Source organism: Peromyscus leucopus, chromosome 23, assembly GCF_004664715.2.
Source record: "Peromyscus leucopus breed LL Stock chromosome 23, UCI_PerLeu_2.1, whole genome shotgun sequence".
NCBI classification, from domain to species: domain Eukaryota; kingdom Metazoa; phylum Chordata; class Mammalia; order Rodentia; family Cricetidae; genus Peromyscus; species Peromyscus leucopus.
Window position 1 is genome coordinate 30,901,330 of NC_051082.1, and position 63,928 is coordinate 30,965,257.

General features: G+C 49.5%; 2 protein-coding genes and 1 long non-coding RNA gene across 6 annotated transcripts; 2 read left to right on the plus strand and 1 right to left on the minus strand.

The window, feature by feature from the left end:
- Nucleotides 1-10,697: 10,697 nt before the first annotated feature.
- Gtf3a (general transcription factor IIIA) lies at nt 10,698-19,820 on the plus strand. The gene is made up of 9 exons (XM_028878018.1): nt 10,698-11,087; nt 12,843-12,943; nt 14,683-14,779; nt 15,363-15,451; nt 16,571-16,644; nt 17,045-17,125; nt 17,838-18,067; nt 19,324-19,383; nt 19,562-19,820. The coding sequence occupies exons 1-9, from the start codon at nt 10,698-10,700 to the stop codon at nt 19,724-19,726; spliced, it is 1,287 nt and encodes a 428-aa protein (XP_028733851.1). The 3' UTR covers nt 19,727-19,820.
- On the minus strand, nt 19,770-28,423 carry Mtif3 (mitochondrial translational initiation factor 3). 4 transcript variants are annotated; one of them, XM_028878030.2, is made up of 5 exons: nt 27,803-28,423; nt 25,584-25,700; nt 23,474-23,907; nt 20,995-21,152; nt 19,770-20,015 (listed from the first exon to the last, which is right to left on the minus strand). In XM_028878030.2, exons 3-5 carry the CDS (start codon nt 23,904-23,906, stop codon nt 19,800-19,802), a joined length of 807 nt encoding a protein of 268 aa, XP_028733863.1. In that variant the 5' UTR covers nt 23,907; nt 25,584-25,700; nt 27,803-28,423; the 3' UTR covers nt 19,770-19,799. The 4 variants fall into 4 exon arrangements, with proteins under 4 accessions (XP_028733863.1, XP_028733866.1, XP_037054269.1 ...); XM_028878033.2 differs by lacking the exon at nt 25,584-25,700 and having other exon boundaries at nt 27,803-28,422; XM_037198374.1 differs by lacking the exons at nt 25,584-25,700; nt 27,803-28,423 and adding an exon at nt 27,232-27,349.
- Nucleotides 28,424-29,639: 1,216 nt separating this feature from the next.
- Nucleotides 29,640-30,408, plus strand: LOC119086567. Its single transcript, XR_005089873.1, has 2 exons — nt 29,640-29,857; nt 30,041-30,408. It is a non-coding gene; the product is annotated as an uncharacterized LOC119086567 (long non-coding RNA).
- Nucleotides 30,409-63,928: the final 33,520 nt, after the last annotated feature.

Genomic DNA, 63,928 nt, shown 5'->3' on the forward strand with positions numbered 1-63,928 from the left:
TTTTGAGGTGTCTTTTATCACAAATATGCAAGAAGAGAATGTGTGTCCAGCTTACACAGAAGGCTGCCTATTTGAGGACTGAAGTCTGTATGTAAAAGGCACACACTACTTCACTAGTCACAGCTGAAGCAACCTAAGGAGCTTTCCATTGTTCAAGCTGTTTATGACAGCCAGGACCCGCAGCTCCCAGGACTGTGTGGAGCTGCGGCCACCCAGGCTCAGGCAGCTGCTGCTGGGCCATTCACCCTCTGACAATCTGACCCCAGGCAGGCGGCGGGCACGCTCGCCATGGTTCACGAAACTCAGCTTGTGTCGCTCCTGTGTGTGAGCAATGAAAGGCTTGCATGGGATGATGGCGGTTCCCGGAGCAGCCACAGGAACCCTGAAAGCAAACAAATTGATATATCTCAGCGCCCGGTGGAAGGAATCCTGCTGATGGATTCCATTCATAAGGAGGGCGTGGCTGCCCAGCATTTGGCAGCATCACAAAGCAATCAGACTAATTAGTTATTGTCTCCTAATAATATAAAAATCCAAAGCCCATCATTGAAGCACAGAATAAATCTTCCTGGATCCTGATTACACAGTTTAGCTGTTTACTTTAATCAAATCGTAAAATAATGATCAAATTTGGATTTGATTGTGTGCCTATAAAGATAACCAGGGAACCCAGAGAAGAAACTGTCAGTCAAAGTCTTCTCAGACAATAGCCAGCATTACAACATGCCAATGACATTTTTATCAGGTAGTTAAGTTAATTACTTGTGGTAAATGTGTTAGCGGGACAAGTATAGATGGCTGTCAACATTTGCTGACCACTTTAAAATGCTGCCCGACCATATGGGAGGAATTGAGGGCGTAATAGCATGCAATTTATTTACACCTGCTAATGTCATATAAAATCCAATAAAGAACTATGATTGAAACACATGTATCCTTTTCTTACCACAAGATGGCACTGTTTTTTTTTTTTAATTCTCTTCCCTCAGAAGCAACAACAGCAGGAGCTGAGGGGCCATGGCACCACCAAGACAAGACACTTGAAGGGAGTGATTTCCACCTGCCGTCCTTGGGGAGCAAACCCCACTCCTCTCCCTGTTCCTCAAAGCACCTAAGGGCCCTTGGCTCTTCCCCCACCCCCCACCCCCCGCATCCCGCATTCAACACGGCCTGGATGCTGCCCCTTCTGCAAGGGCTGGGTCCATTTGGTTTGCTCTCTCGTTTTCCCAGAGCTTAAAGCCATGCATACAATTCTATTTGGAGACTCATTTTTTTTTCTTTTGTTTTGATGGAGAAATAGAGGGACGGACAAGATGAATAGATGGCCCAGATCCACAGCTGACAAGTAGGATAGAGTGAGAAGCCAGTTCCAGGTCATCTGATCGCCATGTTGATCATGTCTTTCCTCAGAGAAGGGGTATGTATGTGAGATATAGAGAAACCATTTTAAAGTCCATTGAAAAGGCAGTTCGACCCTTGGGGCGCTACATATGCACGGATAAATGCTAGACTGCTGGCTGCCTGTTCACCTCGGTACTGCTGTGGGGGACCCCACTCCCTGAATAACAGAAAGTGTTATTCACACAGCAGCAGCATGCACAGCTGCTCCCTGGGCACACATTCTCACAGCACCCTGGGAAAGGGTCAGGCACCCCCAGGACGATGCAGGCGCCATACTTTTGGTTTGTAAGGAGAGTGGTAATTGTAGAGATGTAAGGATAAGGTGATCGAGGAAGAGCTTTGCCTCTGCAGGGCTTGCCTTCTCTGCTGGCTAGACCGCCGGTTCCTTGAACCCGTGTCCACAAGGTCTGAAGAACCAGGGAGCAGAAAATCCAGACGGAACTTCCTGTTCCAGCTGCAGCGACCATAGGCATTCTTGCTGCCTTTAGATTCCTTTTCCCTCTGGGAGAGGGGGCGGGCCCATGGTCAGATGAGCCAGCAGCTGTCCCCACATCTGCTCCAAGCCCTGTTTTTAGAAGTCACACCGGAGAGCCCAGCTGCGTGCTCTTTTCTGTGGTGAACAGATGTCAGTAGTGGTCCTTTTGAGATTTTTCAGGGAGTTGGAGTCATCACACAAATGAGAACCAGGGTTTCTAGGACACAGCCTGCCTGTCTCCACCAGGGCCCTAGATATCTGGAGGAATACTCAGACCCTCCTGCCTCCTTCTTCCCATATAACCCTCCACTCTGAAGAGAGATGGTTCTAGAAACTGAGGCTGGTCCCGAGACCAGCAAGAAAGGATTAGTCTCATGGCTCCCCTAAATATCCTTCTCCTTTCATCTTGTAGTATTGGCCAGATGGGCACAGAGGCTAGGGATCCCTTGACCTTTGGCCTTTGACTTTGGAATAAGATAAGGCCAGGGGTTGGAAAGTTCCAAGAGAAAGAAAACCTGCTTCAAGCTTGAAAATCTGCCAGGCAGGATCTGGAGGCCACCAGATCATTGGCAATCTAGGCCAGGAGTCCACGCTGCCCATCCAGTACTCTAGTATCTCTTGACTCCCAAGGGAGTCCTGGCAATGCCTATAGCACCCTCCACATCCTCAGTAGGGCCGCCGGAATCAGGTCCTTCTGGGTGTTGCATCTGGATCTAATTGCTTTTATCTGACACCCCCTCTGCCTGCCCTCACCCCACCAACAGTACCAACGGCTGCCTGGAGGAGATCATAAGATCCTTGGAGGAACTCACTCCTAAGCAGACTCCTGATAGGTGGGTGCGCTTCGCAAATTTTGAAGGATGGAGGAGGAAGGAGTCAGTAAGATAGTACGGTGGTCCCTGGCCCCAAGACCGCTGAGTATATACTGAACTACGAAGATCCTTGTAAGACAGCATGCATGGCATTTGCATAGAACCTACACGTGCACTTTAAGTCATCTCTAGGTGCCTTGTGGTGCCGACCGGAATGCCTATGCTCTGCAGACAGTCGCTGGACTGGACTGTGTAGGAATCACAGCAAGGAAAAATGTTCGTTTCAATCTAGGGTTGGCTGAGTTCCTGAATGTGGAACCTGGGATGCATGGCAGTGGGAGAGGGTGAGTGTGGCTAAGGAAGGCAGCTCAGCCGAGCGTCCTTGCACATCATGGCGGTGTAAGAAATGAGGCCTGGAGAAACTTGCACAAGGTCCCGTGCGACCTTGCAAATGTACCAGGGAGGAACTGTGACTCTATCCCAACAATAGTGGGTCATTCCTCAAACTGCTGGAATTTGAGAAAGATCCCCGAGGAGCAGCAGTGGAGAGAAAGGATCAGAGATGATGGGTACAGATGCTAACTGTGGCTGAGGTCAGATGTGACCATGGTAAACTGGATCAAAATGGCATCGGGGGAAGGGAAGAGAGATGGATGGATCCTGCCTCCAATGCAAACCAAGAAGCCAGGCAGAAATGGTGCAAGGACTCCCCCAAAGATGTCTGCTCATCTCAGCCAGGCACATTGCTGCTGGCTGTCAGGGGAAATTATCAAACACAAAACCCTTGCATGTACTGCAGATGGAGACTGCGTGTTCGCGAGCCTGACCCCAAGAGTAATCAGAGAGCAATTAAGCCTCGCTCGCTAGCTAGACAGACTCCGGCTCCCTCTCCCTCGGACTGAAATGGATTTGAAGTGGAAGGCAGTGATTGAGCATGGGGCTTGTGGCAATACCCCGGCAGAGCTATTAGGGCTGCAGAACAGGATCTGACCAAGGGAGACGAGGGCTAATCAGAAAAGCCAGGGGGAGTCATGTGATCGATCGGCTGATAATGAAGAAGACTAAATGGAAGCGCACCTCAACACTTGTCTGCGTGATGATTCTAGATAAGCAGACATCACAGGGAACATTTAAAGAACGGGTTTGGAGATCTTGAGGCTCCTGCTGATGGTGTAGCCAGGGGCAAGGATAAGTAAGCCAACAAGTGAGAGCTTGCCCTCACTGAGTAACTGAAACTCCTCCAGCCTTCCTGGAGGACTGGGGCACAGTGGGACTGTAGCTGCCCCTGAGGTGTTGTGTGGCAGGGGACTCTCTCCTGCTTAATCCACAGGCAAAATGGTGAGTTTTTTTTTTTTTTTTTTGAGTCTCCTGACTCATGTGATTTATTTAGCACTCATTCATCCAGGCACTTTCCACCCGGTCCAGCACTCAAGAACCCATGGTCAGCGTAAACCCGCGGTCTACAGACACACAGTATTCCGTGACTGACAGGTGGGTCACAGAAATGGTGGCAGCGAGAGCCGATGGCCTCAGAACAGTTCCCCTCGGCCATGTGCTTTACCCGGGTTAGTCAAGCCTTGCTACCTGTGAGGCGGCTGATGGGGCCGCTGAAGTACAGGGGTCACACAGCCTGCTGAGCTGGCCAATGAAGCTGGAAACAGCTGTGTGAGGGAGGCAGGACGGGGTGCCCTCTGCTCTTTAGATGAGCCCGTGCAGGGAGGGGACGGCTGGCGGAGTCACGTGCAGGTAATGACAAGTGAAGCCAACCCAAAGAGCTTTCTACCGTACTACCCGAGGCACAAAAAGAAGAAAGAACAGGTTGGGCATGGTGGCCCATGCCTTTAATTCCAGCACTTAGCAAAGAAGCAAAGACAGGCGGATCTCCTGAGTTCAAGACTAGCCTAGTCTACATAGTGAGTTTCGGGCCAGCCAGGGTAACACATTGAGACCCTGCTTACTGCTCAAAGAGGAGGAGCAGGCAGACACTGCTGCTCATTTCAGGGCACGTTTATGGATAACGCCTTGTTTTTGATTTTCCAGCAGTTAAAACAAAGCAAAACTGGCATCAATGGGATCACACACTGAAGAATTCCTAGGGCAGATCCTACGGGAGATTGTGTGGTCTGCCCTAGGAAATTACGTACCTTACCATAAAACTCACTCTTAGCACGGTATATATCTGAGTTTCAGTTAGGAAGAGACAAAATGGTTGAATGTAGGCTGAAGATCTGGTTCGATGGCTAGGAGCACTGGCTGCTCTGCAAGACGACAGGGATACAGCTCCCAGCACTCACGTGGTGGTGCAAACCCCTCTGTAACTCCAGTCCCAGGTATCTGCCGCCCTCTTCTGGCCTTGGTGAGCATGTACACACATGATGCACAGACACACATGCAGGCAAAGCACCCATACACATAAAATAATAAAATAATACAAAATTGTATTTATTATTGTTGTTTGTTTGTTTGTTTTTTGAAACAGGGTTTCTCCATGTAACAACTCTGGCTGTCCTGGAACTTGCTCTGTAGACCAGGCTGACCTTGAACTCACAGAGATCCACCTGCCTCTGCCTCCAGAGTGCTGGGATTAAAGGCATGTGCCACCACTGCCTGACTAAATTTTTTTTTTTTTTTTTTGGTTTTTCAAGACAGGGTTTCTCTGTGTAGTTTTGCACCTTTCCTGGAACTCACTTGGTAGCCTAGGCTGGCCTCAAACTCACAGAGATCCACCTGGCTCTGCCTCCTGAGTGCTGGGTTTAAAGGCGTGTGCCACCACCGCCCAGCCCGACTAAATTTTTTAAATGACCAAATTCTGTGTCAGAGTCTTCCCTGGTTCCCAGAAGGTCCCTCTTCCTTCTTGCTCAGCTATTCTCTCCTTGGTGAGAGTTCAGCACCACTCTGTCTAGAGTTTTTTTTGTGAAGTATAAAACTTGGGCTGTACATGTTAGTTGTGCCAAATAATAAACTCCCCTCTTACTTGGTGGTCTAAACCACCACCCACTTCTGTTTGCTTTGTTTTCCAACATGCATTTAATTTTTTGTGTTTGGTTTTGTGTTTTGTTTTTGAGACAGGGTCACTCTGTATAGCTCTGGCTGTCCTGGAACTTTCTATGTAGACCAGGCTGGCCTCAAACTCACAGAGATCCTCCTGCCTCTGCCTCCAGAGTGCTGGTTGATTACAGGCGTGTGTCACCATCATGTCTAGCCCTACAACCAGCATTTCTTATCATGTGGGCCAGGAGTCTGGACACAGCTGGTCTCTCTACTTCGGGTCTTTCCCGAGCTGCAGTGAAGAAATGAGCCAGGGTGACAGTCCTTGTCTGAAGGTGTGACTGGGACAAGATCCTTCAGTGCTGCTGACCAAGGGCCTGGGTCCTATCTGGCTGCTGGCCAGAGGCCACTGTCAGCACTTTCCACACAGACTTCTTCAATATAGAGCTTAAAAAGCATACAAGTTAAGAGGCTCGTGGAAGGCAAGGAACTTCCCCAGAGAGATGGAAGTGTCAGCTGGACTAGATCTGAAGGGTACAGATTGCTGTGCTCTAATTCCTTAGTCCTGTGTTAAGCATTGATCACAGGTTGATCATCTCATACAATCCTTACAACTGTGGGCTGCTGACATGATCATTGTTATTTATGGAAAACATAGATTTCAGGGAAATTAATAAAATATCTGCCTCAAGGTCAAATAGGAAACAGGATTCGAAGTCAGGTCTCAGAACCCCAAAGCCCACACCTCTAACCAGCATGGAAGCTGAATCACCACTGCATCTAAGCCTTCTCCTTCCCAGCTGTGTGGTTACCCCCTCAACACCAGACCTCCACGTTTGCTGATGACAAGGTCCTCTTAGTGTGCATTCAGTATCCACAACTTCCTTTCCAACCGACTACACCTCCACTTCTTCCTTAGTAGCATATTTACCCTGTCAAGGGTTGGCTCAAAAAATGATGGCTATCGATCTTTGTAATCATAGACAATGTTAGACCTGGAAGGGCCCAGCTTCTGGAAGGGACTTCTTCCTTCCTCAGTTATGGAGTGTGGTGTGGTGAGAGAGTAATCTGTTTTCAATACGCCCTACCTGATACAATCACAGACGTCAGATGGTTTTGAAGGTTCCATGGAATGACCAGAGACCAGAGGATAAACTGGAATAGTTTGGGGAAATAGCCCCTAGTAACAGAATTCTCTTCATGTAGTTGAGGGCAGACTGGTCTCCCTAAATACCCCCTTTCTGATGGAATCATGGCTCAGCCTAGGAACTAGAGGGCCAAGTTCTTCCTTGGGCATAATTGAAAATGAGTAAGTACAATGTATGATGGGACATTTATGGTCAGTTGGCGGGTAGACTGTGGAGGCACTCACAGGGGTAAGATGAGATTCTTGGGCTGGAGAGATGGCTTAGCGGTTAAGAGCACTGGCTGTTCTTCCAGAGGTCTTGAGTTCAATTCCCAGCAACCACATGGTGGCTCACAACCATCTATAATGAGATCTGGCGCCCTCTTCTGGCCTGCAGTCATACATGCTGTATATATAATAAATAAATAAATCTTAAAAAAAAAAAAAAAAAAAAAGATGAGATTCTTTTCGATAGGCTGGGCTTAAGGGTATGTGGGTCTTTGATTAGGAATGGAGACAGATGCAACCAGAATGACCCAAATTTGATGGTGGCTGAAGCTGAGTGAGAGGTCCAAAGGGCTCTGTGTCGTGTCCATTCCAGTTTGGGGCACATTTAAAGGTTTCATGATGATGATGATGATAGTGATAATGATGATGATGGTGGTGGTGGTGGTGGTGAGAAGTGTGAATGGACAAAGAGGAATAAGTTGTTTTTAAATGATGTGGGTATGAAGGGGAGGGGTATAATCAGTAACGAACGGAGTAATCATTGGGATCTAAGAAAGATTTGTTAAAAAGATGACAGAAATAAATGAGTATGTTTGTTGGCTGAGTGTTGCAAGATATTTGATCACAGTGTGTAAAGATATGTCATTATGATTGGTTTAATAAAAAGCTGAATGCCCAATAGATAGGCAGGATTTTCGGGCACAACAGAAGGATGGGAAGAAAAAGGGAGGAGTCATGAGACACCAAGGATGCAGAGCAAGCAGTATGGCCTTTACAAAGTAAAGGTAACCAAGCCACATAAAAGAATGTAGATTATCCAGGCGTGGTGGCACACACCTTTAATCCCAACACTCAGGAGGTAGAGCCAGTCGGATCTCTGTGAGTTTGAGGCCAGCCTGGTCTACAGAGCAAGATCCAGGACAGGCACTAAAACTACACAGAGAAACCCTGTCTTGAAAAAAAAAAATAGATTAAAAGATATAGGCTAATTTAAGTTATAAGAATTAGTTAGAAACAAGCCTAAGCTGTTGGTGGAGCTTTCATAATTATTAAGAAGTCTCTGGGGCTGGAGAGATGGCTCAGAGGATAAGAGCACTGACTATTCTTCAAGGTCTGAGTTAATTCCAGCAACATATGTCTCACAACCATCTGTAATGAGATCTGGGACCCTTTTCTGGCCTGTAGTCATACATGCTGTGTACATAAGAAGTCTCTGTTGTTTTTGGTGAGCTGGTGGCACAAAGAAAAATCCTCCTACAGCTGAGCATGTTTCTTATATAAACATAAGCCAGCCAGGGTGTATTGGCTATTGCTAGCAAATCACTGACCGAAAAACCACTCTACAACTCAATGGCATATAGTCATGTATTGCTGCAGATCCACACTGGGCTTGGCTGACATGGCTGACTGGCTTATCCATGCTGGGCTTGGCTGGTATTGTGAAGGCAATACAGACCCCATCTTAGGGTAGGGCCACCATCTTAGACCACCTGCTGTACTCAGTTCCAGGAAGGACCTCAGGAATGTGCCATGACAACTGAACAGATACAGGTTAGTATGCTCCTGTAGACATTCTGTCTGCGGTTTATGGCCCTTGATGATCTCTAGATGATCCTGCTGACCAGCCCAGATATCCTGTTCATCGGGTTGTGGTTTCCCGCCAAAAGTACAATCCAGTAGTTTCAAATGTGGCTTTGAGTCTAAAGTCTAGACCAATAGTTTCAAAAAATCACCCTGCCCCATATCCCTTCTACCCAATCCCAAGTTGCCAATTCCCAGGTTGCAGTTTTTCCCTATAAAAACTCTCTACACCTGGGCTCGTGGCCACCACCACATTTCCTTCCATCTGCCATTCGGCGGCCCAGATTGAACCTGACAATAAAAGGACCCTTATGTGCTTGCATCGGAAACTGGCTCCTTGGTGGTCTCTGAGGGTTTTGCAAAAAACGGGTACAACAGTATGGCTTAGCTTTGATCTTCTAGTCTTTTCTTCTTGGGACAGACTGGCATAGAAACTTCATCTTTGGGCCAATGGCAAAGGTACAGGGTCCACAGACAAGCTTCCGTGAGACTTAGGCTTGGAAACCACACATGGTTGCTTCCAATTTATAGCGTCAAATTAGCCTCAAAGTTGGGTTCAGAATCCAAGGTGAGAACAGAGCTCCAGCCCCCTTTGTGATGAATAAAGTCAAGTGATCAAGAAGACTAGTAAAGGAAAGCCCCCAGCTAGTCAAGTGATTGAGAAGACTAGTAAAGGAAAGCCCCCAGCTAGTCAAGTGATTGAGAAGACTAGTAAAGGAAAGCCCCCAGCCAGTCAAGTGATTGAAAAGACTAGTAAATGAAAGCCCCCAGCTAGAACATGAATACAATAGTTCTATGTAAATCCTCAGCTTTGACCCTCATGACTCACAATCCCACCCTTGTGGGGGCACTGAGAAGAGCCTGATCCTAGCTGGGCCCCACATTGTCTAACCAGGGCTTAAGCTAAGAGGACAGGTAGAAGATTATGCAAAGAGAGATTGTGCTGAGACCCAAACCCCTGGAAAACAACAGTCACGGATGCAGGACCTCAGAATCTTCTGAAGCTGATCTTCAGAGAAAAGGAAAGACAGACAGGTAGGGGGAGGGCTGGGGCTGGAAGGGAGCAGATGGAGGGTGAGGAAGGGGAATGGGGAGGGGACTGACAGAGAGACAGCCAGCAATGCACACATGCACACGGGACACGAATAGGAGGCACAAGAGTGCGCATGAGGAGATCCCAATAGCGACACAGAAAATGCCCTGTGAACAAGTTTCTCGTTCCAAGGTCTTTCTGCAGCTGGTTTGTTGAGATCCTCTTGTATCCCTCCAACCAACTCCCCACCCCTTCTCTTTTGGTTTTTCAAGACAGGGTCCTGGAACTCTTTCTGTAGACCAGGCTGGCCTGGAACCTGCCTCTGTCTCCCTTAGTGCCGGGATTAAAGGTGTGCGCCTAGCCCATCAACCCCTTTTCATGTGGATTAGTTTGACTGGGATAAAGTGCGTTCAAAACATTTTTCCCCCTCCGTGTATTTCTGGAGCCTGTCCTGGAATTCGTGAACTTGCTCTCTAGACCAGGCTGGCCTCAAACTCCCAGAGATCCGCCTGGCTCTGCCTCCCGAGTGCTGGGATCAAAGGCGTGTGCCACCGCTGTCTGGCCAAAACATTCTTCTGTAAAGATATTATTCATGGTCATCTTCACTCAACTAACAGTAAGATCAGTTCAGCCGACGCACACCACCTTGCTGGTAAGGATTCAGAAAGGGTATTTTTCAGTCTCTGCCATTACAGAGATTGAATCAAGAGAAGGGAAAGAGGAAAGCCTACGGCTGAGAATAGCCCCAAACACCTGGGGCCTCAACAACAAAAAGTCGACAGAACAGTAACGAGCACATTCGCTCTCAGAAATTAGTTTAACTGGTCCTGATAAGCTCTGGGCTTTGGAAATTTGAAAAATCTCCACGTGACTCGAATGAGCAGACAAGCCTGGGATCCACTGTGTCCTGGGGCTCGTGGCAGGAGGCAGAGGGCGAACCTGGCGTGTGCAAAACAGTCGGTCTCAGGTCAGCTTGGAACTTCGGACGCTCAGGCAGCGCTTCCAGTTTCTGCAAGCCGCCAAGGCTGAACACAAACGCTGTCCCCGGGACGCATGCGCAGTCGGGCTGGGCCTCTCGGAGCATGCGCAGTCGAGGCGCTGGAGGCTGGTGGGCGGGGCCTGGAGCCCCGCGAGGCCGCGTTCCCGGAAGTGTGGAGAGTCTCCGGCCGGTCAGCCGGTGACCCGCGTCCGGCGTCCCGGGAGCCGCACGTGGCTGCCCCGCCTCGGCCCGGGAGCGGCCACGTCGCCCTGGAGCCGCGGGTCTCGGTCGCGGAGGCCGTGTCGTCCCTGACCATCGCGGACGCGTTCGTTGCGGCCTGTGCGGGCCCCGCCCCGCCGCGCCCCGCGCTCCCCAGCCGGTTCATCTGCTCCTTCCCGGACTGCGGCGCCAGTTACAACAAAGCCTGGAAGCTAGACGCGCATCTGTGCAAGCACACGGGGGAGGTAACCTGGCCGCGGATGCGCGTGGCGAGCCCGGCGCGGGGGCTGCGTCCTGGCCTTGGCCGGGGAAGGCGATGAGCAAGGACGGGGGTCTAGGGCAGCCCTTGCCCGGGTCATCTTTAGTAGCTGGGTCGGACCGGTCGGTACCGGGATCTGGAAGTCAGCTACCTCTAGACACACCCACCCGCCCAGAGAATCTCCGCCTACTAGAGCTCCTGCAAGGGGAAGCCTAAGGTTCCCTGCAAGCAACAAGTGTGCACCCCTTTTAATTGCTGGTGGGCTTTGGTCGGGTACCAAGGCTGGGTAAGGGGTGGTCAGGTAAAGCCTTCCTGTTTGGCTTTTTCTCCGGGCCCCTCTTGGCAGACTTACCCACTACTGCCATCCCTCATAACCTCCTTTGTGACTGTACCCCCTCTTCAGTCCTTGCCCGTTCTGTTCCCACGTTTGCCCCTGTGTCCCAATCAGAGCTTGCTTTCCTTCTAGACCAGAATGCTGCACTTTGGTTGGACACTAAGCTGTGTTTATTGTCCCACAATAATTTGACTAGTATCGACCCTCCTCTGGGACTGGAGTGGAAGAAGGTTCTTGGACTGTTCAGGGCAGTACGGCTCACCTATGTCTTCCTGTCCACTGGCTGTCTAGTACTCTGATGGAGGGCTTGGTACCACCCTCCTGGATTTCAGAGTATTCCCGTAGTTAGGTACACCAGATTGGATGTTGGGACATGATATAGCTTTACTGTGGATTCACCAGATCTTCCCCTCCCCTCCCTCCTGGGTCCCAAAGGGAAATTGCTGTTAGGGCTGGGAGCTGTTTCTTTCCTCAGTTGCCCTTGCACCTATGAGCGTTTTCAACGGTGACACATTTTCCTGTATCGGTCCATATGGCACCTCTTAGTACAGACACCGAGCTCTCCTGGGATGAGACAGCCTGCTCCTTCCTCTGCCCTGAGTTCTTTTCAGCTGGTAAACTGATGCTGTGGGAGCGATGTGCAAACAGGCCACATCCACATGTGCTCATATCAAAGTAATCTTGAAAAGGGCTTTGCTGGGGAAGCCTGGTCTCTTAGAGGAGCAGGTCAGCCTGCTTATTTCAGATGCTGTCTGTCTTAGGGTTTCTACTGCTGTGCTAAAACTCCATGATCAAAAAGCAAGCTGGTGGGGGGGGTTATTAGGCTTATACTCCAGCGTTGCTGTTCATCACTGAAGAAGTCAGGACAGGAACTCAAACTGGGCAGGGTCCCGGAGGCAGGATTTGATGCAGAGGCGCCGCTTACTGGCTTGCTTCCCATGGCTTGCTCCACCCACCTTCTTATAGAACCCGGGACCAGCAGCTTGTGTCAAGTTGACACACAAAACCAGCTGTCTACCCACAAAACAAGTCTGCTTACTTCAGAGGCCTTATGAGAAGATGGGGTGTTTATGGTGTGGAACTTGGTAGAGCAAAATGAGCTCTTGCCTGCGTGTAGCAGGTGCCTTCCTGCGTGGACGCATCCCTGGAGTGGAAGTCCGCGGCGTTTGCCTACCACAGATCAGACTTAACAACAGAGCCAATGGGGTGGCTCAGTGAGGAGGGGCACTTGTCAGAGGACCTAGATTCCTGGAACTCAAGGGTAGTAGGGAAGAACTGACTCCCCAAAGTTGTCTTCTGACTTTCCCATGTATGCAGTGTACACGCACGCGCACACACACACACACACACACAGGGTCAATCAATGTACAATCTTTCCTTCCACCCCCTTCTTTTTCTCTGTGCCAGAGGCCATTTGTTTGTGACTATGAGGACTGCGGCAAGGCCTTCACCAGAGACTACCATCTGAGTCGCCATGTCCTGACTCACACCGGAGAAAAGCCGTTCGTGTGAGTAGGGGGCCCTGGCAGGATGATTGCTGATTCGTAAGTTTAGAATGGAGGATGGGCTGGTAAGTGGCTTTAGTGGGTAAAGGTGCCCGCCACCAGGCTTGATCTTGGAAGTGTTGTTCGTGGCTCCGACTGGCTCCTCTCACGAGCAGGTGACAGACAGCAGTGGTTTTGTGCTCCGGGTGTATGAAGTCCACGCCCCTCATGTGTGGTGATGGCTGCGCTCCTCTGCCCTTTCCTCCTTACCTTCCCCTGGGTGCTTGGCCCTCAGAAATGAAGCTGTGGCCCAGCTGTACTGAATGACAACCTTTCCACTCCAGTTTGCCAGGGTCCTTCTTGCCCCTGCCCGCCATTTGGTTCCGCCCGGATTTGTGACCCTGTCCTCCTGTCCTGCGTGTGTGTTTAAATGTCTGTGATCGAGTGAAGAGTGAAGAGAAGATAAGCACAAGGCGCTCACCCATTGGGCTTTCTGGGTTCTGACTGGAATGCAGAAGTAGCATTGGAAAGTGTAGGGCACTCCAGGGTCTTCAGGGACGTGGGCTCCAAACTGAAGACTGCCGTTCTCATCTTGGGGCTTCAACCCCGTGGTCCAAGACGCCTGTTTGGTGCCCAGCTTTTTCAAGGAGGGCACTGGACATGCTGTCCCCATTTACGGCACTGTGCGAGTTGAGTAGGATGGCCTGAACTTGGCCGAGGGGCCACCTCCCATTGCAGGGGCAGTGGGGAGGAGGCTCAGTATGTAACAGGCCTGCCGGGTGCTGCTGTGGCCTCTGCACTGTACCCCTCCCTCATTGTGCTCACTGATCGCCCGACTCCTTGCCCAAGCGCACAGTGTCTGAGGGAGTCTCCTCATGCAGTGAGACTGGGAAAGGGGTCCTCGTTCATTTGAGGGCCACGAACTCTTTCAAGGACAAGATTCCAACACAAGGGGAACTGGAATGGCCTAGTGATGTCCCGAGGGGACAGTGGGTCACAGTTCTGTGCAAAGCATATGTTTTACTGGAGCCAGGCTCTTCCCTTGTTGAGAACTCAGCTTATGATGACATTTCTCACAAAAGGAGGTTATTAGATTAAATTGAAGTAGTTGAACCTGGGCACCACTGCAGCCTGAGCAGCATTCAGGCGTCCGAGGCCAGTGTTTCCTCCCTTTGCCAGTGTCCAGGGACAGGTGACCCGGTGACCCAGTGTCCAGGGACGGGCGACCCAGTGTACACTTTACCCTGAGTCCAAGTGCAGAGCATTCTGATGCACATCTGTCCAAGTTGAGGCTTGCATGACATGGTTTGGCACTTGGGACTGTCCCCACCCCCACCCCACCTTTCCACTGGGCCACAGTCCCATCTTGACACTTTGGAATTTACTGAAAGGCTACTTTGTAGTGTTTTTTTGCAATCATCAGCTTTTATAAAGTAGAAGGTATAAAAGTATACAGTAGAAGATGTTCACATCTTAAAAAATAAAACTATTATTTTATGTGCATGAGTGTTTTGCCTGCATGTATTTCTGTCTCGTGTGTGTGCATGGTGCCTGTGGAGGCCAGAAGAGGGCGCCAGATCCCCCGGAAGTAGAGTTACAGACGGTTGTGAATCACCAGGTGGGTGCTGGGAACCGAACCTGGGTCCTCTGCTAGAGCAGCCGGTGCTCTTAACCGCTGAGCCCTCTCTCCAGCCCCACATGTTCACACCCTAAACCTTCTTTCGCTTTGGTGTGTCATATTTTGTTCATACAATCTCCTGCAGTTGTGAAGATAATGGCTGTAATCAGAAATTCAACACGAAATCGAACTTGAAGAAGCACGTTGAACGCAAACATGAAAATCCACAGAAACAGTATATAGTGAGTATGGCCTCATAGGTTTCAACTTCGACTATTTTTACATTTGCTACCAAAGTGAGTTTGCGTCAACCCGATTTTCTCTTGCTGAGATGTAAAGTCCGGCACTAGCTGTCCTCATCCTGCAAGCTTTCATGTTGAAAACTCCCTTGGGGCACATCTGTGTCGCTGCCGACTACCCCGGCTTCCACCCCGGCTCCACCCCAGCAGAAGCGTGCTTTTCTGACTGCCACTGCTCTTTAGTTTTTGAGATGAAGCGTTTCACAGGGACTAAGAGGGTGAAAGTTTATGTTCCCCGAGGCACTTAGGTCCTGAGAAACCGTTGTTTAATTTGAAAAAGTTTCATATTCATTTTATGTGCAGGTGTTTTGCCTGCATGTGTACCTGCACATCGCATGCATGTGGGTGCCTGTGGGGGTCAGGGGGGGTGTCGGTTCCTCCGGAACTGCAGTCAGATGGTTGAGAAGCACCAGCTGGATGTGGAATCCGCACCCGGCTCCTCTGACCCGAGCCACCTGCAGCCAAGAGGACGCCAGCATCTGCCGAGTCTCTGCCTTTACTAAACGGTGCATCTCTTTCTTCACAGTGCAGTTTTGAAGGCTGCACGAAGGCCTTTAAGAAGCACCAGCAGCTGAAGACGCATCAGGGCCAGCACACCGGCGAGCTGCTCTTCAGGTCGGTGCTTGGCCAGCACTGAGTTCAGATCGAAGGGTCCCACGCCAGGCTGGCCTGTACGCCCATGGGGACTCAGCACTTAGATTTGTTTCCATTTCCCTAACAACTAATTTTCACGTGTGGGGAACAGCTCTTGAGAGCCGGGCAGCTGTGGTTAAGCTTGAAGGGAAGGTGAGGAACTGCCTCATGAAGACATTTTCTACAAAACAGAAAGACATTTTCTACAGAACAGAAGTAACTGGGCTCCGCCTGCACTGGGCCTTTCCTGGGTACTCAGGACACATGGGGGTGGGGGGGGGGAGGTGCTCAGGTGTGGTGTCTCCCTGCACCTGGGGCTGCCCTTTGCCCAGGCGCTGCTGCAGTGACAGTGTGGTCTCAGCCACAGGCTAGTGGTTGCACCGGTGTGCGGTCTGCACTGGTGCTGAGGATGCAGCGCACTGCCCTTCCCTCAGGCACCTGAAGCCCTCGCCTGCTCCTCCCTCGCCCTTGGCTTCTGTCGTCTCGTTTCTTTTCTTTTCTTTTTCTTTTTTTTTTTTTTTTTTTTTTGGTTTTTTCGAGACAGGGTTTCTCTGTGTAGCTTTGCACCTTTCCTGGAGCTCACTTGGTAGCCCAGGCTGGCCTCGAACTCACAGAGATCCACCTGGCTCTGCCTCCCGAGTGCTGGGATTAAACGTGTGCACCACCACTGCCCAGCTCTAATACCTTTCTCTTTGTTGTTGGTGTTTTTCTGGTGCTGGGCCCCCCTGAGCTGCACCCCAGCCCGTGCTGTGTTCCCATCTGACAGTGTAGCACACTGGTCATACCACAGACCAACAGCTCAGGATGGTCCAGTGTCACCAAGTCAGCCAGCCTCCTGACGTGGTTTCTGTAGCCACAAAACGATATTTTCAGAACTATGAGAACTTTTAATTTGATGACTTAAACAAAAGATGTGTTTTGACTTAAACAAAAAGCTTGTTTTGCTCCAAAGCAGGCTAAGTCACTGGTGTTTGTATTTAGGGCTCTACTGAATATTTTGGTGACAGGTTTGGTGTGGGATCGATGGGCTGCGGTGAGGGCATCTCAGCCAAGTTCTCCACGGGAAGGGACTGGCTAACGCTTCACATGCTGCCTTCCCAGGTGCACCCAGGAGGGATGTGGGAAGCTCTTCGCCTCACCCAGCAGGCTGAAACGGCACGGGAAGGTTCACGAGGGTACGTACAGATGGTCACCATGCGGCCCTGAGGAGACCAGCAGCAGCCTGTGCTTGCCACTCGGGCTGCTTGGCATCCTTGGTCTGCCCAACGGTCACACTCAGCACCGAGAGCTGTGTGGTAAACAAAGGACACTGTTGTGTTGTTTGGGTCTTGGCCTCTTGTTGAGTTTATTAGTAACTCCTTTTGTAGACCGCTGTGCGTCTCCTTTTCTGGTTAGCTAGCTACTCTAAAGTGTGCAAAGGTTTAGCTCGTTGGCGTTAGTTCGTTGCATGCCTCAGAGCGGCACGTTTTTGAGAGGAGGAAAACTCCAGGGGATGCGGCTCCTTCCTGGCCGTCTTCAGGGTTCGCGCTGGGTGGTCAGAGCAGGCAGTGGATAACTCTTTGGTGTTTTTAACAGGCTATCTGTGTCAAAAGGGATGTTCTTTTGTGGCAAAAACGTGGACAGAGCTTTTGAAGCACATGAGAGAAGCCCATAAAGGTAGGCAGACATGGAGCTGAGGAAGAGCACTGGCCCTGGGGAGCCGATGGCATGATTTGAAAGAGTGAAATGGATACGTGTGCTGTAAGGGAGGCGTCCTGCATCATGTCGTGTGCAGTGCTGTGTGTGCTGTAAGGGAGGCGTCCTGCATCACCCGTGTGCAGTGCTGTGTGTGCTGTAAGGGAGGCGTCCTGCATCACCCGTGTGCAGTGCTGTGTGTGCTGTAAGGGAGGCGTCCTGCATCACCCGTGTGCAGTGCTGTGTGTGCTGTAAGGGAGGCGTCCTGCATCATGTCATGTGCAGTGCTGTGTGTGCTGTAAGGGAGGCGTCCTGCATCATGTCGTGTGCAGTGCTGTGTGTGCTGTAAGGGAGGCGTCCTGCATCACCCGTGTGGAGTGCTGGCTTCCTGGGCCACGGTGAGGGCTGCTGTGGGTCTCTGAGCTGCTGCAGCCATGCACTCCGCTTTCCTGGGGCTCTGCATCTCTGCAGGGCTTCTTGGGAACTGCTGCTGTGCGTCAGGACAGAGGCGGACGCCGTGACATTAATTCCGTCTGCCTAGTCACCTAGTTGGGAGCCAGGGGAGAACTTGGGGTTCAGGGCCAGTGAAGTGAGGGGTTGGTGTTCCCCGCAACCCCTGGTTTGTGGAGGTCACAGGACTGGCTGTTGTGTGGTGACAAACAGGGAAGGTGGTTAATGACTGTCTTCTCGCCAGAGGAGGTCACCTGCGCAGTGTGCCAGAAGACTCTCAAGCGCAAAGACTACCTTAAGCAGCACATGAAGACGCATGCCCCAGAGAGGGACGTGTACCGCTGTGTGCGCGAAGGCTGTGGGAGAACCTACACAACCGTGTTCAACCTGCAGAGCCACGTTCTCTCCTTCCACGAGGAAGCGCGCCCCTTCGTGTGTGAGCACGCGGGCTGTGGCAGGACGTTCGCAATGAAAGTGAGTGTCCTGCCCCCGGCTGGGGTCTCCCCATGCAGCCTGCGGAGCCCCAGGTTTGAGAGCCAGTTCTCAGGGAGAATGCAGAACACTTGAGAAACGCAGAGTCCCGGGTGCCCATTCTGACCCTGCTGGGCCAGAAGCCCTGGGGTTGGGAAGCGGACGGCTTGTTTTGACCAGTGCTCTAGACTAGTGCTTCTCAACCTTCCTAACAGTGCCACCCATTAATATAGTTCCTCGTGGGTCCTGACCCACAGGTTGAGAGCCACAGCTCTAGGGGATTCTGGCTGTGCTGAGTGGGGGAGCCAGAGTCCTTTATCTTAGAGAGCCAATACTCTGAGCTTGTAGACCATCATGCAGGGCCTGAGAAAAGAGGTGGGTAACACAGGTGGGCAACCTGGGGGCTGTGGGATCTTGGCTTGATTTTGGTCTGATTCAAGGGTCAGGTGGGAACATGGTTCCTGGCAGGGGACTGTGCAGTTTGCTTCAGCCCTGCTGGTGTCTTCAGAGCTCTTACTGTGGATTTTAAACTCGCCGAGCATAGCTCGGATCAGTCCCCACAACAGGTGCTGTGGTGACCACTGTCACCAGCCAGCAGGGCAGAGGCCAGACTTCCATCTGGTGTTTAGGATGCAGCTGAGAGATTCAGCTAAGCAAGCATGAGCTTGCAAGTTCAATCCCAGCCTTCCCTTCTCAGGAAAGGTCTAAGTCAGTAGATTGGGATGGAGCCAGTTCCCAGCATGCTCCTTGGAAGACTGTGAAAGTCACTCTGCTAAGGAGTTGAAGTCTCAGCCGGGCGGTGGTGGCGCACGCCTTTAATCCCAGCACTCGGGAGGCAGAGGCAGGTGGATCTCTGTGAGTTCGAGGCCAGCCTGGCTACCAAGTGAGTTCCAGGAAAGGCACAAAGCTACACAGAGAAACCCTGTCTCGAAAAACCAAAAAAAAAAAAAAAAAAAAGAGTTGAAGTCTCCCCTAGACTCTGGGCAGGGAGTCGGGTGGAAGTCAAATTCACACCACAGAAAGGCAGCTGTAGTTTATTGCACCATCTCACGACATTTTCATGTTAGCAGACACCAAGAGCTTGTGATTGTTTTAAAAGATTAATTAGTGGAACCAGCATGGAGGTGGTTGTGAGCCATCATGTATTTGTGGGCACTGACCCCGGGCCTCTTCGAGAGTGGCACGTGCTCTAACCATCGAGCCACCTCCAGCCCTGAACCAAGGGTTTCTGAAGTGGGCTTCTTTTTCCTGCACTGCAGCAGAGCCTCATGAGGCACAGCGTTGTGCACGATCCCGACAAGAAGGGGATGAAGGCCAAAGTAAGTGGAGCTGCTTGCCCCTGTCCGTCCCCCGCCTGTGTCGTCGTCGTCCCCCCCCCTCCTGGGTATGTCCGCCTGCTGAAGGTGCGACTCCATCAAGGACTGTCACTGTTGGGGTGTCGTTGTGATGCAGGAAGTTCTGATGGGGAGTTCAGTGTCTCTTTCCTTACTCCCAAAGGTAAAACTGCCTCGAGCAAGACGGAGCTTGGCCTCTCGCCTCAGTGGGTACTTCCCTCCTAAAAGGAAACAAGAGCCAGGCTCCTCCATGCCCACAAGTGCAGAGTCCAGCAGCAGCCCGCAAGGCAAGATGCTCCCGACAGCTGCATCACTTACCCTCCACTAGGCACCCCTGGCCGCGTGAGCGACTCCAGGGCAGCCAGCAGGGCTTCTGCAGAGCCTGGGTTTGTTTATTAAAATCACTGACACAGAACGTCTGACTCCGTGGTCCTGTGGTCTTTGCTCGAAGTGTCCCTTCTCTCGGCCTCTTGAGATTCTCTGTACGCCTTCTCTTCTTTCCTGCTCAAGGGACGGAAAACACATGTGGAGGCGGTTCCTCCCCTGACGGCTTTCGGTCTGCTTGAGAAGGTTGCTAGTCCAGGCATAGTCTGGAGAATCTGGTTCAGTATCTCATCCTACAAAGGACAGCAGTGCAAGATTAGTTTAAACCTCGTGTCTCTGATGCTGTGGTGAGACTGAGCATGCGCCCTGGAGCTGCTGTGACAGGCTGGTCAGGGTCTGCACAGGAACTCCATGTCTGCACGTAACTACCACTGGCGCCTGCAGCCCCCCCGCTCCGCGCTGCCACAGCCCCAGGGGCTACAGCTAGGAACCTGTGCTCTCCCAAAGTCAGGCACTGGGGTTGGGTCTTGGCAGAGTACCTTCCTAATTCTGGAGGGAGGGAGGGAGGGAGGTTGGTTGGTTCCACCTGGACTCCACAAAGTCGGAAGCAGTTGAGTTGTGCCCTGTGAGTATGATGCAGGCAGCCTGGGTTGAAATCCCACTGTACCATGCCGCCTTTGGTGGTGGGAAAGTGAGCTTGGCTTAAAGGCCACGCAGCATGGACACTCCAGGGATGCTAAGAATGGAGTTCTCCAGAGAACAGGTGAATGGAAGAGTCTCCTGTGAACCATCTACTTTTTATATTTTAAATGTTAGCTATTTGGCAGTTTTAAAAAGACAATATAGCTTTTATATTACAATTTTAAAAAAATGTGTATGGGTGTTCTGCCTGCATGTATGTATGTATGTATGTATGTGCACCACGTGTGTGTGGTGCCCACAGAGGCCAGAAGAGGGCATCAGAGTCCCTGGAACGGGAGTTTCGGACTTGTGAACTGCCATGTGGACGCTGGGGACAGAATGTGGGTCCTTGGTAAGAGCAGTGGGTGCTCTTGACTACAGAGCCATTTCTCTGGTCCCCAGAACAGTTTCCAGGGGACAGGTTTGCTATGACGGAAAACACAGTAAGTGTACACAGTTGGACACTAGGAAGCTGGCACCACACAGGGCGGTAGAATCACTAGTCGGTTTCTTTGCTTGTCAGGGTCTTCCCAGTTCTCCTATAACTTTTTGCATCAGACAAGCAGGGCCCAGCAGGTGCTCACACCTCACCGTCTCTTTCTCTGGCCGGTCAGCACTCTCCTTCTTCTTTACTGTGACTTGAACGTGGTATCTTTTCTCAATCCACTGCTGAATCTGTTTACTCTTGGTGTCCAGATCATGCTGTCCAATATTTGAAGAAAAAACGAGTTCCTTTACCACAGCTGGCCCTGGTGGAAACAGTGAAGTTTACTGCTGGGTCTGTTTACTGCTCTGACCTCAGCTTCCGCCCACGGGTGACTCTGACAGCCTTCATCTCACTCCAGCCTCGTGGACCACCAGCTGCTTTTTAGTGGGGCAGACAGGCATAAAGGTGTGTGTTTTTCATGTGCTAAATAATAGTTCCTATCTGCTAAGGGGTGTGTGTGTGTGGTCGGGACAACCTCACCACCTTGAGAAAAGGTCTCGATTACACACTACACCAGGGGCACTGGCCTGTGAGCCTCCGGGACTCTCCTGTCTCCTGCTCCCATCTCCCCAGGGGGCAGGCTTGGAGTGCACACACCGGTGCTGCTGAGACTTTCACACTCACACTTGTGCACAAGCACTCTGACCCAGTGACCCCGCCCCCACGCCCCGTGTTAGACTGAGCGATGAATCTGGAGGAAGATCATCCGAGAGAAACATGGGCCCAGTAGGTAACTCAGAGATGCGGCTCAGACGGCAGAAGGGCAACCTTAGGACGTTCAGTGGCTCCTCACTGTCACTGCGCTGACCATCCGTGTGACAGTACTGGGAACAGAGGAGCCACATCTGGTGCTGCCATGGCAGCCTGGCCCATTCAGGTTCACAGAACCCAGAGTACACATGAGCATTCCTAAGACTGAAGAACTGGGGAGAGGCCAGATGCTGTGGGATGGATTAACCAATCAGATCAGTTCCTAATAGCTTACCCACAGCTATCCTGTGGAAATGGGATGTGCATTTAAAAAAGAAAAGATTTATTTATTACATATAGTGTTCTGCCTGCAGGCCAGAAGAGGGCGCCAGATCTCATTATAGATGGTTGTGAGCCACCATGTGGTTGCTGGGAACTGAACTCAGATCCTCTGGAAGAGCAGCCCTAATCTCCGAACCATCTCTCCAGCCCCTGGGATATGCCATTTTAAAAAACATAATTTGCATACTGTTTCTGAACATCTGTCATATTAACATTGGCTAAAGTCCATGAGAGCACACAGGGACATCACTTGGGAGGGTAGAAGAGGCTTCAACTTTTTGGTAATGTTTAAAATCTGAATCACAGATTCACTGATTTTGGATGATAGACAATTATTACCTTTTCTTTTTTCTCTCTCTCTTTCTTTTTTTCCTTTCTGTTTTTTTTTTTTTTTCTCGAGACAGGATTTCTGTGTGTAACATCCCTAGCCCTCGTAGCCCTCAATTTGTGGACCAAACTGGCCTCTGCCTCCTGAGTGCTGGGATTAAAGGCATGCGCCACCACACCTGGCTTTATTACCTTTTCTTATAGGCCTTTAAAGGTTTTAGCACCCCCTTGTTTCCCACCAGTTGGCTCCGGGTCTCCATCAGAGTGAGGTGAAGCCCGACTCTCCAGGCTCTGCAGTCTCTCCCCATGTTCTGACTGGGACATGGGCTGGCATGCTGACTCCTGACCCCTGGTTAGCTTCCTATGAAGGTCTGTTTTCATGTTAGCGTCCCTGGGGTGTTAGAAAGCAGCTAGCTTTTCTTTCCTCACAGCGCTCGGCCTCCTACAGTGGGGCCAGCCCCCAATCCTCGTCACGGTGCGAAGCCCATGGAGCAGCCAGTCTTCCATACCCGGGAGCCGGAAAAGTCAGCCGTTCCTCACTTAATGCCCAGTGCCTGGCCTCCGGGTGGCTTCCGTGACAGGTGCCCGAAGGCGATGGCCATGTGCACAGGCCTACTGTGAACCCTTTCAGGATTTACAAAGTGCTTAAAAAGCAAATGACAGGAAGGAGGCTGGACGTGGAGAGCATCTCTTTCAAGTGCGGCTTCGAAGCCCCAGCGGCCACACGGCTCGCCAGTGCATCTGCAGCCCAGGCTACAAGATGAAGATGACTTCTGTCACTTTGGTCTGCGTACCTTGTTTCTCCCTGCACTTGACAGGTTTAAAAGAAGAGGGGATGGACATGGGACATCAAAAACGAGGGGGAAGGAACGGGAATGGGGTGAAGGAGGAGCCAGCCTCCCTGCAATGACGGCGAGACCAGCCATGTCAGTTTCCAGTTTCTCACGCCCCACCGACACCGTGGCCCACACAAGAGTGGAGGGCTGCTGTGATGTTCTGAAGCAGTGGTTCTCACCCTTCCTGACGCTGTGCCCTTTAATACAGTTCCTCATGTTGTGGGGACCCCAACCCTAACATTACCTCATTGCTACTTCACAACTGTGATCTTACTATCTTGAACTGCAATGTAAATCTGATATGGAACCCCTGTGGAAAGGGGGTCTCGATCTACAGGTTGAGAACCACTGTTCTGATGTAGTCAAGGCACAAACATCAAACACCTACCAGTTTTGGGGTTGGCCTTTTCGTCTTCCCGCAGCCTTAGCCGCTCCTGGTGGATCTGTGCTCCGGTCATGAGCTGGTACTCCGGTGGCTCTGAGCTGGTGTTCTTCTTCACCAGCCTCAAGTCCTGCTGGTCCATGAGTCTGATTACATCCGCTCGGTGCATCACCCCCAGGTCGCTGCCTTTCTCATCCAGGACGCGGATAACCCGCTCGCTAATTTTCCTGCCAGTGTTAGTGAAAGCATCTTTCCTCTTCTGTCTCTTCTGCCCGTGGCTGTCTTCAGCAGTACTAAAGCGTTCTGTAGAAACCAGGTACCAGAGCTTCGGGGTGGAGGCGGTCAGGGGCAGCTGTGCCGGGGCTGGCTTCATGATGTGTTTTCTGAAACATCTTCCAACTGAGGTTTGTAGCATCAGCCTGTTCAGAAGAACAGCCATCCTGACAAAGAAACAGGGAATGAGTATTACAACTCAATCACTGATGCCATGGTCTGCTAGTATGGTTCAGTGTGGTGCAGGTGAGGCTGTGCAGCCAGCCTCATGGCACACAGACCACCAGATCCACGTGTAGGAAGGCAACACCAACACATGGACTGTTGGCTGGCGCTGTCCCTGGTGCAGCCGGAGACCAGACTGAGCAGCACGCCATGGTTCTTTGATCTCTACTCTTCTCCCTTACTCATAACTGTTTTTCCTAGATCCTATAGTGCCAGCTCCAAAGTGACGCTATCTAAGGGTTTGTCTGTGAGGACGAGGTAGAAATGCCATCTCAGGGGCTGCAGAGTTGGCTCTGATATTAACAGTTCTCTGCTCTCCCAGAGGACCTGGGCTAGATTCCCAGCACCCACATGGCGTCCAGATGTTCAACTGTAACTCTAGTTCCGAGGATCTGACACCCTCTCCTGGCCTCTGAGCGGACTGCACACATGTAGTACACAACCATACATTCAGGCAAGCACTTGTAAAATAGAAGAAATGCAAAAAAAAAAAATGTAACGGCACTTCAATTTTTTTAAAAAATTCTTCTTTACCACAATCAAACAATAAAATGTGCTGCTCTCACTTTTCATGGTAACTTCTTGCACACGCCTTTAATGCCTGCAACTCGGGAGGCAGAGGCAAGTAGATCTCTGAGTTCCAGGCCAGCCTGGGCTACAACAGTAAGACCCTGTCTCAGGAAAAAAAAATCACAAATTCATAATTATTATTATTCAGAATCTTTATAGGTGCCTGGGAATCTGGCTCAGTGGTAGAGCATTTGCCTAAAATGTGCAAGGCCTGGGTTTAATCCTCAGCACCGAGACACAGGAGCAAGAATCTTGGGAAAAGTGTGTGGAGAAACAATGGAAATGAACAGCACCTGCTGAGACCGGTTTCCCCCTCCACCCACAACCGGCGAGGATCTGCTACCAAGTGGCCAGTGGGCCGTCCGCAAGCACTGCCGCGCAGCTCTTGGGTCTTTTTAATGATCATAGTCTGGTCCTGACAGGTACTCAGTTTCCAGATTTCCCTGAACACATCATCATTTTGTTTGGTGGTGACGTTTCATTTACAGTTTGGCATCATGAAGGAGCTCCCTCTAGCCAGTTATATAATTTAAACATTAAGGAAAATGGCTGTAATTCCTTTCAACATTGAAAATGCAAACATCTATTAGGCTGCTAATCGCCACTGTGTGTCACTGTCACACGCCAGCTCCACTGGAAACCGAAAGAGCTGAGCATTTATTGTCTTTTTAGGAAAAACTGTGCCTGTCTATGTTGATGAGGAAAAGCTCTCTTCCAAGTATGGAGCTAATATAATACTAAAATCATCATCATCATCATCATCACCATCACCACCACCATTTTGCCACCAATGAAAATGGCACATTTAAGCAACAGTCAAACACCTCCAGGTACAAGGATGATGCAAGGCGGTCTCACACACACCGGATTAAATATGTAAAGTACTCTGCTGAGGAAGACACTGACTGTCACCTTCATGACCTTCAGAGTGGCATCCCCACCAGAGGACAACTGCACACCCCAGGCACGTCTCCTTTGAGGAGCTACTGAAAACACCAGTGCTTCCCACAACACAGCCTTGTCCCGAGGTCATCCAGAGCTGGCCTGCCTCTCCACAGCGCTTCAAGTACAAGGCCAGGTCCAGGGAGGAGTGACCAGGAAAACACCCCAGGGAAGTGAAATCACAAATCCAGATCGTGAGACAAGGCTTGGTGAGGATGGAAAGCTAATTTTGAATAAAAAGACAAGGGAATTACAGAAGGAAATGTGTTCGAGAAAAATCCTCCGAAAAGACTAATTGGGGAAACAGAAATGCAGATTAGGTATTTGGAACTATCCAAAAGTACCACTGATATTCTCAGTGTGAAAATCAAATTCCCAGGAAAGAAACACTGATGTATTTAGGATCACGACTGGAAATGGCGCAGCAGGAAATAGGAGTTAGACGACGCTATTATGGCAACATTTACTGACGCTGGCTACATGGCTGCTAGTTCTTCATCTCCCATTCTTTGGTTTAAATTACTTTTGTAATTAAAGTTTAAAGAAAACAAACAAGAATTAATGGCCTAAAAGAAGTGGGCATGTCAGTGCACTAATCCAGCCTGCAGATCATGTTCGTCTTACTGAAACAGACAGCTGGCTTTGTGTGCTGTCCTGGTTAGATCTTTGGGGATTTTTGTTTTTTATTTTTATTTTTATTTTATTTATTTATTTATTTATTTATTTATTTATTTATTTATTTATTTTTTTGAGACAGGGTCTCTCTGTGTAACTGCTCTGGCTGTCCTGGAACTAGGTTTGTAGACTATGCTGGCCTCGAACTTACAGAGACCCCCCTGCCTCTGCCTCCCGAGTGCTGGGATTAAAGTGTGTGCCGCCACTGCTGAGAAGTCCTGGTTAGTCCTTTGTCCACCTGAGTCATCTTTGTCTTGATGACCTTTGTCCCAGAGTCATCTGGGAAGAGGGAACCTCAGTTGAGTAAATTCCTCCTTCAGGTTGGCCTGTGGGCAAGGCTGTGGGGGCATTTTTCTTGATTGATGATTAATGTAGGAGGGTCCGGCCCACTGTGGGCGGTGCCACTCCTGGGCAGGTGGTCCTGGGCGTGTAAAAGGCAGGCTGAAAACAAAATGGGGAGCCGGCCAGTGAGACTGTTCCTCTGTGGGGTTACTTGTTTCTGCGCCCGGGTTCTTGCCCTAACTTCCCTCAATGATGGACTATGATCGGGACCTGCAAGCCAAACAAACCCTTTCTTCTCCAAATCTTTGCGTTTTGGTTATGACGTAACTGTCCGATGTGCCTGGGCACCCTCGCCACGGTGCCGGTACAGAGGTCAAAGGGCAACCTTCTGGAATTAGTTCTCTCCCTCCACTTTTATGTAGGTTCCAGGCACTGAATTCCGTTTTTCTCTGCTTTGGCTACTGAGCCATCTCTTCAACCTGATGGTACTGATTTTTATTTACGCATTTTTTTGAGACAGGATCTCACTGTGTAGACCAGGCTGGCCTCCAATTCACAAGAGATCAGCCTGCCTCTGCCTCTCGAGTGAGGGCCAGGACTGAAGCCGTGTACCACCACACCTGGCCTGACACGAATCTGTACCGTTTATTTACTCACTGGTTTCCTGTATCGTTCGTTACACTCCGTAGTCACGAGCTTACCGACACCTATCCACTCCAGAAGGAACGGGTTCTGAGTAGATTCAATCTTTCGTGAACTCAACTCTGGCGTCCTGCTCTAACTATGAATTTTCTCACCCTCACTTCCAGGAGGAGTTTCAAACGTCCTGGCAAGGGTGACGCACGCCGTTAGTCCCAGCACTTCGGAAACTGAGGCAGGTGGATCTCCATAAATTCGAGATCAGCTTGGTTTACAGAGTGAATTCCAGGACAGCCAGGGCTTACGGAGGGAGGCCCTGTTTCAATAACAAAACAAAACAAAACAAAACAAAACAAAACAAAACAAAACAAAACAAAAAAACAAAACAAAACAAAACAGAACAGAACAGCCTCACAGGGCGTCTCTAAGGGTCGGCAGCGGGAACGCCCACCCGAGGGACACGCCCACCCAAGGGACACGCCCACCCGGAAGCCAGAAACACCCACCCGCCCCGCCCCCACGAGCCCCAGGCCGGGCGCGCGCGCGTGCGCACGTCGCGGCGAAAATGGCCGGGATCGCGGGTCGGTGGCTCGGGAGGGCGGCAGCTGAGTTGACCCCGAAGCCTGGGGCCACCGTGCCCGGTCCGCCTGGGGCGCTCTGCATACACTGTCCCCAGGACACGTCCTCCCGCCTCAATCCCGGGCCGCCGAGCCCTCGCCTTAGCCCTACCTGGGCCGGGGACGGCGAGCGGGAAGAACCAGCAGATCGGTACACGGGCTCCGCGGATTGACCGCGTCGGCTTCCGTAGCGGGCGGAACTTCCCGAGTCCTTAAAGGGAAGGTCCGCTGATAGAATAAAGTCCTCCGGAAAGAAAAAAGAAAATTTAAAAAAAGGTACAGAAGTTCTGAGGAAGAAACTGAGGAAATTGCTGCGTACTCACCTTCTGCTGCTCCTGAGGACGTTAAAATGTGCAGTCCCCAGAGCAGTCACTGCATCGCGTTCGCCAGTTACATTAATACCAACTTAATAAAGTACTAAATGCCTGGTGCAATGTTCCAGAAACATCAGAACCAGCTCTCTGCGGTATGGAATACTGCCATCTGCATACGAGCAGATCAGGCTCGTGAAAGCTCTGGGTAGCAAGGTATAAACCTCTCTCCCAAGACCACTCTCTGCCGACGAAAAGTGATGGATTCAGGCTCAAGCGCTGTCAGAACTGGGAGACATCAGCGCCCGTCCACAGGCGGATGAGTCAGGAGGAGGGCAGCCTGAAGCTTCACGCCCCTCTGTGTCACACCTGCTGGCTCCTGGGGCTGGCACCCGCGCCACCAGGCCGCTAACTGCCCCCTACTTTGGCGTCAAGTTCTTCAACAGGGGATTCCTTAGCGGGGGTACCTACATTCCTTTTATGTAGGGAAGCCATAGTATTTGTAGGCCGCGTGTTAAACAAGGCAAGACCACGTCGTCTTACTTAATTCTCACCAAATAACTCAGCCAGGGTAATATCTGATTATAACCATTACTCTTGCATCAGGAAACTAGGGAAGCCTTAAATAGCTTCTTGAGAGCCACATCTAAGTCTTCCTTTTCTCGTCAGATCACAGCCTCTGGCACATGAGCCTTGTATCTGGCCAGGGCTGGGGCCTGCATGTCAGCCATTTCCAAGTGAAATGAAGAATTAGAGGCCCTTTTTATTCTGCCAGAATTAGTCCTCATCAGGAAGATGGAAGAATAGCTGTGGGGATAAAGTATGGACCCCACCCTCTGGGTAGATGGGTTCACACCGGCTGTAAGTGCCCACGTTTGTGGTAACATTTATAGAAGTACCATACTTATAAACACATATCGTGTATCAATTTAGTTTAATCCTCAAGACACCCTCATGAGCTACTGCTGTTATTACCCATTTCATAGATGAGCAGACTGAAACATGAAGATGTTATGTAACTTGTCCCAACATCACATAATCAGCAGAGTCAAGCATGTAAAAAGAAGGCTGGGAAGCTCAGTGGTTAAGAGGGTATTCCTCTTGCAGAGGGACTGGGTTCTGTCCCCAGCACCCACAACTCCAGTAACTCCAGTTCCTAGGATGCCAGTGCCTTGGAGGCACCTGCATGCATGTGGTGTACATGCAAATGTGCACGCACACACACACACAAACATAAATAAAAATAACTTTAAAAAGATTTTAAAAGAACAAAAAAAGAGTGAAGGGGATTGGGAAATAGTTCAGTGACAGGTCTCTCTCTCTCTCTCTTATAATAATGCTGTCTCTCGTTTCTCTCTCATAAGAATGCTGTCTCGTGGCTCCACAAAAAGTCCTGTCAGGATGTAATTTAAACTAAGAGTCGGCAGGTCTGTAAGTTCTCAACATTTTTTTTTCCAAATTTCACTTTTATTAAAAAGGTCATGCTGGGCAGTGGTGGCGCACACCTTTAATCCCAGCATTCAGGAGGCAGAGACAGGACGATCTTTTGTGAGTTTGAGGCCAGCCTCCTCGATAGAGCGAGTTCCAGGACAGCCAGGGCTACATAGAGAAACCCTGTCTTGGGGGTGAGGGGTGGGGAAGGTCTCCATGGAAACTCTTTCAAAAACTCTGTCTCGAATTAATTTCAGAACAAGTGGTCCTTATACACCAAAGAGAAGGACACTGATGTCCATGGCAAGCCTGCCAAGGAGTCCAACCTCCCAGAGGAGCTGCCAGGCCACCCAGGGCAGCCAGGACACCCGTGAGGGCACCCTGGGAGAAGCCGATGAAGAAAGGGTCCGAGCGTGCACACACCGGTATACCTTCCCTCTTACTTGGTACTTACTGCGGGGTGGTGGTGCAGAACAGATTGGAAGAGAGGCGGAGTACACAGCTTAAAAAAAAAAAAAAAACAAACAAACAAACAAACAAAAAACAACAACAACAAAAAACCAACCACATACTAGTAAAATTCTTGGGTTTATTTTGAAATTGTATAGATGCTGTCGAGCCTGCGTGGGTCCATGGCAGTGCCTCTGTCAATACAGAGTGGGTTTAATGGCTGAGAAGACACACCCTCACCTTCTGCCTACCGATATGGCGATAGGGATGTAGGAGACAAGATGTGTTGGGGTGGGGTGGGCTTTGGCCGAGTGTTAGGAAAAGCGTTCAAGATTTCCTGAAGACAGCCAGCCCCATACAATGAGACCACCATTGTGAACCCATCAGTCTAGCATCATAAACTGTCATGCTAGGTCATCATGTCAACCATTTACTCTCAGGCGGGATCATGGCTCACCCACTCGAACCTGTGAACACCAATATGTTGAATAACAAAACAAAATAAAACGAAAACATCGGTAGTTTAGCTGCGCTTTCAACCTGAATCGGACTTGAGAATCACCCTTCGTATGACTTACATTTATTACGTTTCTGCTTAGGCAGGTCCCCCAGGAGACCTGGAGAGCATCTGGCAGCCACATCTGTGTTGCAGCCCTTCATATTCCCTAAGACTGAAGTTAGATCCATGATACATTTCTTCATCATGTAGGAAGTCCCTCACACTCCAGATCAAGTATTTCTTTGGTCAAAAACTGATGACGCCAATTATTAAAACACACCCATAACTGTAAATGAGCACAGTAAGCATGTCGGAGTCTACACACCATGATGAATGTTTCAAAAGCTTTCATGTGTGTTAAAGGCAATGTTTACAAATGGAGACGCATTTCTTTTCCATGCATAGTCTTTTTGCTCAGCTGAATGAAGCAGAAATGGGTTCAAATGTCTCCTTTGGAAAAGCAAGATGGTGGGTTTTGGAGTGATTTAGCTAACTTTCATCATTGTGTGTGTGTGTGTGTGTGTGTGTGTGTGTGTGTGTGCACAAATGTGTAGGACCAGTGGACCAGAAATCAGTGTTGGGTGTTGTTCCTCAGGCACTATCCTTTTCACAAATTTTGACCATCTCTCATTGACCTGGACCTCTCCCACTAGGCTAGGCTGGCTGGGCAGGAGGCCCAAGGATCTTCCTGTCGCTGCCTCCTCAGCCCCAGGATTGCCAGTGTGCACCACAACACCCAGCTCTTTATATGGGTGCTGGGAATTGAACTCAGGTCCTCACACTGGCAAGCACTTTATCAACTGAGCTATGTCCTCAGACCCAACTGCCTTCATTTTTGAAACCGGCAAAGCAAGTAATTCCCACTGCTCACGTATCATGTCATACTGAAGGATGAAGACGATGAAAACTTACAAGACATTCCATGCTCTCTACTGTGGAGGTTACAGCAAGACATGACCAAGATTGCACCTGGCGTCTACATTTCACATATAGCACAGCCCCGCTTTTCAATGTCACGTGACATCATCTGGTAACTCGCTGCTTAAGGAGGATGGGTCGGCCAGTAAGTGCATTGATGATGGAATAGTTGGACGTCACTCTCCCTGAGGCAAATAGAATTAGAGGCCAATGACTCTCCTTTCACAAGTTCCTGGGGTGTGGAGTTTTACATGTGCGCTTACAGAGAAGACTGTCCCTGTCTGTTGGAGTCATTGTTTAGCACCCTCCCCCCACAAATTGCTAAGCCCCCCCTCCCGGTACAGATTTTAAAGGCTGCTTTGTTGGCAGCCCTATGCATCCATGGCTCTGCCAACGTGGAAGTGAAAACTGTGGTTTTTATCTCTTTCTTCTTCCTTTTTGCAACAGTAAATCTACCAATTTTACAGTCAGCTGAACAGCAATAGATTGATTTGTGTAAAGTCTGTGCTCACAAAGGAGACCTGGACTTGAGTCGCTTGAATGCCCGAGTCTGCCACGTGATCCTTGACGGGTAGACACTCTTACAACTTGCTCTAGAAGGATGCAGGCAGGCCACTGTCACCTGCTTCTCGGCCCAGGTGCTGACCCCTCGGGCGACGAGGGGGCCTCCAGGCAGGGTGGCAGCAAGGCTGGCCCATTGTGTGGGACAGAGGAGCCTTTTCCAATGCAGGAGCCAGTTTTCTCCAGCAGCCTCAGGAAGCACAAGAAAGGAGAGGTGAAGGTCACCTTCTGGGTCACAGTGGGTTAGATTTAGTTAACATCAGCGGTTACTGCATCTAACAAGGGCTTCAAGAAAACTTATTGGAAGATGCAATTTGTTCCTTTTTTGTCCATCATTTTTTTTTCTTACTCTATTGAGAGCGACCGCTTAACCAAGTTTTTTGCTTGCTGGGGGCTTTCATCCATTAGAGAATAAAGGGCCGTGTTCCTAAAAGGAGGCGCAGGCGGGAGGCTTTAGAGAGCACCCATGATCTTCAAATTGCGAGCTTTAAAATAGGCTCCTTGCTTGGCTAAGTCAAAAATAATCTACAAGGGATGCCGAAGAACATTCTCATTAGAAAGGAGGGGCAGTTCATCAGAGGCAGAGCCCCGTCTTCCAGAAGATTCTTTGTATTTTCCCTTAGGCGTCTTAGGATAGAATTTCTAGCTATTGAGAAATTCCCAGGGAACTTCCCTTACATTTCCATGAGGGTATGGCTCTCTAAACCTGGAGCATAATCCTGGGCAGGAAGTTTTTGTTTTTGCATTTCTATATAAGCCAAAAGAAGAGATAGAGATTTGTGAACAGCTCCTCTGTTCTCTCTCTTATTATTAATTTTATTTGTACATGTATGAGTGTTTTGCCTGCATGTATGTATATGCCCCATGTACATTCCTGGTACCTGTAGAAGCCAAAAGAGGGCTCCAGATCCCCTAGAACTGGAGTTACAGGTGGTTGTGAGCCACCACATGGGTGTGGGAGCAGAACTCACGGTCTCTGCAAGAGCGGCCAGTGCCCTTAGCCACTGAGCTGTCTCTCCAGCACTTTCTCTTGTGATTTGGCTGTCCCACAGTCTGTATTCAAGGATGGACTGCTGTGGAAATTCGCCGAGTCTGTACGCGCTTACCTTTCAGTTGGAAATGTGAGATACCTGCTAACCTGAGGTCCTTCATCCTGCCCAGGGCTCTGGGACTATTCACGTGTTTCTCTCTCATCAGGAGGCTTGCCTGGATGAGGTTCGTACATTCGTACAATATTTATATGAATATTCATTCACACAGGTAATGGATATCTTAGCACAGTGAACTTGGATTCCCAAGCCATGCTTTCTACTCAGTGGTCAGCAAAGTAATGTGCATTGGAAAACACATTTGTTTCGGGTAAGGCTAGAATTTGTATAGTTATTATTTGGGATATGAGATGTTTTGTGTAAGAGAATCTTCTAGACCCCTAAACTTACCTCTTGAACAAATACAAAATTTTTTATACTTAGCATTTTAAAAGGTTTGTTATTTTTATTATTTTTAATTCTGTGTGCATGTGTATGTGTGTATGTATGTATGTGTGTGTGCTTTTGTGTGTATGTATGTGTGTGTTTGTATTTATATGCTTGTGTATGTGTATGATTATGTGTGTGTATGTGTGTGTTTTTGTGTGTATATGAGTGTGTGTATAAGCATATGTATGCATGTATGTGTGTATATGTGTGTGTCTGTGTATGTGTATGAGTATGTGTGTCTATGTATGTGTGTGATTTTGTGTGTATATGCATATGTATGTCTGCTATGTGTATATGTGTGTGTGCATGTGTATGTGCATGTGTGTGTATGTTTGTGTGTGTGTATGTATGTGTGTGATTTTGTGTGTATATGCATATGTGTGTCTGCATATGTGTGTATATGTGTGTGTGCATGTGCATGTGTTTGTGTGTTTCTGTATGTTTGTGTGTGTGAGCATGTGTGTGAAGGTTCTCAAGGAGGACAGAGGCATCAATCCCTCTGGAGTTGGAGTTACAGGCAGTGTGAGCTACCTGATGTGGGTCCTGGGAATTGAACTCTGGTCCTCTGGAAGAGCAGTATGTGTTCTTAATTCCTGAGTTATCTCTTCTGCTCCTATACTTAGCGGTTTTTTTTTTTTTTTTGAATACTCTCTATGATAATGTTCTTGTTTTCTGTGACATAAGATTTCTGAATGGCAGCATCATCATGACTGTATTATTAGAAGGTGGCGTTATTAACACCATCACTCCTGTGTTCAACACTGCTGTGCTAAGTGGCCATGATGTCATGGTTTTGAATTTGCGATTCTTTTTATGTGTTTTTTATTCCTGTCTGCTGTCACACTATCAGCTACTGCTTGTTATTTTATTTTTTTTTTTTTCAAAATTATGTGTCTGTAGAGAGTGGTGAGATGTAGGTGCCCAAGGAGGCAAAGGCTTCAGATGTCCCTGAAGCTAGATTTACACGTGGTTGTGAGTCACTGGTGTGGGTGCTGGAACTCGAACTTGGGTCCTCTGAAAGAACACCAAACGCTCTTAACAAATGAACCGTCTACAAGGCCTACCTACTAGCTTTGTTAGACACCCTGTCCCCTGAATTTCTGCTTCAAGTCAAATTCAGTCTCCCTGGGCCTAGTGCAAGCTCCTGCTGGTCTTACTCCAAATCACCCCACACTTCCTGCCAGGATGAGCTGGTCACAGCAAAGCTCCATGCCTGTCATCTCCTTCAAGCAACAACGCAAACCAAAAATGCGTCCCTTGGGTGGTTGTTCTGTCCAGAGAATGACCTATGGCAGCCACGCTTCAGGTTTCAAGGAGTGGTTTATTAAGTATACAATAAGCAGAAGTAAAACAAGACCAGGCAATGGCTGGATGACGTCAACTCGGGTGCTGATGACATCAACCGAGCCAGCAATGCTGAGATGCTGTCCTGGGTCCCCACCAACAGATTTCAGTCACAGCCTGGCCTTCTTGCCAGGGATGAGCGTCTACTTCTTTTTTTTTTTTTTTTTTTTTTTTTTTTTTTTTCTTTTTTTTTTTTTTTTTTTTTTGGTTTTTCGAGACAGGGTTTCTCTGTGTAGCTTTGCGCCTTTTCCTGGAACTCACTTGGTAGTCCAGGCTGGCCTTGAACTCACAGAGATCCTCCTGGCTCTGCCTCCCGAGTGCTGGGATTCAAGGCATGCGCCACCACCGCCCGGCTCGAGCGTCTACTTCTTGTTCCCACCACAGGCATTTTATACCACGGAGTCAGGAATAGTAACCCCTCTTGGAAATGGTTTGCCTCTAACTGTTCTTAAGAGCGCAACGCTTTTAATAGCCCTGGCTGCCGGGTGTTTTTCTTCTCTGCTGCAGGGCCCAGAGCCCAGGCTGCTCCAGGAGGATGCAGCTAGTCTTAGAGGTACTGAATGTCGTGCCCATAGTTCATGAGACCCAGGTAGACGTTTGACTGATGGGAAGCCTGTCTACAGACTGGCGGTTTGCCAACATGAGGTGGGAGATCAGTTACGTGTAGAGGGGTATTTGTGACAAGAAATACTACCTGGACGTCTGTCCTTCTCTTTGCAGGGTTTTGGCAGCACATGCCCACCTCAGAACCATCCTTCCAGAAAGGTAGGACTGTGTGCCAGCAGAGTATGCCAATGCATCTGAGCATGGGCAGTCCACCAGCAGCCACACCCCAGAAGAAAAGTGACACTCCCTCCCCGGGCAGACAGCAACTGCCAGGACTCCTCAGCTGGGGGTGGTGCCTCGGGAGCCCTTCCCCCACCCGTGCTGGAGTCCTGAGTGATCGTGTGGACGTGACCTTGTGTCGGTCTGGAGTGGAGAGCTGTAGCTGCCGTGAGTTCCTGGGAACACTGGCCATGCCCTGTCCAGAAGACGGCATCTCACAGCTCTCTTATTCTTCACCTCTCACGTCCTTTTTTTTTTTTTTTTTTTTTTTTTAAAGACTTATTTATTTATTGTGTACACAGTGGTCTGTCTGCATGTCTGCTGCAGGCCAGAAGAGGGCACCAGATCCCGTTACGGATGGTTGTGAGCCACCGTGTGGTTGCTGGGAACTGAACTCAAGAAGAGCAGCCAGTGCTCTTAACCTCTGAGCCGTCTCTCCAGCCCACCTCTTACATCCTTGTTGCCCTCTCTTCAGTGATGCCCCTTGAGCCTTGGGTAGGAAGGTGTGACAAAGACTCCCTGTCTAGAGTTAAGCACTCACCAGACACTCATTCTCAGCACTTTGGCCAGTTATCAGCTTCGTATTAACCACTGTCCAGGGCAAAAAGAAGTTTTTCTGACCAAAGCAGAGAGAAGAACTCATTTATGTGTGTAATCACAAGTATTTAGAAGGCAGTTTGACAACATGTTCATTTAACAAAACGACAGTGGTAGGCTCCTCCTGGGTCCTGTGACCTCCCCAGCCACAGGCTTTTGGTCAGGTTTACAGTACCAGGCATTCACTCCCTTCTGTGGTACAGTCCTCAAGTCCAAGCAGAAAACAATTGGTTGCCCCTTGACATTTATGCCACTATAACTCTGGTGACATATGCTGTCTAGCAGGTCGGTATTGTAGCATACACTGTTCATTTCCTGGACTAAACCATTAATGATTTCTTTCTTCCAGCAGCCTCAATAGCACCTGCTGGTACCACAGAAACTAGCCACAAGGGAGGAAATTTCCCGTCTCATTTCAACTTGATTTCCCCATGTCTCGCAGCTATGAGACACATTCATATTATCATTCTGAGTGTTTGATGGTTAGATCTTACAGGAAGGGTGGTCAGGCGTGGAGCTGGCGGTGGGACTGTTACCAACGAGGCACTCACCTTGAGCCTGACCCTTGAGAGCGCTTCAGCAAGCCTGCAGCTGAGGCTGGAATGGGCAAGGCTGCCGTGCAGGGGAAGTTTGTGAACCCTGACCGCCTCGGCAGGGTCGCCCTGCCCACGCAGTGATGCTCCTTCTCAGCTGCGGCTGATTCGGTTGTCTCCCTGCCCCATACTGTACACGTGGGTCGAGTTTCGGGTCAGCACCAGACGGGTGGCTTCCAGAGGTTTTCCGATGGCATTTTTTAGCTAGCAGTAGATTTGACGTAGTGGTGATGCTAACACTGTCTCCCAGGACCCACATTCCTTCAAGAAGTCCCAAGCGAGTCCTGATATGGCAGAGCGTACTGAGGACCTTATCTAACCATCTATAGTGTCCAGACGCTCTTCTCTTGTTAGGAGGAGAGAAGAGAGGAGACTGGTGGGCAGGAGATGTGGATTTGGGGGTGGAGACCAGGCCGATCATAAGTGAGTCACTTTCCAGAGGCGCATTTGATTCCCATGTGGAGGTCGAAGCCCAGCCAGCCTTGGTTGTCCTTTGCAGGGTTTATTTATACATTTTATCTCTTGTGTTCCTCCTCTCTTGGTGACGCTCTGGCTTTGCTGAAGTAGCATTTAAAAAAAGAAAATGGTAATTATTAACTGCATACCGGATTCGGGAGTCAGAATGAGCTCAGAACAAAAGCCTTCCTTCTGCGTCCCACTCCCACAGCTCCGTGGGGATCTGGACTGCTCGCCCGCCCGCTTAGCAGCCTTCTTGAACTAGGCGGGACTTGGGTGCCTTTGAATCCTCCCGGATCTCGTCTCTGCAGGGCTGTGTTCTGACGTTTGTCTGTTTTTGTTCCTTACCCATTACACAGCCTTAGCGCCAGGTAGGAAAGGAGGAATGCTGAATGTTTGACCTCAAGACAAATACTTCTTCTCAGACGCTGAGTTCTCTTCTTCTTCCCATGTCTACATGGGAACATTTCTGTGTGGGAATGCTAAGGACAGTATCAGAAGTCTGGAGATCCGCCCGACCCCCCCCCCCCCAAGACAGGGTTTCTCTGTGTTGCCCTGTTTTTCTTGGAACTCACTCTGTAGACCAGGCTGGCCGCAAACAAAATTTGCCTGCCTCTGCCTCCTGAGTGCTGAGATCAAAGTCTGGAGATTTAACCCCAAGCTCTCAGGACATACCCAGGGACTCTTTGCTGCAGTTGAATGAGAGACTCAGGGTGATTGGCATGGAATCCACGGTGAGGATGAAGGCCTGCCCAATCCTCAGGAACGGGAAGAATATAATGTTCCTTCCAATCCACAAGATAACGGGGTTTGCTGTTGTAATAAACAAAACAGGATTCTCTTTACTGCTCATGGGGAAATGTTCTTTTGGGTAGCAAATTGTGGCACCCACTAAGCTCTAGAAAGGTGTTTGTGTTCTGTATTATCCTAAAAGCACAGAAGTGTACATTGTAGTGGTGTCTTTTGAATTCAACTTACAAGGGCCCATCCATGGATGGGACTGGGAATCAGGTTTTCACCATAATGTAGTGAGATCCTTTCTGTATAGGACAATGGAAAACAGCAATTAAAAAATGCACACATATGGGTTACTTTAAAAAGGGGAGGGAGTTAGAGAGATGGCTCAGCAGTTAAGAGCACTGGCTGTTCTTGCAGAGGACCTGGGTTCAGTTCCCAGCACCCACATGGCAGCTCACAACCATCTGTAACTCCAGTTCCAGGGGATCCAATGCTCCCTTCTGGCCTCTGATGACACCACACACATGTAGTACATATGCAAATATGCAGGTAAAAGACTTATACACATAAAGGGAAAACAAACACATCTTGAACAATGAAAGGACATGAGGTTGGGAGGGGTGAGAGGCCAGGGGTGGATCTGGGAGGAGTTAAGGGGTGTGTGTGGGATGAGTATGACCAAAACGCATCACATGAATGTCTCAAAAAACTAGTAAAAATGTTTTAAATGCAAACTTATTTAATATTTGTTTATCCTTAAAGAATGCAGTTACGTTTATCTGCCTCCTTCTGCTGTAGAGCCTGTCTTTTATCCTGCCTGGAATTCACATCGTCTTTGCATAATCATATCCATTCATTAGTATGTGGAAGAAGCTAAAGACAATCTTTAAAGGTGTGTGTGTGTGTGTGTGTGTGTGTGTGTGTGTACATGTGCGCATGAGTGCAGGTGCTCACAGAGGTCGGAGGAGTTGGGCTCCCTTGAAGCTGGAGCTGGAGTTACAGGTGGTTGTGATCTGATCCCCACCCGGCCAGCTGGGGATCAGATCCAGAGCCGTAGGTGCTTTTACCTGCTGAACCATCTCTGCAGCCGCTAACGATGTGTCTGAAGTAGTAAGACTGAAGAATGTTCTCCATTATCCCCTCCCCAGCTTTTCAGCTGTCTCCGGTCTATGTCAGACATTTATTTTCAATGACTCATTCTTACCGAGATGACAGCTTTTAATATTCCTTCTGCATTCACAGTTTCATGGTTTATGCACTCAGGTCTTGAATCACTTCACAACAGAGAGACACTCGGAGGATGCGTCACTAGGCACCCTGGCATTGCACAAACATTCTAGAATATACTTCCACAAATGGCCGACGGCACACCTAAGTACCCCCATGGTACCTGCAGTCAGTGGGTCCTGGACAGAGGTGAAACTCAGCACATGGCTGTGTTTAATGAGATCGTGCAATTGCCATGTCAGATACGACTTGCAAGACCAGATTCTAGGAAAACCAACTTTGGGTCAGAGGGAAACCCAACAGGTGAGAGCAGAGGTGAGCGTCCCCAAGCGACGGCAGAGTGTCACTGGCTGCCGACATCCCGTGTGCACTCCACAGAGGCTGTGGAGACAAGAGGATGCCATGGGTGCTGGTCAGGGTGAAGACAGTAAAGAGACGGTTTGCTCTACTCACCAACACTGCAAATGGCGTAGAGGCGTCTTCCTTAACATCTGGTGAAGGAATACTGAGTGCGCATGTGTGAAGGTCAAAGCGGTAAGGAACGTAAGCATGTGAAGACTTACCTAAACAACCCAGTTCAGTCACCGGCGCTCTTATGGACGGCAGTGCAAACACACACCGGAGTGCCAGGTCTCCCACTTGACTCTGCTCCACTCCTTTCTGGTTGAGGACACGAAAGGCTAAATTCAAGCAGGCTGAGCAAGAACTTTGCTCACTAAGCCTGTCAGAGACGTGTTCGAATAAATCACGACGGTGGTGGGAATTACTTCTGGAGTGAGGCTGTTCTGTTGAGCATGGCTGTGATGGGATTATTCATGTAACTGTTGGCACTCCATGGAATTCCTTAAGTGGCTTTTTCTACTTACAAAACCACAACCTGGTAGCTCTCCAGCATCCCTTGAATAAGGTTTATATCACTTTTTTGTTCTGTTTTGTTTTTTGTTTTCCAAGACAGAGTTTCTCTGCGTAGCCCTGTCTGTCCTGGAACTCGATCTGTAGACCAGGCTGGCCTCGAACTCAGAGATCTGCCTGCCTCTGAACAAGCCTTATTGCAGCAGTCCACCGCTAACCACGGGGCCTGCACTCCACACCACACGGTGAACGTCTGCAACAAGAGCTGGTATTGACTGCGCCCTCCACCCAACACACAGCGCTGGCCCCTACACACACACACACACACACACACACACACACACCCCTCTGACTGAGTTTAACTGATAAACTAGGCATGGTAAGAGATTAGTAACAAGAATAACAAAGGAGAACAATTTTAATACTGCTGTGGATATCACTCTATGTAAATAAAACACTGATGGCCAATGACCAGGCAGGAGGTAGGTGGGACAAGGAGAGAGGAGAATTCTGGGAAGCGGAAGGCTGGGAGAGAGAGACTGCAGCCACCGCGAGGAGAAGAGCATGTAGAGACGCCGGTAAGCCACCAGCCACGTGGCAAGCTATAGATTTATAAAAATGGGTTAATTTAAGATAAAAGAACAGTTAGCGAGAAGCCTGCCATGGCCATATAGTTTATAAGTGATATAAGCGTCTGAGTGATTATTTTATAAGTGGATTGTGGGGCTGCGGGGCTTGGGGAACCTGGAGAGAAGCCCTCCAGCTACAAATGGCGCCCAACGGCTCGAGTTTCCACCTTAAACCTGAGAATATTTAATAACCAATTCTAAACAGAGCCAAAACCAGGTTCCTGCTTCTTGTCTCATATGAGCAGCTAGACGCCGCAAAACGCAGGTTTGAACACTGGCGGGTTCCTGGCGGGTGCGTTTGACCGGCAGTATGGCGGAAATGAGGCATCTGCCAGCGGCAAATTAAGCTGTGTGGTAGATTTAGTCTTTACTAGTATTAAAAAAAAAAAAAAAAAGAGGTTTCTGGGCTACATGCTGCTTTGATAAAAGCTTAGACCCACTATTTCTGAGACTTGATGACTCCCAGAGCTGGCGGAAAACGTACCACTGCCATGTTGGGAAGCTGAAGTGGGCGGAGCCAGCAGCCACAGCGCCGTTTCAGGCTTACAATGGTACAGTTTAAAGCAATAGGCTCAAGGCTCAAGGTAATATAAAACATAAGCCACATAAAGATGGCTACCACACAGAGAATCTGGATTATGTTCTCTTTGATATTCATAACTAAAGAAAAACATTTGATTACAAAACCTGTTGAGTTATGCCAAAATGTATATTTTAAAGGTACCTTGACTTCAAAATTTGGATATAAGGATATGTTACTTTGGAAAAGAGGTTCTGCTTTTGTTTCCACAGAAAGCCAGAGGCTGTGGACTTGTTCCAGATTAAGATACATCAGGTTTCACCAGCCAAGACCCCCTGAAAGGTCTCCGATGACACCATGGCCCAGATGATCCAACATCCAGACCGGTTTCAAGGCAACTGGTTCACACAATACAGCCTCACAGACTACCCCATAGGTCTAAAATTTTCTTTGTATCCCCATAAGATACAGCGCCCCCCTCCAGCAGGAAGTAGTAAGAGATGCTACGCCCAAATTCCCAAATATACCAAGCTGGCTTTAGAGGTGGAATTGGCTCACTCCCCCTCTAAACCCAGACATATTGCTTTAAAAAAAAATGGTTAAAAGATTCTTGTGTCCCAAATCAGAAGAGCCCTCTGGTGTGGGACAGAGAAAAACCAATATTTTTATTTAAAACAGGTTGATTATAAATGTGATCTCTTTCTAAAAAAAAGAAAAGGGGATATAATATAGATATATAGGAGGATATGGAGATGATAAGATAAAAGGGTAGATTAATGAACCTACTTTTAAAGAACAACTTGTTTAAAATGTTTTACATTGGTATAGATTTTAGTTTATGTTTAAAATGTTTTACATTGGTAAAAATTTTAGTTTATTAATACAAACTTGAAGTTAATTTTGTTATACTGTATATATATATTTCTATTCTTGTTTGAGGTATTATGTTTAGCTCATTTAAAATTGTAATGGATGATTAAAAATAGATTAATAATCAGTCATCTATGATAATCATATTTGTAGCCATGTTAGTTAAGTCTTCTAGGTATACATAGATATATTTCAGATAGATAGGTAATCTTCAAACACTTCATAGACCTAGAGAATATGGCATTTAAATAACTTAGAATTCTGTTGACGTGAGACACAATTGCTCCTGGCTGCACCAATTGATCCCGAGAGAATGTTGGGCTTCTAAGACATTTCCATTTGGAAGTTTGTCTTTTTGGCACAAAATGGCCTACTGGGCAAAGAACTGCCCTTGCCTTGACGGCTGACAGTACAAATGCAATGCTGTCCTTTCTGGACAAGCGGGACACAAGGAAAGCGACCACTGTACTCTGCCAAGACAGGGTAAGATGGTCTCTCAGAATTCCTGCTTCTGAAAATGGTCTGTCAGATACTCTAGGCCTGTAGCCAATTTGAATGCACCAACAATGCTGAGAAACATCAGGTGACTGTCCAGGCTGCCAGCTGTCTTGGTCTACTCTTGCAAGATTCCCGAAGTTGCTTGCATCCGTCTACCATTTCTCAGGTACCATTATGTTCCTTCTCAGGTCTTTGATGTGGTTGAAGGCTAGATAGTCGTAATTTCCTCAGTTATGATAAAAGATAAGTTAGCTATAAAACCTTAAACTCACAAATATAAGATAGATAGGACATCTTCTTTAATATTGTAACTATAATTCTTGCTCGGTAATTGTTTTGTTATATGTAATTTTACCATGTTAAAGTTAAAACCTTCCTTTTTAAAAAAAGAAGAAAGGGGAAGTGCTGTGGATATCACTCTATGTAAATAAAACACTGATGGCCAATGACCAGGCAGGAGGTAGGTGGGACAAGGAGAGAGGAGAATTCTGGGAAGCGGAAGGCTGGGAGAGAGAGACTGCAGCCACCGCGAGGAGAAGAGCATGTAGAGACGCCGGTAAGCCACCAGCCACGTGGCAAGCTATAGATTTATAAAAATGGGTTAATTTAAGATAAAAGAACAGTTAGCGAGAAGCCTGCCATGGCCATATAGTTTATAAGTGATATAAGCGTCTGAGTGATTATTTTATAAGTGGATTGTGGGGCTGCGGGGCTTGGGGAACCTGGAGAGAAGCCCTCCAGCTACATAATACACTGTCATAAGTGTTGTTTATAGCTTGAAATGTGTAATTTTTTTTATTTCTAGGACTTTCCATGTGGCCTTTTCAGACCACTGTTGACCACACGTGACTGAAGTAGTGGCTAAGGGGGCAGGGGGATCACTGTATGTTAAGGCCACTCCCACGGTCACCACCGCAGGCCAGCCGTGGAGACCCCGAGGAAACATTACCCTGGCAGGCCTTTCATCGTGATCCACAAAGTCCCAAACCCAGGAGGACAGGGCATGAGGGCCTGTGGGGGGAGGGGGGCTTCCCTCTTGGGATGGAGTTCTAAGAGCAGTGGGTTCTCAACCTGTGGATCGTGGCCCCCCTGGTGGGGGAGGGGTCAATCGACCTTTCACAAGGGTCGCCTAAGACCATTGGAAAACACGATATTTACATTACAATTCACAACAGTAGCAAAATTACAGAGATGAAGTAGCAACGAAAATAACTTTACGGTTGGGGGGTGGGTGGGGTCACCACAACACGAGGAACTGTATTAAAGGGTCGCAGCCTTGGGAAGGTTGGGAACCACTGTCCTGGGGCGTCACCCCTCCCACAGCTCTGTTGTGCAACTGGGTACCTGGCCACGACTAGATCCACCCGGCCATTCTTACATCAAATAACCAAAGCCTGAAACAGTGGCCAGCGCTGCTCCCGGGGTGGGGGGGGGGAGCTCTCTGGGACACTGCTGAGCTGATGATGACAGGAAGCATCATGTCCCCACAGTGCTCAGACCTGGCAGGGACTCACCCCGCTGACAGATTCCCATCGGTGGGACAAAGAGCGAGCAGGCCAGTGCTGGAAGGCAGAACTTCCCCAGGAGGTTCAAACTGGAGGCGAGACCAGATGAATAAGGCACGAGTCCTTCGAGTGGGGCGGGGAAGGCAGACAGTGTATCCATTTGTTAATGGTTCCTTGGAGTGTTTTAGGATGTCCTTTTCAAATACGACCACAGACAGACACACAGATGGAGCAAGGCCCAGATCTTTACCCTGTTGGCCAGCACGCTCCTTGTGTGGGACTGTCTCTCCGCTTTTCCTCTGCTCCTTACCGCCGCAGCCCTGGCAATCCCCTCCTCTCTCCACAGCCCGGCCTGACTGACAGTTATTCTCGCTCTACCTGCCTGACTCACCCTACAGGTCCAACCCAGATGGGGCCACCCAGGTCAGGAATGCGGGTGTCTCTCTTGGGTACCCTTGTGTGTCCGTACAGTTAGCTCACAGTTGTTACCACACATCTGGACAGCTGTGAAGCTTCGCCTAGGGTTTGGTCTTTCCACAGTCCCAGCCTCTAAGGGAGGGCTACGGGACCGCAGCTGCCCCACAGACAGGAGTGAGGTGAAGGATGGATGTTGGGGGTGGGTGTAGCTAGAGCTGAGCTGGTCCAGAGCCAGGCTGACTCTGTGTGAGGCCGCCAGATGCCCTAACCCCTGTCCTCCTCTGCATGAGGGAGCCATCGGTCCTTCGTGCAGGTACAGGGACTTACGGAGTCATCACCAGCACACTGCTGGGCACCTAGCAGACTCCGAGAGGCCTCTGCTCTTCTCTCCTCCCACCCCAGATCTAGACAAAAATCTTGCTGTGGCTCAGAACGCATCTGCGCCCCCAGAGCACTCCAAAGAGTGCTGCCTCACAGACGAGGCCGCTATTTCCCTTTGAGAGAGGGTGGCGGGGACTTCTGGGTCCCTGGTGCCTTCAAACGTTCAGATGCATGACACCAACACTCCCTGTCTCCACCTGCAAAACCAGTAAGTGAGTGAATCATCCTCCGAGAGAGAAGTTGAGAATAGGCCTGCTCCCACCAGAAGGAAGGCTCAGCATGATAACCAAGTCACCAGTGACTGGGGCCACTCTTTTCTCTGCTGGCGAGCTTTGTGCCAGCAACTGGCCACACCCCTGGTCTCCCAGGGGTGCAGGTCTGGGCAGTCCCCCTCCCCACAGCAGAGAGGGGTAGACTCACACACTGATCATTCAATGAGAAACACTGAGGCAGAGCTCCAGGACTTCCAGGACGACAGCGGAGCTGGGGACCCCGGCTGACGAAGGACGGGTATGTGGGCTGCCATCTCCCTGGGGACCTCCCCTCTAGCTGGTTCCATCTATGCAAATCACCATCTGCATTTATCCCCTTTTCATTCTCTCTCCTGGGCCATCACAAGGCCAGCCGTCTACTCCCCAGAGCCGAACGCTCAGCAAAGAGAGGAAGAGCTGGATCCGCATCTCCTCTGTCCGCATCTCTTCTGCCCCCAACATCCACACCAAAAACACTCTGTGCTTCCAACAGAGACTGAACTGCTCTGGCATGGCGTCTCATACCTGCAATCCCTCGCCCTTAGGAGGCTGAGGCTGGAGCATCATGAGCTTGAAGCCAGCCTGGGCTACATAGAAAGACCCTGTTTCAAAGAAGAGGGACAATGATGATGATGATGATGATGATGATGATGATGACGATTCACAAGCTCCAGGGGTCAGGGGCATCCTGTGCTCTGTGTATACCCACTGAACAGTGTTCTGCTTTCCTGTGGGGGGCCAGAAGCTGGCAGCTCACAGGCACTGCAGAAGGCGCGCTCACTACAGAAGACTCTCCCCTTCAGAATGGACAGCGCTGGAGGAGGTGGAAAAGAAGCCAAGTGTAGACAGAAAGCCACCTTCATCCTGCACCCAGAGAGCAGCTCTCCTCAGCCTTGGGTTCATCGCTATTTCTGGTTCCTCTCACGGACCTCTTTTTGATTAAATAGGACCCAATGGGTCACCTCTACATACACTTTTATATTCTGCTTTTAAAGTTGACATTACATTTTGAGCAGTTTCAGTATTTGTAATGTTCATAGGGTTTTAAACAACCCATCTGATTTGACTGTCCAAATCCTTGGGCTTGCTTTACAAGCACGGCGTGAGGCGATGGTTAGGCCTCTTTCGTCAGATCTTCTTTACATGAGCGCTCAGAACTGTGAGTCCAATATGTCTCTCTCAGAATGGCCTTCCAGCTCTGCTCCCGACGGAGTTGCTCAGGAACTCTTGATTCCCCTCCTGGACACCACCTGCTGAGAGATTCAAGTCCCCAGGTGCCTGCCCTGCAGTTTCTTAGGGCGGCCACAAGGTGTCACTGTTGAAGAGTCGTCCTGAAGCCTGCAGTGACCACCCACCCAACACCTTTGACTTCGCCGTGCTCAGCGGTTCGCGCAGCTGCAGACACCGGACAGGGCTTGACTCCTGAGGCTTTGCAAAGATGATCCACACACTCTTTGAAGTCCGTTCCTCCACTAATTCTTAGGCCTTGGGAAATAAGTGTCCCCGTGTCCCGTGTCGTTCCCCCCCACCCCCCCTCCGCCGCTTCTTTCCAGGGACTTCTCTGCTACTGGATTTGAGTAACGTTTCTACTTCCAAATGAAAGGGAATAGTGTTGCTCCATCAGCGCACCCTGGGCTTCATAGGCAGACCGTCACCTCCACCCCTGCTGGCTGCTCCACAAGGCGGGAGTGTGGCACACTGAGCTAAATTCGCCATCCTTGATTTGAGAAAAACAGCTGCCTTCCTGCCATGTGCCAGACTGAGGAAGATCGTCCCACACCTGTCCCAAGGCTCCGTTTGAAATAGAAATTCCACCCTGATACCATGCATGACCCAATTATTGTCCCAGACTATAGGGATTTTACTTGTTTTTGTTTGTTTGTATGTTTGTTTGTTTGTTTGAGATGGGGTCTCACTCTATAGCCCTGGCTGATCTGGAACTCACAGAGATTCATCTGCCTCTGCTTTCTGGGAGTTGGGACTAAAGTTGTGAGTCACCACACCCAGCCACTGCTGTCTTTGGAAAACTGTAATTATGATGCTGGCCTTTGGCTTCAAGCTGGCAAATCGTCATATGTTTATGTATTAGAGGAACAGAACTTACAGAACACACACACATACACAATTATGTATACACACACACACACACACACACACGTGTGCATACACACACAGAAAGCAAGAGAGAAGGTTTATTAGAATGGCTTACAGACTGTGGTCCAGCTAGTTCAGCAATGGCTGTCTACCAATGGAAGGTCCAAGACTCTAGGAGCTGTGCAGCCCGTGAGGCTGAAGTCTCGACTGGTCTTCAGTACACACCGGAATCCAGAAGAAGTCAGTTCTAAGGCCCGTGAAGGAACGGACTTGCCAGCAAGGCGACAGCAAGCAGGCAGAGAGCAAAAGCTTCCCTCTAAAGGCTTCCAGTGGAGGGTGTGGCCCAGATTAAAGGTGGATCTTCCCACCTCAAAAGACGAAAATTGAAAGTGGGTCTTCCCACTGCCGATGATTTAATTAAGGAAAAAATTCCTCACCGATGTGCCCAGCCATTTGTGTTTGAGTTAATTCCAGATGTAGTCGAGTTGACAACCAAGGACAGCCATCAGAAGGTCGCCCCTTGTCAACCTGACACACAGCCACACCTCCTTACGTCAGTCATAGAGAAGGCACCTGAGCCACTCTGAGGTGAGAATTACCATTATGCAGACTTGGGGTGCGTGTGCTGCTTCACGGAGCTGTGCAGGCTTGAATGAGAACTGCCCCCCAAACTCACGCTCCTTCTGTACCCACTCCACACGGCGAGACGGGAAGCCAGCTCCGCCTACCGATGACATCTCCAAGAGAGAACTAACACGGGTCCCCACAAAAACAGTCTTAATCCCGCCTGAAGACGGTGCCCTCAGCGAAGAACTCGCCACCAGCTCACCGGCTCCATCTCATCATCACCACCCTGGGGTCAAAGCTTCCGGCCTGGGAATCCTGGGGGAGACAAACCACAGAAAGCATGGAAGCATGTAAAGGGAAGCAGACTGATGGAGACGCCTCAAGGCACCCGCGCTCCCACTGCACAGAGCACAGGACGTAGAGGACGCTCCTAAAGCCAGTCAAAGGCTCTTCATGATTTACTATGTGCCGAGCAGACAGCCATTTGTAAGATGATACAAAACCCGACGTGAATGGATCCCCCTACTCAAAATAAGAAGAAAACATCGCGGTCATGTAGCTGAAAACAAGTCAGTGAACAAAAATTAAAAAAAAAAAAAAAGGAAACCACAATAAAATAAAAGCCCAAAGTAAACTGAGCATGGCACCACCCTCCTGTAATTGTAGCACTCAGAAGTCTGAGGCAGGGGGATTGCAGTGAGTCTGGGGCCAGCACAGTGATCCTGATCTCAACCAACAAACACACAAACAATCAGCGAGAGCACCAGAGAAAATATGTTAGTTTTCAAGCGGAGAGAAAGGGACCTTTGAACGCCATGCAGGCCTGGGGAGATGAAGGCTCAGTGGTTAGAGCACTGGCCGCGCTTGCCGAGGACCAGGGTTCGGTTCCCAGCACCCACATGGCAGCTCACAACCGTCTGCAACTCCAGCCCCAGGAAACTCAGTGCCCTCTTCTGGCCTCTGTAGGGCTCGTCATACATGTGATGCACATACATGCAGGCAAAACACACATACACATAAGAATAAATAAGCCCAGACATTTAGGTAATTTCAGCTTAATCACTCAGATAAGGGAAAGAAAAGAAATAACACAGCCATAAATCTAGCACTTTTTGAAGTGTTACTTTACGGTATTTTACTGTATTTATATAATTTACAATGAGCCTGTAGTACGCGTGCGTGCGTGCGTGCGCGTGTGTGTTTCTGTTTCTATTGCAGCGAATTACCCTTTGTATGAGTTGTTGAGTGTTTGCTTCTTAAGGCAGAGCAGAGGTCCTTTTAGGCACCACACTCAAAATGCACACACACTGAAAACATTGTATAAAATTACCGTAGGGCATCCGTTAATTTCATACCTAAACTCAGGTTTGATCCCCAACAGGTCTCTTGCAGTTATCAGCTTGGGCTAGGCAGACTGTAGCGGGTACAGCAGATGTCATTCCTACAAGGATGGTCGTGTGTGTGTGTGTGTGTGTGTGTGTGTGTGTGTGTGTGTGTGTGTGTGTGTGACGGTGAGACCGTCATCTACACGGACAGCATTCGCTGTGTGCAGGGCGATGCCCATGACCTCATTTCACCCTTGTGCGTCACGCAGGAAGAAAAAGGCACGTGCATCACTTTAAAGAGAGGGGAATGAGGCAAGCTAGAGAGACAAAGCGGCAGAGCCTGTCTCCAGGCTCCAGGTCCCGCTGCTGCGGAAGGCAAACGTTCGAATCTTACAGTGTGCGGAAGGGCAACACACAGCTCCCTTCTACCCGATCCAGACAACCTAGTGGGTTCATTTGTGTCGTCCCCACAACAAAGGTGTACAACCGGAGCAGCTGTGACCCTCACACCCTTCTTTTCCTGCAGTTCTGGCGGCCGGAAGCTCATTTGCCCGGAGACTCCAGGGGAGAGTCCGTTTCCTGCCGAGGACCGAAGTGGGCTCCAGAGTTTCTGTGACTATATCCACTTCCGGGTCAGTGTTCTGCCTTGCTTTTCTGACATGCGTGAAGGTCAAGGCCTCTTGGGTCCTTTAGAATGCATTCCCATCTCCAATCCTTGCTTTATCACATCTGCGAAGTCCTTGTTGTTGGATGAGGCAACGTTTGAAGCTCCAGGAACTCGAGTATAGATGATGGGTGGGGTTTCACGATTTATCCCACGAAGATTAGCATCTTCTGAGGATCGGGGGGCGGGGGGCGCAGTGCAACACGCCAAGTGAGTAATGTGCTCAGGAATATGAACCTTCGTGATGTGTAAGAGATAAGACCTGTCTTGATCCTGCCCAACCAACCAGCATCTATAGTTCTGATTTTTGTTGATGCCAGGACTTGAACCCGGGGCCTTGGGCCTAGTAGAGTACATTAAGATTTTCTTTGAAGTGCTGAGGACTAAGGCTAGCAGGAAGGCACGGGGCGGGCTTGTACCACAGTTCTCACCCCAGTGGAAGACGCCCTCCCCGTGACTTCCTCCCGCATGGCTTATGACTTCCACGGATAGAAATTCAGCAAAGCCCTTTGATCTGTTTGAGTCTGTTTCTTCTCTGCTCATTGAAAAGGATGTGAGAGCCACCACACTGGATGATGGGAGGAGAAGAGGAGATGAAGTGTAAGGCAGAACTCACGAAAGGGGACTTGGAATTCCTCCCAAAATTGGTCTCCTAACCATCCAAGGCCAGCGTCTGAGAGACGGACAGACCGCAGAGCTGGCCGGCCGCTTCTCTCTGCTGGAAGGATCTCTTGTTGCAGTAACAGCTGTCGGTCCCTCACACGGAGGGAAAGGACTCTGAAAGTTGACTCAGTTCCTGCTTCCAAAGGTTATTCTCATACCGTCATAGCTCTTTGCAAATCACACAAAGGGCAAATCGGGGCAGATTTTACTGCAATAGGAAAAAAAAAAAAAGGCACAAAAACCCACCACCAACCCGTGGGCCTGCAGTTTCAGCAATTAGCTCAATGTGCTAATGAGAGTCTTCAGGGAGAACGGCATTAATTAATGGGTGAATTTCACTTTAATAAATGTATAGGCAATTTTCTAAATGCAGATGGCAGAGTCCGCCCTGATGGCTGTACCTAGAGCCACTCAATACGGTAAGTGTTGGCGGAAAGTGGTTAATTTGAAAAACGCCTCATGATACTGATTAGAAAAGAAATAATGCCCGTTTTCCCTGCCCTGTGCTGTTCTCCACAGGCGGAGAACTCTAACCTCTCCACTTCCACAGCAGCCTGAGCAGTCTGTCCTTCCCAGTGTCCTGACATGAGAGGAACCCTCCTTCAGGACTTGGGGGACAGCTCCTTTATCGTAGCTTCCTTTCTCAGTTTTCCACCCCAAGCCAAACCCTGACGCCTGCATATTCCATCTCTCTGGGACAAGCAGAAACAGCTGCCACACACCCCACAAGCTCAGGGGCACCATCGGCAAGGGGACGTGTGACACCCACAGTCATCGTTACTGTGGAATACAGTTAGCTGAACCTTGGTGACAGCTATTTAAACACACCGGTGATGACCAGGAGCTAAGGGACAAAGGAAGTCTCTCCTGCACCAGGTTTTCATTTCTAGTCCATAGGCAAGCGAGCAGAGGGTAAGCCAGCAGATGGGCAGTGTGAGCACGCGTTCCCAGGCCTTCCCACATTCCCCCTTGAGATGCATGAAGTGCCGCAGACTCCCATGGTAGGTCGTAATTGTAACCGAATTCAACTACTCTGGATCATAGCCTTTAAAAATTACAGTAAGTCACAATTCGTGGCAACCATTAGCTTGATAATAAAATCCCAACTTATCAGATAAGCTGGACCCCAAACAACGGGAAAATCCCAAGTAAATAGAAATGGCTTGGCCTCTGACTTGACATTCTTCCATCAGGATGAGGACACTCCAAGAAAGATGAGGACAAGATGGCCCGTATGCACCGACTCCTGCTTCGCTGGGTGTCTGCTCCGTGTGCTGCTCACCAGCACGCTCATTGTAAATGTGTGCTGGTGTTCGGAGGAACTGAGGGATTACAAACAGACCCGCCCCCCTCTTCTGTGGTGGCCTCTCTGAGGGGGGAACCCATCTGCCATCTTACCTATAATGATTAGAATCAATGCTAGTCAGATGTCGCTTACGATAAATAGATTTGGGACCCAACACAAAAATCCAGTGTATCCATTTTACGATTTGGAGTGAAATTGGGGATTATTAGGTGTTCTTGGTCGCAGTGAGGAAAGCCAGGCCTAGAGGGGTTAGGGAACTTGTTCAAAGTCAGGTGGGTACCGCAGACTGCTGCCCAGACCCAGCTCCTAACCTGCATGGGGAAGCACCCGGTCAGTGTGAAGCATAGTGCTCATCTGCTGGCTTTTGGCCTTGGTGTCCCCCTGGTACACTCACTTGTGATTCCCTGGCATCTCTGCTTCTGGCCTGGGTGAATTCTGCTGACTTGGCCTGTTTTCTGTCGCTATGGCAAAACGCCATTGCACGACTTATCAAGGAAAATGAGATTGAATGACTTATAAAGGAAGGGGCTTTGCCCACAATGCTGGAGATCGGGAAGCCCGACAGTCCTGGTGTTAGTATGGTCTTAATATCTCCGAAAAGTGGAAGGGCAAATGAATGCCCACAGAAGACAGAGAACACAAGGTCCAGCCTTGATCTAGAACAATACAGAGTAAAAACCACGCCTCTCAAAGAGCAAGGACCACTTGCCACAACCCACATCTCACACATTCCACTCGAGTTTTGATGGGGCCAAACCACAATTAAACCATACTACTGGTCTTTGGAGTTACAGATGTTTGTGAGCCACCACGTGGATGCTGGTACCGAACCCAGCTCCCTCTGCAAGGGCAGCCAGTGCTCCTAACCTCTGAGCCATCTCTCCAGCCCCAAACCACACATTGTTTGTTTATTTATTTATTTAATGTATGAGTGCTCTATCTGCATGTACACCTTTATGCCAGAAGAGGGCATCAGACCCCACTAGAGATGGTTGTGAGCCACCATGTGGTTGCTGGGAATTGAAGCTCAGAACCTCTGGAAGAGCAGTCAGTGCTCTTACCCTCGGAGCCATCTTTCCAGCCCCAAACCATACATTATTTACTATAAATGAACTAAGGGAGAAATAAGTGCTTCACCTCATTCCATGAAGTTGGTTGGGTGTCATTGCGGTTGAGAAAGTCTCCCTTAAAGCTTCATGCATCAAAGGCTAGGACCCAACCCCTGTGATTCGGGGGCTGGGGATGGAACTTTTAATAGTAGACTGAGGTATGGGTAAGTTAGTTAGGTAGTTGTCTGTATGCCCATGAAGTGGTTATAACCACTTTCCTGTGTGCAGTGCTTGAGGAGGCCAGAAGAGGGCGCTGGATCCCCTGGAACCGAAGTTACAGATGGTTGTGAGACACCATGTTGGTGCTGGGAACCAAACCTGGTCCTCTGCAAGAGCAACAAGTGCTCTTAATCACCGAGCATCCTCTCCAGCCCTTCTCTCTTCTCTTTATTTCCTGGCTATGAGCCGAATGGTTTTTCTCCTCTGGGAGAAAAATTCAAATTCCCTCCTTACAATACTCAGGTCTTCGCTACAGTAACAGAAACCTGACTCTGTTTCTGTCACAAACAGGAGCCGGACAACCTCAAAAACATAGATTTAGAAAATTATTATTAATTTAGAAGTGGCCTTTGAAGGGCCAGGGCCATCGCTGTCCACCCTGCTTCCAGCTGGACCCTGTTCAGAGGCTCTGACAGGAGTCAAGTGTGCTCCCTTGGACACTTTTAGGGGACAGTAAGCCCCACAGATAACTGGTCTCAAGTGTGGCGAGGTCTATTCTGGAAAGTTCTGCCGGCCACAGGAGCACTGGGAGATCATTTGTGGACCCATCCTCAAGGCAACACTCAAAAATCCCAGGCAAGGGGCTGGAGAGAGGGCTAGGATTAAGGGAGCTGAGCTGGCTGCTCTTGCCGAGGACCCAGGTTCAATTCCTAGCACCTGCATGGCAACTCACAACCGTCTATAACTCCAATTCCAGGGGAGCTGACTCCTCTTCTGACCTATGCACACACATGGCACACATATATACATGCAGGCAAAACAGTCTTACATATAAAATAAATATTAAAAAAAAAAAAAAACACCAGGGGAAGGTTCCCAAACCCTGTCGATGGGTCTAGGTGAGGCCCACCAGGGGCTTCTACCTTGTCAACAATTCACCAATTTTTAAAAAGATTTATTTATTTATTTATCTATCTATTTATATTATATATATTTATGTGTGCTCTGTCTGCATGTTCATCTGCAGGCCAGAAGAGGGTGCCAGATCTCCTTGTGGATGGTTGTGAGCCACCATGTGGTTGCTGGGAATTGAACTCAGGACCTCTGGGAGAGCAGCCAGTGCTCCAGACCAGCTATTCGTTCCTTTACTGTGCACACTTTTCACTGATCACTCTCTTGTGCCAGGAACTCATGCTGTGGAGAAAATAATAAGGAAAGTCGATGTTTTTCCTGTCCCTGTGGAGATCTTCCTGTCTCCATGGAGACCGCAGTCCGGTGTCAGAGAGCAGATTTCCATTACTGTAACAAAATAGCTGTGATAATCAACTTATAAAGAGGAAAGTTTGGGGGCTGGAGAGATGGCTCAGCAACCGGTCACGAGGACTGGAGTTCGGACCCTGGCACCCACATTAGGTGACTCACAACCCGGTATAACTCCCGATCCCGGGGATCCAAAGCCCTCTCCTGGTCTCTACAGGTACCAGCACACAGAGGTGCACATACTTCACACGGACACATCCATGCAGACACACACACACACACACACACACACACACGCAAATCTAAAAATAATTGCTTTTAAGAGGAAAGTCTTATTTTAGCCTGCTGAGGACCTCCATCCCCACGGTGAATGTCTTAATCATCTAGTCACACCAGCACACCAGTGCTTCGTCACGGTGGGTCGTGGGTGCTCACAGGGCAGGTCAGTGTAGCTAAAGGAAGGACCGGAATCCAGCTAAAGTTGAAGTGACTTAGCTGCTGTCTTGTCCTGTCAATCAGCAATGATGTGGGCGTGGCAGATAACCGACAAAGCCCAAGTCTAGCCCTTCAGTTCCAGCACAGAGTCTATCTTACAGGACTCTACAGGTCTCCAGGGGAGAGGTCACCACCCACAGCGCTGGGCCATGCAAGGTGTTACTAGTTCTTGGCTAGAAGGTATTTATTAAAGATAAGGTTGACTCGCAAGAATCTAAGCCCCACAGAGGGCCTGGGTAGAAATGGGGGAGCAACATTCAGAGGTGAGGCCCCCATAGGTATGGAGGTAATGCAGGTCAGTGGCTTGTAACCACCAGAGTTGTGACCCCTGACCTGTGACCTTGATCTTTGGCCTCTGACCCTTGGGGAGACTCTAAGTCTGTCTTGCCCTTCTCAAGATTGCAGGGGAACAGGGTCACAGAGAGATCAATCCGTGCTGGAAGCTATAGCCCATTCTGACATCAGAAGGGTCTCCTAAAATGCCCCTGTCACTCACCTTTAGGAGAAGCTCAGTGGAGGTCGCCATCACCCCGCAATTCGGAGGCAGGAGAAGGCCAGATGTTTTCCTCAGCTTTCATTTTCTCTGAAAACGTAAGACGTGAGGACACCGCCCGTGTGCATGTCTGCGGGAGGGTTGAAGTTCATGGTTTAGGTTTTAAAACTGCAATTTGAGCCCATTAGAGAGAGCCTGGGCACCAGCGCGCGCGCGCGCGGGGAAACAGTACATTAGCCCATTTCCTTCCTGTGAAGACCTGTAAAAGCCTGCGTGATTTTTGCAGAACGAGCTTGTCACAGTCAGTAATCGGCAAGCGCAGCCCTAGAAGCCTTGAAATCAACCAGAGAGGGTCAAAGAGGCTCTGGGAGTGGAACTATCTTAACATTCGTAATGACCAGATGGGGCTAACACTCACTCCCATTTCATGGATGGGGAAGCTGAGGCTCAGGGATTTATAAAACATGGCCAAGGTGAAGGGCAGGAGGTGATGGAGCCAGGATTCTGCAAACTTGAACTTGCTGGTGGAAGCGTCTCAGGGAGGGGGTGCCTCCCCGGAGCACAGCACAGAGTCTGTCAGGGCCCTGAATGCCGACGCATCTCTGTATCCATCAGCCGTGCCGGGCACGGCATGGTTACCGACTGGTTTAAGCTTCATTTTCTCTGGCAAGGAAACCTGACTCACAGGGAAAGCATGAAACAGAAAATACGCCTACCATCTGATCTCACAAAAAGGGGCAGAGAGTCTCAGCAACAGCACAAGGCTAGGCAACCAACCACAGGCTTGCTGGACGGCCGGGAGGTCCGGTGAGGCCTCTGACGCTGCAGGATGCACAATGTTCCTTGGACTGTTCCTTTGGGTCACGAGGCTTCCTTGTAGGGACGCTGATACATTAACGTGGCCACCCCTTGGGGAAGCTGAGAACACATCATTTGGAGTGCTTTGAACCTGGAGTCTGGTGATGATGAACGCCATAATTCAGCGGGTGCACATAATTACCGCGCTGTCTAACTTGCCAGAAACAATGTCTTTGAAGACCACTAGTAATGAGTAAATTTACTAATTGGATAACACCATCTGAATGGGCACGTGGCCAGGATACTTGGATGTGGGACGGACCCTGCGTTCCAAGTCCCTGAGCGCCCAAGCATCCCAGTGTACGGAGGAAGCAGGAGCAGTGTGTCTCCCTTCGGAACCTTAGCTGGAGCACAGTGGCTGAGACCCCAAAGTGCAGCAGGATCCCTTGGCAAATAGCTCGTTCTCAGAAGCCCCTCCCCCTTGCTTCCCTTGTCTACTCCATGGCCCCTGGCTATGGGCCATCTACTCTTCACGTCACTGCTATCCGAAAGCCAGCATCCTAAACCAGTATGAGGCTCCCCCAGAAAACTAAAAAGAGAACCATCATATGACCCAGATAGGCTGCTCTTGGGTACATACCTGAAGAAATCCAAGCCTGCGTATCAGAGACACCTGAGTCTCCATCCATGTTTATTCACAGCAGCCAAGGTATGGAACCAGCCCAGGAGTCCATCAAGAGGTCACCGTATAAAGAAAATGTGACATACATACACAGTGGAGTTTTTTCTGGTCATAAAGAATGAGACGATGTCATTTGCAGGAAAATGGATGAAACTGGGGATCAGCGTGTTAAGCAAATTAGCCTAGACAGAAAAACATGTGTTCTCTTATATGTAAAATATAGATCAAGTACAATAAAGACACTCCCTTGTTAGCTTCAGCTGTCAACTGGACTGGTCAGAGCCCAGGGTTATCTGAGGACGTCCAGTTGGAAGACTTCCTCAGTCAGGTTGCCCTGTGGGCATAACCATGGGGCATTTTCTTTTCTTCTCTCTCTCTCCTCTCTTTCTTTCCTTTGTTTGTTTGTTTTGAGACAGACACTGGAACTTGCATTATAGACCAGGCTGGCCTCGAACTCACAGAGACCCACCTGCCTCTGCCTCCCGAGTGCTGGGATTGAAGGCGTGTGCCACAACGCCCAGCTGGTCTTTTCTTAATTGCTAATTAATTTAGGAGGGCCCGTTCCACTGTGGGCAGTGCCATCCCTAGGCTAGTGTGCCTGAGCTATGTAAGAAAGCAGGCTGGGAAAGCCCATAAGCAGCCTTCCTCCATGGCCTCTGTTTCGGTCCCTGACGTCCCTCGATGATGGACTGCGACTTGTAAGTCACATCTATCCTTTACTCCCCAAGTTGTTTTTGGCCAGGGTCACAGAAGGCCAAGTAGGACAGGCGTGAAGGTAGAATTGGGATGAAGAAAGAGGTCAGCTGGGGGTCAAGAGCATTGGGAGCTGGAGTGTTATTAAAGAACGTGATATTCATATGTAAAAATGTCACAAAGCGACCCATCGTTTTACCTAAGTATGTGCTCACAGGAGAGGAGAAGGAAGGAGAAAGCCCATCTCCCCGACCTGTGAAAGACCTTAGTTACTTGCCCCGGGGCCCAGAACACAGGAAGGGAAGTAAACATCCTGCCTCACCTTCAAAGAGTAGGTGTGGCTGTAGTCACGGTGGAGCTAGTGGACCAGTGGCGGGCCCTTTAAGGCAGGGAGTGGGAGGTGATGGGCTGGGAAAGACCGACACTGTGATGTAAACTTAAGGGAATACTGACAACCATCTACCCTCTTCTTCTGGCCCACAGTGGCGGCAGGGGCATGCTTTTCTTAGAAGAAACCTGGTTTTGCGGTTCCAGTTGTGAATGGGTCTGTCCATGAAGTGAGTTAGCAGGTATTTTAGCCAGGCACAGGCACACACACACACACACACACACACACACACACACACACACCTGTGTGAAGGAGTCCAGCCCCCTACAACCTTGGTTTTTGGCTCCTCGGCCATCTGCAGACAGAGCTGATCTCTAAGGTCCCCTGGGCTGGTGTATTTTTCAAGCCCTGGCACATTGCATGATAAAGTAAGTAGCTGCCACTCCAAGGTCCCACGTGATGTGGCTTTCCAAGATGTCTGCTAGGCACGCTGTGCCCTGGTGTACTGGCTCCCATTTGCTTTGTTTTCTTCCTCTTAGTGGTAGTTCCTTTGTGCTGACTCCTTTGCACAGAGATCTTTGGGTTCTTATCTGTGTGCCAGGCTTCCTGTCTCCTCAGAACCACAGGCTTTTTAAAGCAGGACACACCACCAGCACCGTTGGTTCAGCTGCCCGAGAGCAAGGGGAGGATGAGGTGGGCTGGAAAGGGCCGCTGCTCGCATACCCTGGGCTGGTAGCTGCACCCACCCCTGTGAGGGGTCTCGTGAGTCCCACCCCATATATCAGTATGGCACCTGCAGTCCCAGGGTGGACTATGACGTGACACACATTGGCAACTCATGATCGCCTAAGGACTGTGATGCTGTGACCGTCTTTGCTCAGCCAGCCTCTCATCGGGCGGCCAGGGACAATTCCTTCCCACTGATCTCTGGGAACAGGCCCTGAGTGCTCTCACGGTAATTTGTCCCTAAGGCCACCAGAGACCATGGTGACACAGCCCTGCTGCAGCCCTGGCCTCTTCCTAGCAAAACTTCAAGTGACTCAGCGTCATCCCGACTGGTAGGACGGCCAGGTCCAGCTCTCAGCAGGAATTCTTGGCACCTCTGGGTGGCTCTGTTCCAGCCCACAGTGCTGCTGCTGGGTCATCCATCCCGGGGTGACAGCTTCCCGGGAGGAGGGTAGAGCAAGGGACCTCACGGTGGAGTTTGTGAGCATCAGTGGGTTCGGGGAAATCTATGCGGGGCCCTTCACCTGTCCGATGGATGATCCTGTTTGTATCTTCTTTAAATTAGGATGATCCACGCCATTGTCCCTCTGCTCTGTTTACTCCCAGCTCCCTTTAGGAAGGAAAAGGCTGGAAACTGCATCCTAATGGCCCAATTAGTTCTAATGCCGCGTGGTGTTGACTGTTTAGTTACCACCATATTGTGTACAGAACTAATTGTGGGGAAAGCAAATGAATGGTCAGGAAACAAACAGGCTACTAGAATATAATTACTTGGAGTGTCCGTCTTTAGTACCTGGGCGGCGGGTTTCATTATACTCAACAGCCCCGAAGTTGCTCCAGATAGTGGTATTTATCATTTTCATAGAAACTTGATAATGACATTAATTTATCTTAATGGCCTGTTCTATTGTTATAAATAGTAAAATTAGCTTAAATTGTCTTGCTTTTGCTGGTTTTGGATGGCTGTAGAGGGCCCGCAGCAGCAGCCGACGAGTAGATAATTTGGTGTGCTTGACAGATTTCCAATAATCTGCTATGTGGGAACACGAGTAATGTTAGTGCCATTAATGTTCATTTCCCTCTAAATTCATTACTGCCCTTTTCGCTTTTATCTCTTTTAATGTCTGGGCCATTTTTCTATATTTCAAGTGGAGCCACAGAGCTATTCATGCCCAGGCGGCTATTAACATTCTGCACATAGCGAGCATCCTGGGGAAAAACAAGTCTCTCTCGGGTGAGGAGCCTGCCGCTTCCATCCACCGGGAAAGCGGGCAGCATGCGGGCTCGAGGTATCAGGGCCTGGGTGTAATTAAGTCAAATGTAATTTTAAAGAAATTTAAATGTTTTCATTTGCGGCAAAGGCAAAACACTCTCGGGAGAGCCTAGGAAGATGCAGGCCTGGGCTGAGGGCTGCTTCTTCCCTCCCTACAGACTCCGGTCCCCGCATCCACGGCGTTTTGTCAGTTATTTAATGTTCTCTACAGATTCGGCTCTAATTGGTCACTAAAGGTATTATGGTTAATTTCATTTCTGTAAGTGGACATGTTGGCATAGCATCTCAGACCAGCAAGGCTTAGTTCTCATTGAAAACAAAACAAGACAAAAGCCCTTAGAATCGGGTGTATTCATTTTGGGCTCCAAACCTTTATCTCCTCCCAGATCCTGTTGAGCCCCAAACTGGCCGCCTCGGCCTTTAACCATGCTCTAGGTGCATCTGCTCGGGATGGCGAAGCTGCCAGAGAGCAAAAGTCTGGGAAGAGGTGTTTGTTTGGAAAATGCAATGACCCACAACCGTGAGAAAGCACTGTCTGTGGCACACGAGAACGGCCATTGCACGTCACAGCACGGTTTTCTTGGCCGTGAGAGCAGGGAGACATGGGAAGTTCTGTGCTGAAACACACGGGGTGCCTCTATCTGTCCCAATCCTGCCACCACCCACTGCCACCACCACTGCCACCGCCACCCACCACCGCCACCACCACCCACCGCCGCCACCACCGCCACCGCCACCACCACCACCACCACCGCCACCACCCACCGCCGCCACCACCCACCGCCGCCACCACCACTGCCGCCGCCACCCTGCGCCACCACCCACTGCCACCGCCACCACCGCCACCACCCCCCCCACCACCGCCACCACCACTGCCACCGCCACCCACCGCCACCACCGCCACCGCCGCCACCCACCGCCACCACCCACCACCACCACCACCACCGCCACCCACCGCCACCACCACCCATCGCCACCGCCCACCGCCACCACCCACTGCCACCACCACAAGTTAAAATACCCACAGGGTGGGGGGGGTTGAGACACCGCATATTTAGTTTTTAAAAATAAGGCTTGCATAGTTCAATCCACATCCTTTAAAAATATGAACTCAGAAAGAAAGACGGAGCTGGGCATGGTATGTGCCTAGAATTTCAGCACTGGAGACACTGAGGCAGGGGGGTTTTAAGCTCAGGACCACCTGGGCTAAGAAATCGAGATCATGTGAGGGGAGAGAGAGTCTTTCAGGAAAATAATGCCTGGTTCTGACAGTGAGAAAGTCTCCTTCCCGACTTTGCCAGACTTCCCCGTGGGCTCTGTTGTGTGGATCTTTGACTCCAGGAAGAAGTATCCAGTCATCCAATGTCTTTTTCAAAAAGTAGGACCTTCCACTCTGGCCCGACAAAAAGTCTCTGTTGACAACTTTCACAGTGAAATGACCAAACAGCATTTAAAGAACTTTTCCTTTTCATAAGACAAAATTATTTTTTTTCTCCACAGATATAAACAGATTTTAAAAGCAGAGTATTCAATAATATCACCCAAATGTACTCCCGAGTGTGTGTGTTGCTCTTCTCGGCTCGGGAGGAAAGAAGGATAATGTACCGATAATGTAATGTATCAGAGGGGCAATTCATAAAATATTTATCTTAAAGCAGAAAATGTGTCTGCCTTGTTCATTTATAAAATTATAGTTGAGGAGAATTAGGTGCCAGCCAAGTCCCTGTGTCCATGTGGCGGCTGTCACCCAGAGTGCATTAGAGTAGCCTGTGTACCTGCTGAGGAAGACAGAGCCTGTCGGGGGCACATAATGGACCACGAAAGATAAATGGAATTAGGCTGTGGAATAATTACAGAGGTACCCACCAGAGAGGCTCTAAGTAAAGGGCTCAGGGTTTCCATTAGAAACCTCCACTTCAGTGGCCGGGGCTGGAAGTTAGTGCCAGTCGGCGCTAAGGGGGGGGGGGATCTCCAGGAGGTGCCTTGGGAAGCAAGGTGGGTCATGATTCAGAGGGACTTGAGCCCACCCAAGTCCTGGGCGCATCAATCCAGCACCTCCTGGGGTAGGAGTGACATCTGACTGCAGTTTGGTCCCCAGGCATGGGGCACTCAGACATGTCTCAGGAGGTGCTGTGAATGGTGTGTCCCGGGGGGGCCCCCCGCAGTGCCGTTTATGAAACAATGCTGGACCCCCATTCAAGCGTCACATCCTCAATGCCCACATGCCAGTCTTCTCTAAAAAACGTCTTCACAGACACGCCCACAACCAATTCTCTGTCCGTTCTTTAGTGTCCCTCAACTCAATCTGACTCAAAAAAAAAAAAAAAAAAAAAAAAAAAAATCCCTCTGTAACAGTTTTGCAGAGTGTCTGGTAAATGGCTACATGGTTCCCGAGACCAGGCCTTGACTAGTCTACCTTAAGCCTTTGTGTTAGCTTCAAGATAAGCTTGGGGTTGTGGGTAGTGGGAAGGCTGAAGAGATGGCTCAGTGGTTAAGAGCACTGGCTGCTCCTGCAGAGGATCCGGGTCAGTTCCCAGCACCCACAGTGAGGCTCACAATGGCCTCAGTTCCAACGCCCTCTTCTGGCCTCTATGGGTACTGCAAGCATGTAGTGCACATCCATTATCCATCCATCCATCCATCCATCCATCCATCCATCCACCCTCCCACTCACCCTCCATCCATCATCCATCCATCCATCCATCCATCCATCCATCCATCCATCCATCCACCCTCCCACTCACCCTCCCATCCATTCATCCATCCATCCATTCTTCCATCCATCCATCCATCCATCCTACATACATACATGCCAGCAAAACACTCACACACACAAAACAGAAATAAATAAATCTTGAAAGAAAAATAGATATGCTTAGTTGGACTGTGAGATGATTCAGTGTTTAAAGACACTTGCCACCAACCAAGCCGGAATAGTTCAATCCCCAGAATTAATGATATGCTCAGTCCTAATGGCTTAAAAATGATCTTTCAACCATCCTGATACCCCCACCTGCTGCCTGGACTTTGCTATCTCTTAAGAGAACTTGTTTTTCTGTGAGTGCTCAGATGTTCCGCACACACCCCCTAGGGCAGGGATGCATCTTGTTGACATGACCGGTTACCCTGTCCCCAACCTGTCTCCAGTGCCCACTGGGTTCTAAACCGTCCCCCCCCACCTCAGTGTCCTCACGGCATCCCTGTCCACCTCACGTTTACCCATTTCTCTTCTTTCCCTGCCCTTGGAATATGCCCCCACCCCAGCTACTCTGGCTTCATGAACAGCTTCGCTCACCGGAACCAGAGCTCACACAGTGACTCCCAAGCTGACGGTGTTGGGAGGCCCAGGGGATCTATCCCAGCAAGCCTCACAAGACCCTTCGAGTCTCTCATCAGACACCATCGCCCACCCCGAGGACACCTAGCTTGTTGCTAGTTCTTTAGGCAAGTGTAAACAATTTTTTTTTTTTTTTTTTTTTTTTTTGGTTTTTCGAGACAGGGTTTCTTTGTGTAGCTTTGCGCCTTTCCTGGAACTCACTTGGTAGACCAGGCTGGCCTCGAACTCACAGAGATCCACCTGCCTCTGCCTCCCGAGTGCTGGGATTAAAGGTGTGCGCCACCACCGCCCGGCAACAATTTTTTAAATAATATTTTAAATGTATTCTTTGATAATTTCATACATGTATGCAGCGAATCTCGATCATCATATCAACCTCAAATCTTGCCTGCTACTTCCCCCAGGACCCTCAAGCCCCACCTCCGGCTTTCATGACCTCTTTTTTAATAACCCACTGAGTACGGTTAGCGCTGTCATGAGTATTATGCACATGAGTATATGGGGGTCATTCACTGGAGTGTGAGAAACATACAGCCACCCTCCTGAAGAAAAACGATGCCCCTGCCTCAGCATCCACCGGGTCCAATGACTCCCTGGCTGTTGAGAGCTCCCCTATCCATGCTGCAGTGCAGGCTGGCTTGACCTGCTGCAGGTCTTGTGGAAGGAAGTCCTCTTAGGGGCGGTGAGCTCATGAGCGCCACAGTCCTGTCACAGCGAGGACCCTTCACTCTTTCCGGTCTTCCGACTCTTACACTCTGTCTGCCTCTTACTCCTCAGTGTCCCTCGAGCCTCGAGGAGGTAGATATACATGTATCATTTGGGTTCCATGTAAATGGTCACTTATTCTCAGCACTTTGATCCATTATAAGTCTCTGCATTAACCACTTCTCCGACCAAGGCCGAGAGCAACAATAA

Bases quoted from the DNA above. Each gene is read 5' to 3' on its own strand.
- Mtif3 (XM_028878030.2), bottom strand. From the start codon at position 23,906: ATGGCTGTTCTTCTGAACAGGCTGATGCTACAAACCTCAGTTGGAAGA. The intron at 21,153-23,473 runs GTAGGTGTTTGA...TGTTTCCACCAG, and splicing joins AAAGGCCAACCCCAAAACTG to GGCCAGCTGTGGTAAAGGAA. The intron at 20,016-20,994 runs GTGAGGTGTGAG...TGTCCTTTGTAG, and splicing joins ACCGGCCAGAGAAAGAGACG to GATGAGATACTGAACCAGAT.
- Gtf3a (XM_028878018.1), top strand. From the start codon at position 10,698: ATGCGCAGTCGGGCTGGGCCTCTCGGAGCATGCGCAGTCGAGGCGCTG. The intron at 11,088-12,842 runs GTAACCTGGCCG...TCTCTGTGCCAG, and splicing joins TGTGCAAGCACACGGGGGAG to AGGCCATTTGTTTGTGACTA. The intron at 12,944-14,682 runs GTGAGTAGGGGG...AATCTCCTGCAG, and splicing joins ACCGGAGAAAAGCCGTTCGT to TTGTGAAGATAATGGCTGTA.